Source organism: Benincasa hispida, chromosome 11, assembly GCF_027475165.1.
Source record: "Benincasa hispida cultivar pf3 chromosome 11, pf3_genome.v1.1, whole genome shotgun sequence".
NCBI lineage: Eukaryota > Viridiplantae > Streptophyta > Magnoliopsida > Cucurbitales > Cucurbitaceae > Benincasa > Benincasa hispida.
In genome coordinates, this window is record NC_143488.1 from 70,377,777 (window position 1) to 70,438,724 (window position 60,948).

Below are 60,948 nucleotides of genomic sequence, written 5' to 3' on the forward strand. Positions count from 1 at the left end.
CTATTGGATCCACCAACACTTGAATTGAAGACCCTACCAATTCATCTAAAGTACGCATTTTTTGGGGAGAATGAGAAGCTGTCAGTTATCATTTCCTCTGCGCTCAACGAAGACCAGAAGAATGCGTTGGTGAGCATTCTAAGAAAGCATGTGCGAGCAATTGGCTGAACCTTCGCCGTCATTAGAGGAATTAGCCTGCGTACTGCATGCATCGCATTCGTCTTGAAGATGACCACAAAGCAACAATTGAACATCAACGCAGACTCAATCCTGCGATGAAGGAGGTCGTCAAGAATAAGATCATTAAATGGCTAGATGTGGGCATTATCTATTCCATAGCAGATAGCATGTAGGTCAGCCCCGTGCAGTGTGTGCCAAAGAAGGGCGGCATGACGATAGTCCCGAATGAACACAACGAACTAATATCGCAAAGGACCATCACTGGATGTCGCATTTGCATGGACGACCGCAAGCTGAATGCAGTCACAAAGAAAGATCATTTCCCTCTGTCATTCATCTACCAAATCCTAGACCGTCTAGCTGAAAATGATTTTTACTGCTTCCTGGATGGTTATGCCGGATACAACCAAATTATGATAGCTCTAGAAGATCAAGACAAGACCACATTCACCTGCCTATATGGGACATTTGCTTTTCGCCGCATGCTATTTGGCCTCTACAATGCGCCAAGCACGTTCCAAAGGTGAATGAGGCCATCTTTTCGGATTATCTCGAGGACTCTGTGGAAATATTTATGGATGATTTCTCTGTTTATGGGAACACTTATGAAGTCTGCCTAGCCAATTTGGAGAAGATACTGAAAAGATGTAAAGAGACGAATCTGGTACTCAATTGGGAAAAATGGTATTTTATGCTGAAGGAGGGCATAGTGTTGGGACATAAGGTCTCCCTGGATGGGTTGGAGGTGGACAAAACAAAAATCGAAGCAATTGAAAAACTTCCACCTCCAACTAGCGTGAAGGCTGTACGAAGCTTCTTGGGGCACGCTAGATTCTACAAATGATTTGTCAAAGACTTTTCTAAAATAACACGACCACTGAGTGCGTTGTTAGAGGCTGATTACTGCACCCGTAATGATTGCATCGGACTAGACATTGCCATTTGAAATAATGTGTGATGCAAGAGGGTATGCGATGGGAGCAGCTTTAGCGTAAAAGAGAAAAACAATTTTGCATCCCGTCGCATATGCGAGTAAAACATTAAACCCTGCTCAGACCATTTATACCACCACAAAGAAAGAGCTCTTGGCGATAATTTTTGCGTTGGAAAAATTTCGGGCATATCTGTTAGGAACAAAGGTATTCATCCAGATTAATCACTCAGCGATCAAATACTTAATGATAAAGAAGGACGCAAAGCCGAGGTTGATCAGATGGGTTCTCTTCCTTCAAGAATTTGATATAGAAATAATTGACCTGAAGGGGACAAAGAATCAAGTTGCGAATCACTTGTCTAGACTGGAAAATTGTGAGGTTGACCGCAATGAATCTGAGGTGAGTGTCGTATTCCCAGATGAGCAGCTATTCCATATAGAAGAATTTCCCTGGTATGCAGACATAGTCAATTATTTGGTTTTTGAGCAATTTCCTGAAGATTACACCTACCACCAACAGAAGAAGCTCAAGAATGAATACAAACACTATTATTAGGATGAGTCAAATCTGTATAAAAGAGGTGCAGACCAGATTTTTCGATTATGCGTACCAAATGCTATAAACACTATTATTGGGATGAGTCAAATCTGTATAAAAGAGGTACAGACCAGTTTTTTCGATTATGCATACCAAATACTGCTCAACAACGCATATTATCGCAATGCTATAACTCACCATATAGTGGGCACTTTGGAGGGTAGCTCACCGCAGCCAAAGTCTTACAGAGTGGATTCTCTTGGCCTACATTTTTCAAGGATGCAGTTGACTACGCAATGAAATGTGATCGGTACCAACGCACAGGTAACATTTCATGGAAAAATGTAATGCCAATGAACACTATCTTGGAGCTTGAATTATTCGTCGTATGGGGGAATGATTTCATGGGGCCATTCCCTCCTTCGAATGGTAGGCATTACATTTTATTAGTTGTCGATTATGTCTCCAAGTGGGTAGAGGCGATAGCATGTGCCGCAAGTGATGTGGCGGTCATCTCCCAATTCCTGAAGAAATATATTTTCACTCATTTTGGCACTCCCCGTGCCATCATAAGTGATGAAGGATCCCACTTTGTCAACCATAATATCAAGAACTGTTGCACAAATACAACATCCTTCACAAAGTGGCCACCACATACCATTCAAAAATGAATGGTCAGACTGAAGTTTCCAATCGAGAAATTAAGCTGATACTTGATAAGGTAGTAAGGCCTTCGCGGAAAGATTGAGCAACAAAGCTTGACGATGCGTTGTGGGCATACCAGACTGCATTTAAAACACCAATAGGTATATCCCCATATGCGTTGGTATTTGGCAAGGCGTGTCATTTTCCTTTGAAGCTGGAACATAAGGCACTGTGGATGGTAAAGAAGCTGAACTTTGATTTGAAGAAGGTAGGAGAAGCGCGAAAAACGAAATTGGTCGAGCTAGAAGAATGGAGGATTAACGCATATGAAAATGCGAAGATTTACAAAGAGCGCACCAAACGCTGACATAATAAACGCATATGTGGCAAAAACCTCCAAGTCGGGCAAAAGGTCTTACTCTTACACTCACGACTGCGGCTCTTCCCGGGAAAATTAAAATCACGCTGGTTCGGACCCTTCATTATTAAAGAAATATTCCCACATGGTGTGGTGGAGCTGGTCACTGAGGATGGAAACCGCACATTTAAGGTTAATGGACAGCGAGTCAAGGCATATTGCGAAGGTGATTTCCAGCCAGAAAAAGCCTTCGTGAAGCTGAAAAACTCGGAATACCCCTTACTTGATTCGTGAACTCTTATTCCTTCGCCACTTTTGTTATCATTTAGCTATCTGCATTTTACTCATTTTTCCTTCTATATATATATATAAAAAAATAAAAAAAAATTGTTGTTTTGTTTTAAATCATTTGTCCCTCTCTTTGTTTGTTTACAACGATTAAGGCACAAGATTGCAGAGATGTTACTTGAAGCAACAAATTATCTCACTCTATCACCGCAATCCAAAAAAGAGAGATCGTCGCAAAGATAGATGCGTCAATACACAATGCGAACGACAACACAAATTTGGGGGTGTACTCTTCCTTATCTTTATTTCAAATTTTGTGCTATCACATCGCATGTTAGTTTTAAAAGATTTATCATCGTATCCTCTTTAATTACCGCAATCATTTGACGTAGATAACTTTAATAGGGTACCGCATGTTGTTTCTTTGCCAAGTATGATTTCAATGATGAAAAATATGCTCTATTTCTTTCCTATATACTAGAGTCAACTTAGTCTTAAGATAGTCACCTCATGAAATATTTCTAGAAGTTAGGAGTTTGCTAGTTTTCTTTCAAACTCTCTTTACAAAGCATTCTAAGAACATCACATGACTCATTTCAATCCTTTGGCAATGAGAACATTACCGCATTTTAAATTTGGGGGTGAGGTATTTATTTTCGACCTTGTTATTTCTATAAAAAAAAATGAGAATAACAACTCCACTGTCAACGCAATGGGAAACCCATGTTGATAAGAGTTGTGAAAGGCACTTACCCGTAGTTGGATGTCCGCATGACACACGTGGGGGCAAGCCAAAACGAAAGTAAGTCACCAAGATCAACGCATAAATAAATGACCGCAACTCCACTGCCAAGTAGGTATAAGTTTAGTCTGAGAAACAGTGCATTGCACGTAGTTGGATGTCCGCATGACACCCGTGGGGGCAAGCCAAAACGAAGGCAAACCACTTGGATCAACCCAAGGTCAGAAAATAATAATAATAATAATAATAATAATAATAATGACAAAAAATATGCAAAGATAAAATCATTTGACACCCCAGTGGAAACTTCTTTTTTTTCTTTTTGAAATAAATCATGCGATGTTCCGGAAGTTAGTAAAGTATTTTTGAAGGTTAAGCTTGCGTTCCCTAGGTCTTAGAAATATTTTAAGAAGAGACTTGAATAAGATTTAAGGAAATTTAGGTATATAGGATTTGAACGAAGTACCCTTGAGAAATCTAGGAAAACAACATTGCGGTTGACTTGCTAAAGGAATATTTAGTTTATGCTTAAGGATAAGCATAGTTTAAATTTGAGGGTGTGATAACGGGCAGAAATGCACGTTATCATAGTGTTAAGTTCTTAAACAATGTTGGATTGTGTTAATGAAATATGTTAATTTACGTCCATTAAGCATCAATTTCATAATATCGCGGTCACATGCATTCATCGCATTAGAACAGTTGATTTTTGTATTTTTGTGCAAAATATGCGTTGACGCAATGCAAAAATTACGATCATAGGAAATCTTTGGTCGAGTACAACTTCACCGCAAGACTTTGCGATGATTGTGTTTGCAAACATTCGCTCGAGAAGGATCACCGCAACTTGGTCAGCGCAACATGGTGGGCGCATCTAGGTCAAAGGGTAATTAATCGCGATGGGACAGAAAGTTGATGATAGACAAATCTGAATTAAGTTGACAGCTAATAACGATCACAAGTACATTCAGCTTTTCGATGACAAATATTCGGCGCATCAATCAGGAATTAAAGTCGTCCCATCTGTACAACCATGAGAGAGAAGCCACCTTTCACCATGGATGCTCTATAAATACCAAGGACAGCCTTCAAAAAAGGGGCTGATTAGTTCACCAGTTCACCATTCTTTAAGTTCGAAGTTCATACGCACGTCCTTATTCATAGTTTTCTTTCATTTTAAGGCAGACGCAAGGAAGGAGGTTGTGCCGGCAGATCATTCTGGTAAGCTTGGGAGAGCGTCGAAAGCTTCAGGGACAGAGAGAGGGTCGACGCCTACGGGAGCAGGAACATCTTTAGAACCGAATAGAGATTTCAGTGTAAAAGCCTCGGTCAGCAAGGAATTGCTACCAGGCTCTCTACCTTTAACTTTCATTGTTATTTTGTACTCAAACTCATTTATAAAAATGGAATTTCCTTCTCTATATCTGGTCACTCTCTGTTATTTACACATGAGTAGCTAAACCAGTGGAATGGGTTGAGAAGTATTTAGCTAGCACAACTAGGGAACCTTCATGCTATGTGATTATCTTGTATTATGTATACTTCATTCGTCCATTAGAGATACTCGGGAGGGTAGTCTAAGGATAGGATCTAGCCTTAGAAAGGTCAGGTTAGAATCTAGGCTCGTAAGAGCCAAGTTAGAACGCATAATCAAGAAATAGGAGCTTAGGAATGAGCATTATTTATTATTAATGCATCGCTTGTATTCTAGAGATAGGATATGATTGCATGCGGTCACCTTGCTTTTATGCATTTTGCATCATCGCATAGGACAAGAGTAAAGACTTAGGGATAAGCTCTATGGGCAGTTTTACATTCAACACATGCGTCCTAGACTTAGGAGCATCGCATTTGCATTGGAAATTGCTTTGTTGTGCATGGTTGTAACATGATCGCATAGTCTGACGCATTCCCAAGTAACGCTAGCTGAAGATCTTCTAAAACCCATTCATCGCATACTCATTGCATCTATCACACAACTGCCTTTTCTCAAATCCGCCGCATCTAAAGTTACATATTGTATCAAATACAATATAACCTATAGATGTATTTTCTCTCAACCATATATGGCAATTAATAAAAATCACATTTATAGTCAACTCATTTATATGAATCTCATTTATATAATTGATATTTGGATCATATCCAAATATTTAATTTCTTTCAACTTATTTATGATATTTAATATAAATCATATTTATATTAAATTTAATTACATGAATTTCATTCATATAATTAGTATTTGAATTATATTCAAATTCCTCTCATATTACTTTATATTGTCATGTATTAAATACATTATATTAATTATATCACATACATAATTAATTTAATTAATTATATCATATAAATTAATTTCCTTAATTAATTTGAATACTACAAATTAATCCAAAAATAATTCTCAATTAAATCCCTGTTGAGCTATAGAGGGGACCTTATGGACCTGTAGATTGAAGCTCCAACGGTACTTAGATAATTAATTAAACTCTTTAATTAAATTACCCAACATTCGTTAACTGTCAGTCATTCCATTAAAGACCGACAGCTGCACTCTTTGTACTACAGATAAATTTTTGTGTCTATTGGATATAACAATTCAATAGTGCGATGACTCTTCACAAATTGCTCCTAAGTACAGTTGAGTCAAAATTACCATTTTGTCCTTATAGTTACATCTAATTCCTTAAGTACCACTGATCCCTCTAATGAATAATAAGTCATAGTCCAACTATGACCAAGTCCCTCTTTGGCCAAGAGAGGGTGTGGCCACTATGTTCAAGCCTCGGAATCAGCCTTTAAGGGAGCAATTTATCTACTTGTCCCTACATCGGAGAAGGGGTGAATTCCGTCTCGTGTAGCTATGTTCCCAACTCCCCAGTCAGACGAATCCCCAAAATGGTAGGCTTATTGAGTTGGTAATCTGGTCACTCTCACCCATATAAATCAAAGGACCACCTTCATGAACAGGAATCACAACTCACTTAGGATTCAGGTCATGTCACCTATGGCCATCCTAGTGAAATGTAAGTCTCTATTATTAACAGCGTTATATAAAGAGACTAATCATTTTGTGATCCAGTCTTACACAAACTATTTGTATAGGATACCCCTGCTCACAAGTCTCTACATGAATGATCAAGTACAGATCATTTGTAGCACTTTACAACACTTGTAACACCTAGAAAATGGGTCATATTCGTAGTGTCACCAAGATAAGATACCCAGCCTTATCCATCTACTACAGACCGTTTAGGTTATTATTTAAACAAGATCTACTTGTATGTCTCTACATACTTTTTAAATTACATCAAACTAGGATCATAGTTTATTGGATTGAGTATATGCTTATAAAATAACACTTATTTTATTAATAACAATATATTTATACAAAGTTTACAAACTACAAGATTACAAGGAGATTTAGGACACCAATCTTAATACTACCTTCAACAATGGAACAGGCGATTGGGCTTTGACGAAACGGATGGTGGAGCTCCTAGAAGAAGACGACCAAATCTTCTATTGCTACGCGTGAAGAATGCCAAATATGCAACATATGCATGTGAAGAACGTCGATCTATTGGAAGAAGAGAATCTACCAACTGTGCTACGGTTGTGAGGGTTACCGGCTATGAGAAAGACTCCTAATGGATAGATGTGCTGATCGACGATGACAGATTGAAGGGGAAGTCGGCAAAAGAAAGGGTTTTTTAGGAGAACTCTTGAAAGAAAGGAGAGAGGAGAAAGCTTGAGGAAATAATGGAGATGATTGGTACGCTCAAGGGGAAGAGAGGGTTTGTAAGAGAGAAGTGAGAAAGAAGAGAGAAGAAAGGTAGTGAAATGAAAAAGAGAGATTTTTTACTAAACTTAAAAAAATAAATGGGGATCTTTAATGTCGGTTATAAACCGACATTGTAGCCTATCTTCAATGTCAGTTTAAAACCGACATTAAAGATTTTCTTTATAAAAAAAAGGCATCGGTTTCACTTTTTCAAACCGACATTAAAGCCCAAAATTCTTGTACTACACCCAAAATCAACTCCCTATTATTTTAATTAAACTGAGAGAAGATAAATAACTTCCAAGGAAATTATTAATTCAAATTCAAATTTTGAATTTAATTAATATATATTAATTACTTTTATATGTAGACATATTAAACCATAGGTTATATCATGTATAACCTATAACCTATAGTTTATATTATATCACATATAATATAACTTATAGTTTATTATTCTCTCATATAACCTATAGTATTAACATGAATCATATTCATATTAATGTTAACCCATAGTTTTTATATGAATTGCATTCATATAATTACATTCATATAATTAATATTTGAATCATATTCAAATATTTATTTCAAAGAACTATATAGATTTCATATGAATCATATTCACATTAATTTTAACATATAGTTTCTATATAAATCATATTCGTATAATTAATATTTGAATTATATTCAAGTATTTATTTCTCTCATAAAATTATACAAATTTAATATAAATCATATTCACATTAATTTTAACATATAGTTTGTATATGAATTTCATTGATATAGTAAATATTTTAATCATATTCAAATACTTATCTCTTTCTTTAAACTATATAATGTATTATACTTTATAATGTACCAACATACATTATAATGATTGATAAATGTGACTCTACTCATGTTTGAAAGAGGACAGTTATTTAGTTTTTAAGTTGTAATAGTAACAAATTGTTACGTTTATAGTATTGATTTGTTCCAATAGTAAAATACAACTCTACTCATTGTATTTTTCTTGTTTACTATTTTGCAGAGTTGTCGAACTCTACATCTTGGTGCCCAAGCTTTGGATAGGTATGTATTATTACTAAGACATTTTCTTGTGTGTTTTTTCTATATGTGGAATTGCAAGTAGTAAGCCTTCAATATGTTTATTTTGAGTATATTTTGTGTTTATATGAAAGAAGTTTGTTTCGAAGCTTATTGGTTGATTGAATTGTGACTTTGAGTATCTATTGTTCGCTCAATAGTTTTATTTAGAAATCATTTGTGTGATGAAAGTTTGATTTGAAGTTTATTTATTTGACTTGAAGCATGGTTTGAGTGACTAAATTGTGATAAGTCGAAATGTGTGATTAGTTTAATTTTGAGTCTCTTGTGGGTGATTAAAATTTGATTCTAGCCTTATTGTGAAATTTGATTTGGATCCTATTTTGTGATTTTTATCCTATTGAATCTATTGAATATTAAAATGTTATATTTTACATTTTGATCTTGTTCTCTTAATTGAATTATATCACTTGTAATTTTAGGTGAGAGAATGATAGGTTCTTTTTAACTATAATTATGATTTAGTATTGGATGTGGTTGGAGAGGAGGGGAGGGGTTTTTTTTTTTAAATTGTTATTCTAATTTGTAACTTTAGTTTGATTTAACTAAAAGAATTGGTTTTTTTTTTTTTAACTTAAGCTTGAGATTAATTATATAACTTGTGTTTGCAAAGAGAGGTGGTTTCGTAATTTACCTTAAAGTTGTTATGGTAGTTGTTTTATGATTGTTATGCTTGACATGTTTTTAGTACTTTTGTTGTGCTTTTACTTGGGTTTGAAACGAGAAAAAATTGTATATGTTATGTGTAGGATTAGACCGATCTTTGTTGACGGTACAAGGATGAAGGACCGTTGACTTCTTACATCTTTGTGAATAGAACATTTAGTAATGTTGTTTTTTTTTAGACATTATAGCTTAAACATAACATTTGTTCACTTATTTTTTAATTTCAAAACTTTATACAAAAAAGTTGCTACAGGTGTATATATTAACTTTCAACCTTTATAAAAATATATTTTATCTTATGTTATTTTATTTGAGTATTTGTATATACAAAACATTTGTTAGACTTGAAATATAAAATAGAGAAAGAAGCAAGAAATGTCATTATCAGAAATTGAACGAATATAATTTTTTTAACAAAATCAAGCTTTTGCGACAAAATATATTTTCGTTGCAAAAATGTTTGCAACGAAAAAACTTTTTGTCGTAAACCATTTGCGATGAAAACAACGTCGCAAAAGATATTTACTGACGGGACTTTAGTAACGTTTCATGCAACATTCATATATGCGTCGCTAAAGGTTTTTTGCAATGAAGTTGTGGCTATTAACAACATTTTAATTTTATCGCTAAAAACCCTTTTTCTTGTAGAGTAATTTTTTGTTTTACACTTATATCTAACAAACGTTTTAAGATGGCAATATCAATGGAAATGTGGAAGAAAATATTGATAAAGTGTCGAGGTTGATAAATATTTCTTGAAAAATAATAAAATAAAAATTATTTAAATTAATTAATAAACTTTTGCACTTCATGAATGAGTTAAAATGTTTATTATTTATATTATATTCATATTAATAACTTTTTTTTCTTATGTTTCATCAATTTTTTCACCAAATAATGCATATGTGAATTCAATCTTTTTTTTATGGAATGCACATAGATATGTAAAAATATTGTTGACATGTTGATAGAAATTTAAGACTGAATTCAAATACTTTTGAGATGGCAATGACCAATGTGTGAATAACACATGGAATAGATTATATTCAAATGTGTAATATGTTATTTTTTTCTTAAAAAATAATTGAATAAAATATAGCTTGGAATAAATTATATAGCTTTGAGGATAGAAATGAGAAAGCAAAATTGGAATGATATTATGTCTGTATCCCCATAATATATTATAACACAAAACGAGTAAGAAACGACATCAAACGCCCATGTGCTCCCCTGCTCCTCCATAAACCCTAATTTCCAACCCCTCTCTCTCTCTTTACAAATCCATTAATAATAACTCACAAACCCTAAAACCAATTACATTACTCCTCCATATCATCTATGTTGGAATTCCTTGAATCCATTATTCGACGCTCTAAATGACTAAGAACGGAACAATATTTATATTATCTACGATTTTAATCCTAGAAATTAGATGAATGCACTATATAAACTCTTTAACCCTAAAAACGTATCTCTAAATCTGTAATTTGGTATTTTCTGTCCAATAATAAATTGTTTTCTCCATTTGACCTGTGGACGCAGTTAATATATTGTTAATTAATCACGTAAATTCTCTGTCACGACTTGCTATTATTTATGTTTTTTTTTTTTGTTTATCTTTGTTGTCAATTTCTTAACAATCTAATATATCATAGCACAATTAATACTTCATAAGAATTTTGCATGTCATTTAATATATTATTTTATTTTAGGACTTCTTGTAAATTTGACAAAATAAGTTTAACAAATTAGATCCATAGTTCAGACTTATTACTTTTGCAAAAATAGCAAAATAAAAAAGGTTCAACCCACGTGACACTTGATACATCCAGTACACTTGATACTCTTGATACATTATTAGTATATGCCTGATACACTTGATATACTGTTATTGATACAATATTGAAAGATACTCGATACAATGTTGATAGACATACTTGATACACATCATATAGATGTACATTGAACAATACTAGTTATTTAAGTGTTTTAAAACAAATCATAAAAATGATTTTTTTTAAAAACATTTTTTCTTTATTCCAAACATGGTTAAATTGTCAAAATGACTACATTAAACTGAGTGCAAGTGAGCTTGAGGTTGAATCTCCCCAACCCATTATATATTTTTACTTAAATATGAAAGAAACAACATCATTTAAAAAGAAAAAAATATAAAAGAGAAAAAAAGTAGCAAATTCAAAAATTAAAGTGAGTAATATCTCATATTGTGACAAACAAAAAATACACAAAATATACCGATCAAAGGAAAAAAAATACATAACTAATATACTTTAAATGTGGTATATTAGTTGACTAATATACCAAAAAAACGTGAGTTTGTTGAAAGGACAAAATTAGGATATGGAATAAACGAAAAATAAAAATTGAAAATTTGGTCATATTTACGAAAAAGAAAGAGACCCACGTCGTGGTCAAGTGAAGGGTCCTTGGGAGGTGAAAGGCAGCCATGCATTAACGCATCCCTTCAATCAGTTGCCTTTAAATAATGATAATGACAATGCAAATTCCTTGTTTTGTTGGGATGTGGGTTTCCGTCGTAATGCAATTTCAATTCCTTTGTTATAGAAATCCAAAACCCTTTTCATCATTTCTCAATTTCCAAACTATTTCCCTTTTAATGCATTGTTCCATCACCCTCTCTCTCTCTTTAATCAATTTTCCCCTTATGTCCTCCAACATAATCTTCTCTCCATTTCCTTGTCTTTATACTCTTATACCCTTTCTTTTACCAGCAATACTTAGCTGCATATTCTCCTTTTTTTCTACAAAAATAAATAAATAAAGATAAAAAAATAAATTAATAAACAACACTGATAGACGCTGATAGAAGTTTCTATCAATATGTTTTTTGTTATTTCTGTAAATAGTTTGACATTTTTTATATCGGTGAAAGTTTCCCTTTTTAATAACTAAAAAAAGTTGTCACACGGCTACTTTTAATTGGATGCAATAGAGACTGCACAATAGATGGATGCAGTCAGTCTACACCTAAATTTTTTTCTCATTTATTTCAATATCTTGTCATAAGTATCACTAATTATTCTATGTCGAACCTCATTATCAAAATGGATTTTTAGTTGAATAAGATTTGGAGATGGAGATTCTGATAGTTTACACGAGAATATAATACCTTAACGAATCAAACCATGTCAAATTGGCTTCTTTGCTAATATTTGAGAGTCCACGTTGTACATGATGTACTTATATAGCATTATTTTATCTAACTATTTGGGTTGTTTTTAGTGAAAGTAATAATTGATTAAAAGCTATATACAAATTAAAAGAATAATCAATCTAAACATAGTCCAATTGGTTAAGTCACATGTCATCGACAAGAAGTCTGTGGTTCAGATTTCTTGACTCCATTATTTTTTTTTTTTTTTGGCATTCGTGAGTGTTTTGACCAACTTATGCATATCTCGACTAATCTCACAGGATAATCTACCTGATCCTACAATATTTTGGTGTCAAAAAAATTCGTAGAATATTAAATCCTAGATCGGTGATCACCATGATCAAGGTCATATCCCTATTTATTACTAGATCAAACCATGACAGTTAAATTTCTTTTTAAGTCTTGAGTATATATATGTGATTAAGTACTATTTGGAGTTGAAAGTAATGCAATGATGTTAGTTTAGAGATTTTACTAATATGATTACCAACAAGTTTCACTATCCTTTTTTTCTTTTTTTAGTGGGTAAGGTCAAAATAATATTTCATCAAGTGGGTTTCTTATTTTATAATGCCAAACTCTTTCTTTAAAAAATAAGAATGACACTGCCATTGTGACAACAAAGGAATCTTCATGCTTTATTTGAGTATATAATCAAAATATTCAAATTTATGTATATTCATTATTTTACCCTAGATGCTCAAAAAAGACATAATATGATTGGGATTATGCTTGTTAGGATCCAAATACATCTTATCTTTTCACACCCATATGTACATTTGTCAAACAACACACACATTTAAATATTGGGTTGTTATAAACTTATAAGTATATGAGGCTGACACAAAAAACAAGCTAGAAGCAATGAGATGTGTTGGGAAAATTGTCATGATGCATGACATTCTCTTAATATGAATTTTTTTTTTTTAAAAAAAAAAGGTACAAACAAGCAGCATATAATAATATATAGACTACTTGATTGTATTGATTCCAAGAGTGGGTGGCAGAATTTTGGAGGGATTTGAAAGAGAGAAAAAGAAAAGTGGTGGATGAATTGTGATAATATAAACAGACTAACATAGAAAAGGGAATGAATGTTGTGATTTAATCTGACTCTTTCTGGCTTAAGTTGTGTGTCTTGTCTCTCAATATATTCTAAGCAACTTCAAATTCTTTGAACCTCAAACCCTTTAGTTATGTTAATTTTACAGTTCAATTTCAAATCCTTTTTAATTTTACCTTATTTATCAATGTATTGGCTTAGCTTGTACTGAAAAAAGAGAATTCACAAAGATAACACATATAGTTTATGAGAGGTTGAACAAAAGAAAATAAAATAAACTCATCTTCTACATAATAATTGAAATAATCTAAACAATTTAGACCTAAACTTCATCCATTTTCTAACTTACACATGGAGATTATCTTAATTGAGATATTTAGGTGCACTTATTGATCCCTCGACTTTTATTACTTTGTTGAAGAATAATGGAAAAGGAGATCTTAATTAATTAGTTTTTAAGATAATATTAATTGCATATAGTTTACCAATATAATTAGGTGATCCTAAGAACAATTTGAATAATATAATGGGGTAAAAATCATAAGAATGATTATATCTTTGAATTTTCATTCGTTTATGATTTCTCATATATGTTCTGAGTGAAGTTGAATATGATTATTGTGTATCTTCTTTGCTTTGGTTATTGTTTACAATAATCAGAAATATTCAATATTGAAACTTTTTGTTACACAGAGACTGCAAAATTAAGAAGTTGTACTCGAATTAGAAAGACCTCAGCCTCTACTTCAAAAGTGAAAATAAAAATAAAAGTAAAAACAAAAACTCGGATGAGAACTTCAATTAAATGATGGAATTTGCTCACCAAACATTGAGCAATTGAGAGTTTGAATTTTGAATTTACTCAACCTTTAGAAAGACCACCAAGCCTCAGTTCAAGATCCAAATCATGTAAGGAGGTAGATCTAAGTCCAATTACCTCTGATTGAATATGATGATGTTGATGATGATTTTCTACCAAGCTACTGGACTTCACATAAAATTGTATCGGCGACGTCGTCGCATCGTCCGTTTTCCTCCTTTTGCATCCAGTCACCGCCCCCGCGTCATCCCGACCGTCGTCGTCAAACAAACCTGACGTCGGCCGAGATCGACCAAAACCAAAATTCAACCCCTCATCCGGAACCCCAATTCCAACATGATCTTTGTCCCTAACCCTAGAGCAAGAATTTATCAACTCCTCATCTTTGCCCGCCTTTGAATCCGATCGACCGCCATCTGGCAGAGACGGATTAGGGTTAGGAAGATGATAATCAGGTAAAGAAGAAAGATGGTGATGAGAAGAAGAAGAACGGGATTGAAATAAGGTCAAGGAATAATCAGTCGTAGTGAAATTAGGGTTATTGTTGTTATTTGGGGATTGCTTTAATCTAGCCCTATCTCTTCTGTGGACATTCATATGGCCGCCTAAGGCTTGAGCTGAACGAAATTCTCTTCTACAAAAGGAGCAAGAATAAGAGGTTGGTGGCCAAACGCAAGCTCCAAGACGGCCAGCATCTTCAGCAAAAGCTTGTTCTTCCCATGATAATGACTCCTCATATTGGAAACAAGTTTTGGTTTTTGAACCTTCAAAATTATCATCAAAATCATCTCTTTCTCTCTCCTCTTCTTCTTCTTGCTTCCTCCACATCCAATTCAATCTCTCTGCCTGCCTTTACAAATTACAAACCAATTCAGATTTTGGAATCCAAGAAAAATTCAAGGGTTTCTCTTTTTTTTTTTTTTTGGGAATCTTTCAGATAGAGAGAGAGATCAGGTGGGGTAGCTACACAACAAGTATACAAAAACTGCTCAGAAAAACTCTGCAAACTCATATATCTCTTGGGGTATGGAAATAAGAAAAATATCAGGGTATATTTTGAGCTGCATCTATTTTTGTGTCATTAATTTAAATGTCTAATAATTTAAAGTTGTCACGTGAAAATTTCTTCTTTCATTTTCCAGAAAGGATACCTTTTAAATTTTGTATCTTTAATGATTGAAGATGATGCATGAAGATAGATGCATGTTGGATTGCCTCGAGAATAATATGAAGGTAAAATTATTTTTAATTTAATTTAGATTTTTTTATGGGTAGATTATTATTATATATAAAGTTAAATATATTTTTTGGGATGATGGATATGTGCAGACAAAGTGAAATGATAGGACTGAAACGTTCTTGAATGTTTGCCAGCAAAATAGTTCGAATGAAGTCCGTTTTATTATTATTATTATTATTATTATTATTATTATTATTATTATTATTATTATTATTATTATTATTATTATTATTATTATTCAAATAAGAGCGTATGATTTTGATTAGCAATTATCATAATTAAATATACCCTATTTTTTTTAGTAATGTAATGAATTATTGTTGTTCGTTATTGATATGTCATTGGCTAGCAAGATGCGGCCGGTGGCCCAGGTCAACCTGCAGGGTTGATTTTTTCAACACATATTTTCGAAAATGCTATTTTAAAATGTTATCATTTTTATTCCTGAAGCTTTGAGTTTTGTTCTCGTTTAGTTAGGTTTTAGGAATTCAATTTTATATTAAATATTCATTTTTAGTCTTTAGAGTAATATCTATAATTAATTTAAAATGACTATGCAGTAAAATTTTATAATTAATTTTGATAGTGATAAAAAAATAGTAAAATTTAAATTAATTAATATACATTATTACTAAAAATTGAAAGTGAATATTTAGTGAAAATCGAAGTTAAATATATCAATCTTGAAACTTAAGGATCAAATTGAAACAAAACTTAAATCGTGTGGGTAAATTTATAACATTTTGAAACCTCGGTAAGTAAATTGAAATCAAATTCAAAATTTAAGGACAAAAAATATGACAATTTGAAATCGAGAGAATAAAGATCAAATAGAAACTAAATCCAAAATTTGGAGATCAATATTTATTTTTTCCAAAATAAAATTAAACACATAAATGCTTCGACCCTTTTGATTATAAATGTATGATTTTTATTATTTTTTTGTGTTTGTTTTAGAAAACGCATCATATTAACTATGTAACAACATTTTCATTGTCTTGTTACCACATTTTTCGGTCTCTATAACCATAGTTCATCTTGATTTTTATGTTTTTAAACATTTTACTATTATCTTATTTATGTCATTTGATTCAAAGTTTATCGAGCATATTTTTTTCATTAGCATGAAAGTGCGATAGAAATTCAAAATGAGTACAAGTTATTATATTTAGGGTCTGATTGAATTGACGGAAACATAACTATTTTTCAAAAAACTCATTTTTATTTAAATAATTTTTATAAAAATGGTTTAAATTACACACTTCAAAAAATTATTTTGAGTGATTACCAAATATTCCAATATTTTTTTTCAAAATGCTTATTTTTTTAATTAAAATACACTTATGAATACTTCAAATAATTAAACTCCATGATGTAATATTTTGTTGGCTTAATCAAGAAAGAAGGCGAAGGGTCTGAGAGAGAAAGCACCAATGAAGAAGAAGACCTTTAGTATTCTTTGTATATTAATTATGCTCTGTTGATCTTTCCAATACAGTAAGGTATATCATATATACAACCCACGGCTATAGATATTTGTACAGGAATAAATAAGAAATAATAAAGAATATGTGTACAAATGACAGCCCAAGAAGAGGGGGTCCTCACACCACCAAAATATTCTCCTAACCAATTTCTATTAGCCACACGAGCAGTCCACTTCAGCTGCTGACTGTATTTAATTGAGGGGCCAGGGTAGCTTTGTTGCTAACATGTTCACCTATAAATTTATCCTTAACATCCCCCCTCAAACGAGATGGGAGTGCAACAACGCCGAGTTTGTCCCGAAGAGTAAAGAACTGTGAATGTGTGAGTCTTGGTGAGACAATCAGTCACTTGATTAGACGAAGGTACATACTGGACATCTAGTTTCCCGTTGAGGACTTGATCTCGAAGAAAATGAATATCTATCTCAATATGTTTCGTTCTAGCATTTAATACCAGGTTGACAGCAAGAGCACCTGCACTTAAATTATCACACCAAAGAACTGATTTTGAGCGTCGCACGATACCAATTTCAAGAAATTGTTGAATCCAAATTATCTCAGCTGAGGCATGTACAAGGGCCCTATATTATGACTCAATGCTGGACCGGGCTACCATGGATTGCTTTTTGGATGACCAAGACACAAGATTATTACCAAAGAAGACACAATATGCAGCAATGGACTTTCAGTCATCCAGATTTGCGGCCCAATCAGCATCCGAGAATGTCGAGATAGAGAGATTAGAGTTGGACTGAATATAAAGGCCAAAGTGTTTCGTACCTTTGATGTACCGAAGGAGTCTTTTGACCGCTTGCCAGTGAGCATTGGTTTGACACTTGAGGTACTGACTAAGTTGGTTTACGATGTAGGTGATGTCTGGCCTTGTATTCGTGAGGTATTGAAGAGCATCAATCGTACTTTGATACACAAAACGGTTCGGGAAGAGGTGTGCCATCAGAGAGGGAGAGTTGTCTATTCATCACACTCGGAGAGGGAGCTGGTTTGGCATCAGTAAAGTTCAGCTTGGCCAGTAGGTCATCAACATACTTCTCTTGACTAAGAAGAACACCATTTTCAAGATAATGAATTTCCACACCTAGGAAGTAATGGAGTTGCCCAAGGTCTTTTAGAGCAAACCAATTGTCCAACTTCTTTATTAGGTTTTTCATCATATGAGTGTCATTTCCAGTGAGGATAACATCATCTACATATACCAAAAGTAACAGAACAAATGAACCATTATGAAAAACAAACAAGGATGTGTCAGACCTAGCATTTTGGAAACCCTATGACAGTAAAGCATCTCTTAAGGTGGTATTCCATGTCCTCGATGCTTGCTTTAGGCCATAGATGGCCTTCTTGAGCTTGCACACGTGATTAGGATAGTGAGGATCAGTATACCCTGGTGGCTGGCTCATATAGAAAACTTCTTGAAGTCTACCTTTCAGAAAGGCATTGTTGAAGTCAAGTTGCCTTAGTTGCTAACCTTGAGCTACTGCAATGGTAATCACAATTCTAACCGTTGAAGGCTTAACCATTGGATTGAATGTTTCAAAAGAGTCTACTCCGGGTGTTTGATGAAACCCTTTAGTAACTAGGCGGCTTTGTACCGTTGAATAGTGCCATCCGAATGTCGTTTGATCTTAAACACCCACTTTGTGCCAACAACATTGCAGGAGGATGAGAATGGAACAAGGCACCAAGTATCATTCTTTAGCAGGGCAGCATATTCAGCATCCATTGCTTTCTTCCACTGTGGCGTTTCGAGGGCATCACTAACACGAGTTGGTTCTATACTTGACCAGTCCCTTGAGGAATTTGCAAGCAGTACTCTAGGCTTGAATATTCCAACTTTCCCACGAGTTATCTTCAGATGTGTGGGAAGTGGAAGAGGAGACAATGGTAAGGTTGTTGCTTCATGTGAGGGAATGGTCGTATGGAAATGTGACTATGGTAGGGGAGTATCGGTTGGTGAGGTAGGTGTGTCCAGGGGAGGGTTGATTTGATGCTGTGAGGGAGGGGTTGGTTGATGGCTGTGTGTAGGAGACAGGTGCAGTAATGGAGTGTTGGTGGAGGAAAAGGGACTAGTGTTCTGTAGAGGAGAAGGGGAGGGCGAGGGCACAGTAGATGGACCTGCAGAGGATGAGTTTGGTAGGGGTAGTGAAGGCATAGCAGGGGCTGGGTTGATGGAGGGAAGCCAAAGTGTAGGGGAACTTTGTTGTATAGAGGCTGGTTGCACTGCTGTAAAAGTAGACTTAAAGGGAAAATCAAGCTCATTAAACACATGTCTAGAAATAAACACTCTTCCATATTCATTTAAGCATTTATACCCCTTATGATGCTAACTAGGTCCTAGGTATGCACACTTTTTTGTACGATAGTTGAATTTGTGAGTGTCATAGGGCTTCAAACAGAGGAAATAAGCACAGCCAAATACTTTTAGGGACTCAAAGTCAAGCTTCTTACCTGATAGAAGTTCAAGGGGAGACTTACCTTGAAGTACTACAGTTGGTAAGCCATTGATGAGGTAGGTAGCATACATGAAGGCATCCCACCAATGATGAAGAGATAGATAGGCTTGAGCAAGCATTGTGAGGCCTTTATCCACAATATCCATATGTTTTCTTTCAGCTCTGCCATTTTGTGCAGAGGTATAAGGGCAAGAATACCTAGAGAGAGTTCCCTGTTGTCTACAAAACTGATGTACTTTGACGTATTCACCCCCATTATCAGACTGAAACACTTTAATAGTAGTATCAAATTGTCTTTTGACCATAGTGGTGAAGTGTTGATAGGCAGCTAGAATGTCACTCTTCAATCTTAAAGGATAAATCCAAGTATATCGGTTGTGATCATCAACAAATATGACATAATACTTATAACCACCAATAGATATAAGTGGTACAGGTCCCCACAAATTAGTATGAACTTAATCAAATAGCTTAGTGGCTCGAGTTTTAGAATTAGGAAATGTAAGAGAGTGAGACTTTCCATACTAACAGAAATCACAAAATTCATACTCTTCATTGATGTTTGTAGGAAGATTACATTGCTTTAAAACTAACTCAAGTGTTCTTAGAGAGGGATGACCTAAACATTGATGCCATATATTTTTGGATACTTTCTAGACTTTGACACTGTTAATGCAGACAACCTATTATTTTTGTACAAGGACTGCTGCTGACCAGACTCCTTCACTTGATCTTCAATCGAGCAAACTTGCACATCTTTCACCTCATACAAACCATCTCTAAGTTGTCCCTTCAGTATGACTAGCCACGTACCCTTGTCCTTGATAAGACAAAAACCATCATGAAACTCAATAAATATGTTATTATCTTTGGTAAGCTTAGATACACTCACTAAGTTTTTGGCAATATTGGGCACACACAACATATCTTTTAGTTTCAATTGGCCTTTACTACTAGATAAATAAACATCACCAACATGTGAAATGTTAAGGCTGTCACCATTTGTAATAACAACAGAATCCTTACCTCCACATTCATTTGCACTTCTTAGATTGCCACAATCAGCTATCACATGACTTGAGGCTCCACGGTCAACATACCAACTAGGGTCAATGAGTGTCTCAGGGGTGGCAGTAAAGGGATGAGCATTCTGTGAGATCATCAGGGCTGACTGAGTTTGAGAAGGTCCCTTGTTTTGTTGTGGATTAAAGTTGCTTCCTCCTTTGTTTTGTAAGAAATTGGGTGGTGCAAGCTCATTATTGTAGCATCCATAGCAGTAATAGGCAGTGTGACCAAGTCTACCACACACCTGACACATCGGCTTGTTACCTCTGCCTCTTCCTCGTCCTCTATTGCCTCCACTCCTCTAATTTCCATTGTTGTTAGCACCATTTTAAGGTTTTTTACTATTGTTAACAATAGGTCTCCTGGTATTGGCTACATTAACAGTAGCATTGTGGCTGAAACCAACAGAGGTCTTTTGTACAACTTGATGTTCTAGGCATTTCTCAAATAGAAGCAATTCGGACAGCAAATCAAGCCAAGATACCTCTGCTCTGCTTTGAATCGTAGCTACCATAGCATTGTACTCCTCATTCAGACCTAAGAGAACTTGCGACCCCAAAGCTCTTGTGGAAACTGGGCTACCAGCTTGCTCAAGTTTATCAGAATTATTCTTCATAACTCTTAAATACTCTTCCATTTTCATATTACTTTTGCGAGTAGATTGAAATACTTACTTGAGATAGTCTTCTTCAACACGGGATTGGACTCCAAAGAGTTGCTGAACGTTGTCCCACAGGTCCTTCGCGCACGAACACCCCATTACTTGGACGGCGACTTCAGGGGTCATTGAGTTGTACAACCAGCCGAGCAAGAGTTGGTTGACGGCCATCCAAGCTTCATACTGAGGGTTTACCTCTAGAAACATGGTGGAGCTCGAAGCTCCGGCACTCCCACTTAAGCCACCTTCAGACAAGGATGCTCCAACAGCAGCTTCATCGATGCTGACACTTGCGACTCCCATAGTATTAGACTCTCCCCCCATAGACGTCTGAAGATACATCAGGGGAGAAGTCTTCTGGCCGGTCAGGTGACCTTCAAGCCTATAGCTCCTCAGAATCGGTAGTGCGAGATTCTTCCATAGGAGAAAATTGTTCCAATCCAACTTTATCGAGGTAATCTAGTTCAAAAGTTGATTCAGAGGAGGGCTACTAAATACCAAGCTGCTAGGGTTTACGATTGGGATGCCATTAATATTAGCATTGGCCATAATGGTTCTGATACCAAATCAAGACAAAGGGCGAAGGGTCTGAGAGAGAAAGCACCAATGAAGAAGAAGACCTTTAGTATTCTTAGTATATTAATTATGCTCTATTGATCTTTCCAATACAGTAAGGTATATCATATATACAGCCCACGCCTATAGATATTTGTACAGGAATAAATGAGAAATAATAAAGAATATGTGTAAAGTGTCAGCCAAGGAGAGGTGGTCCTCACACCACCAAAATATTCTCCTAACCAATTTCTGTTAGCCACACAAGCAGTCCATTTCAGTTGCTTACTGTATTTAGTTGAGGTATCAAGATGGCTTTGTAATTGTTGCTGACATGTTCACATATAGATTTATCCTTAACCAGCTTAATATAATAATATGCACATACGACAGAAATATTTAAAAAACATAGCGGCAAGTTTAGTTCATTTCTGTGTTGGCTTCTTTGGCACTTTTCAAAATTAGTAGAAATCCAGGTCCTTATACAAACCATAAGGTAACAGGAATTTTTACTTGAATTGGACAAATATAATTAATTATAAAGTTTTCTTGCCATTATGTTTGCCATAAAGATAGTCAAACATTAATTAGCTTGCACGATTTGGTTTGAAATCATAATTTCATGGTTTCTTAAGTGAATTACAACATTAGAAGATTTACTCAATTGAAAAGCAATTGCTTTTAAGGAATATAAGGTTCACGATTATTTCTAACAGTTAATTTCATGTTGGGAAAATTATTTAAGTCTAGTTGTGATTTGAAATTATAAATTTTTAACTCAATAATTATGGGTTTTGTGATCCAATAATTGATTTTAATTAGAAAATAATTGATGGGTTGGTTTCCTTGTCTGTTGCTTCCTTTTAAGGCTGTTTTGCTCTTGCTAGGGTTGTTGCTTTTGAGATCGAACATCTTTGCATTTGAGAATTGTTTAGACATATGGTCAAATTGCACAAAAAATGTGTTTTGTGTTCGATTTGATTTGAAATTTTTGTTGGAACAATGCTGATCGAGGCGTCTGGACTTGATCTTTGGATGGATCGATGATTTCTTCATTGTTTGAGAAGGAATCTTCTAACTTAGGGGAGTCTGAGTTTATCAAGTGAATGATGTGAAGTCCATTCATATAGAAGGAATCTCAATCTTAGGGGGAGTCTACGAGATAGCTTACTAATATTCATACATAGGGAAAACTTAAGTACTCTTGGGAGGAGGTAGCCTAAGTACTATTCTTTTTAAGAGTTGAGCTATTCATGTATCATTGTTTTTGTCTTTCATTTATAGATAAGTACAATATTGTAAACTGATTAATTTTATATTATTAAAAATATCTTTCCACAAACACACTATTCCCACACGTAGGTGGTATTTCACCAAATTGGATTAACAAACCTTGTATTCAGTTTATTTATGTTTATCACCTATTTTTCTAGTTATTGAAATTGTAGATACATTCTATGTGATATCATTATAATGTAGGGTCGAATACCCTTTTCACATTTAATAGTTTTATCATGTTAAAAGAGATTTAAAAGTGATTCCGGTAGATTAATAAATATAAAACAACTTAGGCGGTTAAGATTCTACTATAATCGTTTTTTATGATTGTAAAAGCAATCCCAAATGGAGTAAAAATTTATGGTTAAATCGTTTTTTCTAGGCCAAATTAATTCTATCTCAATTGACATACGAGTGTGAAATCACTTGATATGTGGTTCAAACCCTCCACCCCAATTACACTAAAATGAATCACTCTTTTTAAATGTGAAATTTATAAACATACAATCCATTATCTTTAAGTTGAGTTCAAACTAATTATCTTTAAGTTATTATTATAATTTGATTATAATAATTATTATTATTATTAGTTTCTCAACCATTACAAGCGAGATTGAATTATGATATTAAATAATAATAATAATGGATGTTTTATGAAAAAAAATTACATAAAAAACCTATTTTAAAGGTCCCAAATTGGAAATGGCCTAAATTTTGAAAAATAAAAATGTGAAATGATCCTTTGTTGATGTCATGATCATATAAAATTACAATATTGTCCTTACTTTCATGCTTTCTTGATTTTTTTTTCTTTTTCCTTTCTTCTCCATGCGATGAGTTTTTTTTTCTTTTTTCTTCTTTTTCCTCTTCCTTTCTCCCCCTCTTTTATTCTTCTATTTTGTTTTCTTCTTCTCCAACTTTTTCTCCTTTGTGTATCTTCTCCTTCTTCTCCGATACGGTAAGTTCATATGGGCGGCTTCGACGCGACAACTCCGTGTGAACAGGAGCGAGAGTGAGAGAGAGAAGAGTCATTTTGTGAGTGAGGAAAGGAAGAGCAAAATCGACGAGAGCGAGACCGGTGAAAGGGGGGAAGAAAACGACTCATTGTTCCATGGATGTTCGCAAATGGATCATCAACGAGAGGAAGAGCAAGAGCAAGACCGAGAGTGACCGAGAGCGAGATGCTTTTTCACGTGCGCGCGAGTATATTTTGATAATTTCATCTAAATTTAACGTTAGCAAATGGTCATTCGGCATTTTTTTTTTAAAAAAAAAAATGGATCATTTGACTCTTTGTACCCAATTTTTGGATCATCCATATAAATTTTCGATGTTTTATCCACCTACTATACTCAAATTTGGATTTATCTTTTAAATCATCGTGAAGAAATTGTTTGTTTCGGAATTTCAATGTTAAACTAAATTTTATTTTGAAAATTAAAAACTAAATCCTATCAATCAATGTTTAAAATATTGATATGATAAAAATGTTGATGTCTCAATTTTATAGAAATGTTTATGAAGATATTGATAAAATATTGATGTGAATGAATACTTTTAAAAAAATGAAAACAAAAAATATTAAAAAAATTGAAAATGTTGATGTATCAATTACACAAATTTTTTAATGAGGTAAAACACTTGTCGTAATATTATATTCATATTATATTATATTTTATTGTTATTTTTTATTAAAAAAAACTATTTTATTTTATATGATATAGTAGAAACATTGACATCGACCCTCGATAAGAATATGAGAATGTTGATAGAAAATTTATGAATAATTGTGTTGTATGGCCAAAATAGGGAATATAGCCATTTTTTAATTTTCATGAATTAGAGCCAAAAATTGTTGGTTTGGGGCCCATCTCTTACTTGATTTTCCAAGCATGCCCCCAAAGATCTCACAGCTTCTTCTATAATTCTCCCCCTTCTGCGTTTTTTAAACTAACTACCCGTCGAGATTTTTGTGGATATAGTTTCTATTGTTTAGTTACAATTTATAATTTAATAAAGAATAAAGGGTTAGTTTACTTGCCATTGATCCTCCCTTTTACTTACCTGCAATCGTCGAGAAAATACAGTATTTCTTCCCTCCTGTCGTTTGGTCTACCGTCGACTTACCTGATCGTCGGGACAACACAGTAGCGGAAAAGGTATTTCCTCCCTTCTGTAATTTGGTTTGTTTTCCTTTTGTCGTGGATGTTAGGTATATTTAAATAATAATATGTATAATTAAAGTATGAATTATGTATCAGGATTATTTTATTAGATTGGATCATTTTATGTGACTTAATGGGTAGAAGTTCATTCCTTATTATTAAAGTTTAATTGGAACCTTAATTGAACTAGTATATAAATAAACCTTAGGCTATGGTCCCCTATATACTAAAACAATAAGCACTCACTCAGTCTTTCTTAAATCCCATCTAGAGAGATCCTACTAAGGGCATTCGGAGTTTTAGTTGAGGAAGATAATAGTCATCTTAAAGTCATCGTCATCTTGAAGCTATCATCAATCACAATGGAATCCGATGTGTTATTTTTTCTTTACAATTTAGCATGAATGATACTATGGTTAAATCTATTCGATATAGATTTAAATATTTATGCTATCATGTGGTATCAGAGCATGAATTTCATGTTAGATTTTTGGATTTTTTTATCGCTTACCATTGTTTATGATTCAATTATTCAGTAAAGAAAAGTTTGACGTTTGCATCATAGTTTTTTTTTTTTTTTTTTTTTTTTTGGTTTTTGGCATCATAGATTTACAATTTAATGATGAGATGATCATTGTTCGAATCCCTTTTTTTGGGCAACTTATTTGTAAATCAAGCTTTGTAAGTCTGTTTCATTTATGGCAATTTTTCTGTGAAAATTGGGATTCGGAGTGCAGAACCGAGAGGTTTTTGTATAGGTGCTACTTTCGTGATACTTTGTCCGTCATTAAATTTTTCTAACTATTTGTCTGTCATTGTTTGTGCATCATGGATTCTTCTGCAATTAAATTTCCAAGGCGTAATTGTTGCGAAAGTTAGCCGAAGATTGGGATTTTTTTAAGGCCTAAATAGTATTAAATGGGTTTTATTCAATGAATTTAGTAAAATCAAATTTAAGTTTATGTTTAAATTTCATCGATTTTTTTGGTGATTTAAATTTAAATTTGATTGATTTTTTAATGAATTTAAATTTAAATTTGATTGATGATATTTGGCGATATTTACATGTTTATGTTGTTTTAATTGTATTATGTGTATGCAGTTATTAAGTGAATATTGGTAAAGACTATTTGGTGTTCTTCCTCCTTTATTTTTGTACAATAATATTATATATTATTGTGTCTTACATTTTAGATTGAATTGGTCAAAAATAATATGTTATCAAAGTAGCCTCTATTATCTAGATTAATTTAATTATGAAATATAAGATGTGCATATTCATGAATTTATGCAGATAATTATCGACCCAAAGGAATATAATTATTTAGCCAGGGTATGCATGTGGTAATGAGTATGTGGCAATTATAAGGGTTGCTCATGTGAAAAAATAGTCGGTCCAAAGAAAGGCTATTTTTGACAAAGTTTATTATCAGTATTTTGATTACTACGTTGAGAGTACCATTTACAGTTGGTGATTTTTGCTCAAAGGTTGGACATCAATATTGTGTTAGGTATCTTGTTAAGGGGCCCATACACATGTGAAATTATTTTGTTATATTTTAATTGTGAGCATATGTTTTGTTGTTTATTGTTTCAGTTGGTCTTACTCAAATATTTGGAAATCTGAGTTCAATCCCTAAGTTAAATGGATCAAACTTCAAGATTTGGAAGGAAAGCATAGAGATACTTCTCAGGTGTATGGATTTGAACCTTGCATTAAAGACCGATAAACCTACTTCTACTAAGGAACAACCAAATATGACTAATATAGAGAAGTGAGAATGGTCAAATCACATGTGTCTGATGATCATTAGGTACTCCATTTCGGAGTTTTTCGGGGCTTTATCACAGAAAGTGAAAATGCCAATAAGTTCTTTGCTCAAATTGAGAAATATTTTGCTAAAAATGAAAACAGGGAAGCAAGTAGTCTTTTGACTTCTTTAACTTCTATGAGATATAAGAGCAATGGAAACGTAAAGCAGTACATTATGGGAATGTCCAATCTCACAGGTAAATTAAAGGTACTTGATATCGTGATAAATGAAAATTTACTCGTATATCTGGTACTTATCTTTCTTCCTGCACAATTCACTCAGTTTAAGATAAGTTATAACAGTCAAAAGGATAAATGGAGTATTAATGAGCTTATTTCACAATGTGTGCAAGAAGAAGATAGGATTAAGAGAGAAATGACAGAAAGCGCTCATTTGGCAATAGGCTCTCGTGATAAAAAGAAAAGGAAATTTGTGGATGCTACAGAAAGGACATCTCAAGAAACAAGCTACTGAAAAACCTTGTTTTTTCTGCAAAATGAAAGGTCAATTCAAGAAGGATTATCCCAAATACACTAAGTGGCGTGTAAAGAAGGGTAAACTTCTTACTTTGGTTTGTTCTGAAGTTAATTTAGCTTCTGTACCTATAAATACTTGGTGGGTGGATTTTGGTGCTACTATTCACATAAGTATATCAATGCAGGGTTGCCTGTGAAATTGGCCGCCAAGTGATTTGAAAGATTCATCTATGCAGGTGATGGCAAAGCAGTTCCAGTTGAAGCTATTGGGAATTTTAGATTACTTATAAAATTTGGATGTTATTTAGATATGAATAAGACTTTTTTGTACCATCATTTAGACAGAATTTAGTTTCTATTTCTAGTTTGGACAAATTTGGTTTTTCTTATTCTTTTGGAAATAGTAAAGTTAGTATTTTTCAAGATTCTAAACTTATTATTATCGGTTCTTTAATTGATAATTTATATATGCTTGATTCTTTTGCTTCATTTAATAAGATCATATTTATCTAATTCATGTGGTACAAAGCGTAAATTAAATGAGAACTTCGTTATGTTATTGCACAAGCATTTAGGTCACATCTCTAAATAGAGAATTCAAAGACTTGTGTCAGATGGAATTCTTGATTCCCTTGATTTAAGTAACTTCAACGTTTGTGTGAAATGTATTAAGGGAAAACATACAAACATAAGAAAGTTAGGTGTCAAGAGATGCTCAAACGTCTTAGAACTAATACATACACACATTTGTGGTCCATTCCCTATGGCCTCTTGGAATGGACAACAATGTTTTATTACGTTCATAGACGACTAGATATGGGTACCTATATTTAATTCATGAGAAGTCTCAATCTTTGGACGTTTTCCAGTCTTTCAAAGTTGAAGTTGAACTTCAACTTGAAAAGAAAATCAAGGTTGTCAAATCTGATCGTGGTGGTGAATACTATGATAGATATGTTGCATCAGATGAACAACGTCCAGAGCCCTTTGCCAAATACCTAAAGGAATGTGAAATCATCTCACAATACACTATGACAGGCAAACCCAGCATGAATGGTGTAGCGGAAAGGTGAAATAAAATACTTAAGGATATGGTAAGAAGTATGATTAGTCATTCTTCTCTACCAGAATTCCTCTAGGGTGAGGCACTCAAGACTACAACATATATCCTTAATAGGGTACCTAGTAAAGCAGTAGTTAAAACCCCTTATGAGCTATGGACAGGAAAAAAGCCTAGTATCAGGCATCTTCACATCTGGGGTTATCCATTTAAGGCTAGGTTTTATAGACCTAATGAGAGAAAATTGGACTCAATAACTATTAATTATTATTTTGTTGGGTATTTTGAGCACTCTGGGGGTTTCAAGTTTTATGATCTCACTTCTAGATCATGGGAAGAGCTAGATTCCTTGAAGATGTTGAGTTTGGGGGGAAGATAACATAAGAAAAGTTGTCTTTGAAGAGAAATTAGTTTTTTACCTCATGTGGTTATAAGTGATATTTAGGCTCTAATTCCTGGCTTCACTATTGAACCAATTATAGAAAAAGATAACATTGAAGTCCCCGTTATTGAACCTGACGTTCAAACTTAACAACCTCAAAAAGTGTCACTATGGAGATCTACTAGAGAGAGGAGAAATGCAATTTCAGATGATTATATTGTGTTTCTTCAAGAATATCATGATGATGTAGTCGTAATGGAAGATGATCCAATCAACTTCCAACAAGCTCTATAGAGTTCTAACTCTCAAAAGTGCATAAGTGCTATGGAAGAGGAAATAAAATCCATGAAAGACAATGACGTTTGAGAATTTTTCAAATTGCCATCAGGAGTGAAACCCATAGGTTATAAATGGATATTTAAAATCAAAAGCAATTCACATGGCAATATCAAAAGATATAAGGCTCGTCTTGTTGCAAAGGATTTTACTCAAAAAGAAGGTATTGATTAAAAAGAGACTTTTTCTCTAGTTTCATCAAAAGACTCTTTTAGGGTAATCATGGCACTGGTAGCTCACTTTGATTTAGAGCTACACCAGATGGATGTAAAAACTGCATTTCTCAATGGGAACATTGATGAGACGATTTATATGGTACAACCAGAAAACTTTGTGTCTAATAATTCAAAGTCTATGGTGTGAAAATTGAAGAAATCCATCTATGGTCTCAAGCAAGCCTTTTGTCAATGGTATCACAAATTCCATGAGGTGATAACCTCCTTTGGTTTTGAGGTGAATATAATAGAAGATTGTGTATATCACAGGTTCAGTGGGAGTAAATCAATCTTTCTGGTGTTATATGTTAATGACATACTCAAAACAAGTAATGATGTAGTTTTGTTGCATGACACTAAGAGATTTCTCAAAACGAATTTTGAGATGAAGGATCTTGGTGATACTTATTTTGTATTAGGGATTGGAATACTACGAAATCATTCTCAAGGTATTTTGAGATTATCACAAAAGAACTACATTGAAAATATTTTAAGTACATTTGGCATGAAAGATTGTGCACCAGGAGATACCCGATCGCCAAAGGTGATAAATTTAATTTAGGTCAATGCCCCAAGACCACACTCGAGATTAAAGAGATGCAGAAGGTTCCTTATGCATCAGCTATTAGAAATCTAATGTACGCTCAAATATGTATATTAGATGTGAAGTTTCTGGTTGTTAAAGAGAGTTCATAATGGTCAAATTTTGATAGAACACATAGGAACAAACTCCATGATGGTAGATCCATTGACTAAAGATTTACCACCTAAAAGTTTTTCACGAGCATGTTGCTCACATAGGTGTTAGCCACTTTTCTGATTACATGATTTAGTGGGAATTTGTTATTGAGGATGTTCTTTGACCTTATTTTGTTTATTTACTATATAGAATAAAGTTGATGGTTTAAGTTTAATCATCTGAACTTGTTTATCATGCATGCAGTTTTGCATAAAGTTTTGAGAATGATCTCACTAAGGAACTTGGACCAGATGGAAACAAGGATGATCTAGATCACTTTACATGTAGTTTCCATGTCATCCATCCATACTTGATCTATGTCATTGAATGTATTGAAATTGGTGATCAAGGAAGGTTTAGTTACGAGGGTAGTGACAAAAGTCACCTTGATTCCGTGCTAATATAGGAGATGGACCAGATTGAACTAAAAGGGAATTCTCTTATTGAAATAACCTATTTATGCACGCTTAAGGTTTATGTGATTTAATTATATCAGGTACACAGACATAGCCCAAGTGGGAGATTGTTAGATATATTTAAATAATAATATGTTTAATTAAAGTATGGGCTATTTATGTGGATTAATAATTTATCACATTGGGTTATTTTATTAGATTGGACCATACTATGTGATCTAATTAATGCCCTACATTCCTAATATGTTATGAACTTAATGGGTAAAAGCCCATTCCTAGTTAATTAAGGGTTAATGGGAACCCTAATTGAATTAGTATAAGAAAAATCTTAGGCTATGGTCCCCTATATTGGGGTTAAAGCCCTAAATCTTGTAAGGTCTTGTAGTTTGTAAACACCTGTATGAACAAACTCTTTATGATGTAATAATATGAGATATTTTATTCACTACAGTCTATAAAATATGAGATATTTTAGTTACATTAACCACAAGCCAATAAACTAAAATCTCTGGTTATCGTTGTAACTTAAGCATGTATGTGGTGACATATAAGTGGATCGTATCTTAAATGATAACTTAAATAGTCTGTAGTATATGGATAAAGGATGGAAACCTTATCCTAGTGACACTACGGATATGGCCCGCTTTGTAGATGTTACAAGTGTTGTAAATTGCTACAAATGATCTAATTCTGGTCATTCATGTGGAAACATGCGAGCGGGGGTATCCTATACAAAGGAGTTTGTATAAGATCGGACCACGAAATGTTTAGTCTCGTTATATATCGTCGTTCATGATAGAGACTTTCATTTCACTAGAATAACCACAGGTAACATGACTTTAATCTTGAGTAAGTTGGGAACTCCTGCCTATAAGGGCGGTCCTTTGATTTGCATGTGTGTGAGTGGCCAGATTGCCGACTCAAACCTACCACTTTGGGGATTCGTCTGATTGGGGAGCTGGGAACTCAACTACACAAGACGGAATTCACTCTTTCTCTAAAGTAGGGGTAAATAGATAAATTGCTCTTTTAAAGGTTGATTCCAGAGCTTGAACAATGTGGCATCACACCTTCTCTTGGCCCAATAAGTGTTTACTCACAATGGGACTATGATGTATTGTTCATTAGAGGAATTAGTGGTACTTAAGAAGTTAGATATAACTACAGGGGCAAAACGGTACATTAGCCCAGCTGTAATTATGAGCTATTTGTGAAGGATTATTATACTGTTGATTGGCTATATCCAATGGACACATAAATATATTTGTAGTGCAAAGAGTGCAACTATCGGTATTTAGTAGAATTTTCAACAGTTAACGGATGGTGGATATCGTGATTAGAGAGTTTAGTCAGTTATTCACGTACCGTTGGAGCTTCAAGCTACAGGTCCATAAGGTTCCCTTGGTAGCTCAATGGATTCATGTTGAGAATCAGTTTTTGGGTTAGTTTGAAGTATTCAAATTAACAAGAGGGAATTTGATTATATATGATGATTTATACTAAATGCAATAAAGGAGAAAAAGAACTATAGTTTATATATTGCATATGATGTGATATCAAAACTATAGGTTATAAATATAATATGATAAATTAGTTATTATATTTATTTATAATTAAATCAATTATGAGATAATTGATTTCGGTTTTCTCCAATAACTGAATGAGTGGGAAGTTATATTCAGTTTTGATAACTGATGGATAAAATAAAAATAATTTTCATTTTTTTAGATCCAACGCATTCCAATCAGGAAAAGAGAAAAAGCTATATGATAGCTTTGAGAGTGTACACGATCAAGGACCGAGTTTTCTAGATGATAGCTCCTCGATACCAAACAATCGAGTACCCAGTCTAAACGATAGACTTAGCCCATCTCCCACTTACTCGATCGTTCAATTCCGCCTTCCCTCTACCAAATTCATACAGAGCCCACACCTTCTAGATTCTCACACCGAGAATACCAAGGTAACCGAGTGGTGGTATCGAGTTTCTTGTTCGAGGGTCGAAGATCAAGTTTTACTCGATTGTGTTCTAGTATCTACCAATTCGAGTTTGTTTGGTTTGTTCGTTGCGTTTGTGCGCCTGATCGATTTTTCTTGGTGGTGACAGGAAATTAAAAGTCAATTTTACTCGACAACTAAAATCCCTTGGACGCAATATGTGATGCATGTTCCTAAGATATGCGTTGATAGTCATGCGTCGATGGTCATGCGTTGGAATGATAATGCGTTAATGAATGTATAGGATGACCATGCGTCCTGTCACAAGTTTTCTTGCATTCACGCCAAGTATAACGCGAACGCAAGTTTCTCGGATGATCTGAGGTCGAACATAGGGACTTGTAGCACAATGAATGCAGTGATGTGCATGCGGCAGTTTAAATAAAAGAATGGAAGGGAGGTTGCTAAGTTAACCCTACTCCTACTCCTATCTAACAGACAACGCAATGAGAATATGCATGAGAGGTAATGACACGAAAACTCTTGACATGAAACAAATGAATGGGAAAGATAGATAAAATGTGGAGATGATTTCATTGCAATACTTAAGAGTGACCGCAAGGGCAACCTTAGACAACGCAGGTCATACGATCATGCTACACACACACTAAAAGCCTAAGTCTAGGACGTATGCGGTGGGTATGCATAAGTGTCGAGACGACCGCATACAACCACCATATCCTACTTCCTAGATGCATACAATATCCCATCCGTAGAGTGCATATGTTGTGTGAAAGCAAACAGAGCTTATCTCTAAGATCCCCATTCTTACCTATGCATTCCAATCCGTTCTCCCAAGTCTTAGATTTGGGTGTTAGACTACTCTCCCAAGTATGCCTAAATGATGAATGATGCGCTCATAGGACAAGGTAACCGCATGAACTTGGCTGACCTAAGATTGTTCCTATCCCTAGTAAACAATGACTTACATTGCTTAATGCAACCAACTACTTACCCTCCTGGGTAGTTGGTTGTTGCTGACTTTACTCATAGACAAGTAATGCGTTAGCCTATAGACAGGCGTTGCCGCAGCTTCACACTAAGCAAATAAGGTTTTCTCACATACTCGCACAACGCACACCTCTCGATTGTTTGCTACATGTTTCATATCCCTAATCCACATGACTAACTATGTGATACTCAAGTAATCTCACTAAGTGTTGCAATGAAAGTAAGGATGCTAAGCAAAGATGATGGAGATGGAATCGAAGGAACACAGAAATGCATTGAAAATAAATTGTATTAATTTCTTAATCACAAAATGTCATACAATACAATATAAGAAAAGAAAGGAAAATGAAATGATCGGCTGGAAGCAAAGACTTGCTTCCAGCAGATGTGCGAAAAGGCTGCCGATGGTGCCATGGATGGGCGGAGGAGCTGACTCTCTCGAGATCTAGCTCCAGTCGATAGCTCTAGTCGTCACTCGAAATGAATGAAGGAGGTAAAGAACTCTCAAGCGTCTTCTCACACATTTTGTTTGGACCACAGGGAAAATCCCCGGATTGCAGGGGTAATCCCCGGACAAGTTGAATTTCTGCTCATCGGCTTCTATTTATAGAGCTTGGATCACCGACAGCATTAATAAACTGCTCTGAGTCTAACATTCGGCGCATTAGTTCTTTTCTGAACCTCTGCCACTAACGGCGTAGTAGGTGAAATGTCAACATCGTCTTTTGGTTTTTCTCGAGGTAGATGCGTTCATTCCACCAACTTTGTGTTGCTCTCATTAGTATACGTTATCGTGTAGCCGCAATCATTCAATGACCGCATTCGCTTAATACTGCAACTCTACACGATGACCGCAATCGCTAGGTGAGCGCAACTCCCACGCGATGGATGTATACGGCTGATTACCACAACATCCATGCGTTGATCGATGCGTTTGTCTTTGCGATGGAGAGTTTCTCCACATGCGGTCGTCTATGCGGTGGTCCGATTTCTGCATTTGCATCCACTTCCTGTATTAGCTACAAAAATAGAGCATTGAACACATAATAACGGGTTAGCTGAGATTCAACATGCTGATCGACGCAAACTCATTTTCTCATGAATTCCTAGCACAATTGCCGCATATTCTGCTTAACAACCTTCATAATTCTAAGTAAAAGGCCTAAGATGACATGCATTTTTGTATGTCATCACTTGGACGCTCGATGATCGAGGGTATACGAGAAGAAAAGGTTCTTCAAGGGTATGTTCACTCGATCCCTTTGTTTTTAGTCCTTGAAGCATGTTGTAGATTACTTGATGCATAACTGTTGTTGTTTTGGTTGTAAATGTCTCGTTCTTTCACAATGGGATTTGGAACAATCTGTTTCCACTCATTGGTTCTCTTTGTTAAGAGTTCCTTCACCCTATATACCAAAACAATAAGCACTCAGTCTTTCTTGAATCCCATCTAGAGAGAGATCCCACTAAGGACATTCGGAGTTTTGTTTGAGGAAGACTATAGTCATCTTAAGGCCATCGTCATTTTGAAGCTATTATCAATCACAATGGAATCGGGTTTATTATTTATTCTTGAAAATTTAGTATGAATGATCCTAGGGTTAAATTTATCCAATATAGATTTAAATATTTATGCTATTAGTGGAGTTTTTTGAATTTGGTGTTGCTTCCCTTCTACTAGTTTATTTTTTGAGTTTCTTCCCTTTTACTGATGTATTTTTTTAACATAAAGTATTTATAAGTATACTCTTATCTTGAATCTTAAATACTTGTTTAATGTTAACACATCGTAATTGTAGTTTTTTTTAATATATTTCAATCAAATGTCACTTTAAAAGATCACGATTTTATGTGGGGGCATGTGGGACAACAACAAACGATATAAAGAATTTAATATTGCTTGTTTGCATGTTTCAGTTGATTCCAATTTTTGATAGTTCACTGAGGTTATTGCTTGCAAGTTACATATTCGGGGTAATCAAGTTATTTTGGGTTTAACTATGTATAGCTCTAGATTAAGTCAATTGAATATGATTAGGATTTTAGAAGACAATGATGTTTTCTGGTGTCTTTCTATTATTGCTAGAAATATGTCTGATGATATTGCATAGTGGTGGACTGGGTTGAGGTTGACAATGATATGGATTCAATTACTGTGTCTATGCATGACAATGATAGTCATGTACTTAATAGCTCTAGTAATAGTAAAATGGAGTGTAGGTTTGTTGATTTGGTTAATGTTGATGCCATGTCAGAAGATGTTGTATTTAAAGAAGGTTATGTATTTCATAGCAAGATTCAACCGAAGAAATTAATATACGTTTTTTCCTTGAAAGTTAATTTTTAATTGAAAACTGTGAAATCTAGTCTAATGCAATTAGTAATGAGGTGTAAAGAGAATAGATGCAATTAGTTTAGTTGGTCATCACTGGTTTCTAAGGGTCAGGTGTGGATTATTCATAAATTTTTTGACAAACGCGTATGTTCAATAGATGTTGTCAAAAGTGGTCATAGGCAAGCAACTTCAATCATTATGAGTAAGTGTGTTAAATTTATTTTAAAAACAAATGATAAGATCTGATGTCGTCCAGTTGAAATCATTGCCTACATGAGAAGGAAACGTGAAGTTAGCATTAGCTACAACAAAGTTTGGAGAGGGTGTAAAATTGCATTAAGATTGATATGGGGGTTAGCAGAGGATTCGTATGCTCTGATCCCCACTCTTTTAGCTGCTTTGATTGAAAAAAAATTCAGGTATAAAACTACTTTTTAATATAAATTTTCATTGTATTTTTTTTTAAATTACTAAGTCTTTACTTGGGACTTATACTAATTATTAATTTTCTTAGGGACGTATACAACACAAGAAGTGGATGACGATTGTAGGTTTAAATACTTTTTCATGGCTCTATCTGCCTGTATTAATGCATGGAAACATTGTTTACCTATCATTTCTGTTTATGGTGCACATCTAAAGATTAAGTACTTTAGCAATGTACTTTCTACATGCACCCTGGATGAGAATTTGCAAATTGTCCCTCTTGCATTTTCTATAGTTGATTCAGAGAATGATCGCTCATAGGGGTGGTTCTTTCGCAATTTGAAGGTTATTTTTGGTGAGCCGGATGATCTCATTATAGTATCTAATAAACATCCTAGCATAACTAAAGCATTTGAAGTGTGTATGTTGCTGCTGAGCATGGCTTATGTGTATACCATCTACTCAAAATCTTTAAGGATGGGCATAAGTTGAAATTGCTAGACCAATCATTTGATTTGTGTGCAAGGGTGTACACAGTGACAGAGTTTGAATTTTACATGAGGCAATTGGAAGGAATAGTTCTGTTTATTAGGACTGAGTTAGAAGAGGTTGGACTTTCTAGGTAGGTGATGGCATTCTTTACTAGGAAGAGGTATGGTTTGATGACGATCAATATTTCTGATAGCATAAATTCAAATTTAAGAACTTCTCGAGAGCTTCCTATCATCCCCCTCCTTGAGTTCGTGCATTCGTTGATACAAAGATGGTTCTAAACGTCGTACATTTTATAGCTTCTAACGGGCCGATTTATCTCCTTGGGCTAAAGGTGTTATTAGATCAGCATCGATTGAGAGTCGCATAATAGACATTTGTTATCTTGTGAGTACTATGTGGTTGTTCTTATTAACAATTATCTTGTATGTGTAACTAATGTTGTGTGTGTTATTTTTACAGTTGTATCCTATAAATGAGTATGAATTCGAGGTTCATGATCAAAAAAAATATTTTCAAGTCGACATTCTTCATCGAACATGCACATCGAACATGGACATGTTCCCTTGCTCTCATGCATGTGTTGCCTTATGTTGTAGGAACCTTGACTTGTAGTTGTATGTGCACATGAATTTTATCGGATTTCTAAATTATACCAAGTTTATAGTTTGAGTGTGTACCCTATTGATGGTGTTGATCAGCTCATTTCAACAAATTCTCTAGATGAAGATGGTATTCTCCCACCCAATTCCAAATGATCGGCTGGAAGACCTAAGAAAAAGAGGTTGTTAACTTGCAGGGAGAAAGCATCAAGAAACATGTGGACATTGTGACTTGAAAGGTCATAATTCTAGAACATGCAAAAATCCACTTTCTAGTTAGCTGAGCTTGTCATTTTCAACAATGCAAGTTTATGTTTCATGCTCGGGTTTTTTTTAAAAAAATATATTTGGTTTATGTCCAATAGATTCTTCTATTTTTATTTATTAGATGATTAATATTTTAGTTTTCATTGGTTTATTTATACTTTTATCTTATTGACGATTACTAAGTAATATCTTGTATGAATGATTTTGGTATTTTGTTCTTCACATGATTTCTAACAACATTTTAGTTTTCATGTGAGGGTTTTTTTTTTATGTTAAATAGATAATTTTATCTTATTAATGGGCATGGTTATGGTTGTTTTAGTTGACATTGTAACTCGATCCCAATTCATAAGAAATAACGTGTATCATCTTTTTTTTTTCTTTTGTCAAATAGATTATGGCAAATGTCCAGTTTAAAACATTGGTTATGTTAATAACATTTACATATAAGTTGTATATGTTGCATCAGTTGAAGCATGGGGGAGCAATTACATGGTATCTACTATTTTTGTGTTCTTCTCTAGTAGGTAATAGAAACTTTTCTAGGTCTGGTTGTGGTTGATTCATTAGGCATTGTAATTCAATCCTGATTCATAAGAAATAATATGTATCATCTATGTTTTTTCTTCTTTTGTTAAATAGTCTCTGTCAAATTTCAAGTTTAAAACATTGGTTATGTTAATAATATTTACATATAAGTTGTATATGTTTCATCACAGTTGAAGTGTGGGGAACAATTATATGGTATCTACTATTTTTGTATTCTTCTCTAGTAGGTAGTAGAAACTTTTTTTAGGTTTAGTTATGGTTGGTTCAATTGGCATTGTAACTCGATCCTGATTCATAAGAAATAACATGTATCATATATGTTTTTTTTTTTTTTTTTTGTTTCTTTTGCCAAATAGTTTTGGCAAATGTCCAGTTTAAAATATTTGTTACGTTTATAACATTTACATATAAGTTGTATATGTTGCATCACAGTTGGAGCGTGGGAAACAATTTCATGGTGACTACTATTTTTGTGTTCTTCTCTTGTAGGTAGTAGAAAAATTTTTAGGTCTAGACGTATTATGTAATGATTTTCAATATCCAATAATCTATTTAAAATGTGTAAAAGCAACTATTATTTCGCCCTAGGTAAATTTAAGAACACCAAAATTAATTTTTATACAATAATATGTTGTAGTTTTCTAATAAATAAGATTACGGTGTGTATAAATAGGTTATATCTTACCAATGAATTAGTACTTTTATTAACCGTTGTGTATGTAGGTGCATGTTTCTGTAGGGGTTTCACATTGTTAGAGTTGTTGAGTTATTATAGTTATAGTATATAACTCAGGATGGTTTACTTGTATATAGTACTTTAACAGTAGCCTTTCCTTTTAAGCTATAATTAAATTCCTCATACACTTTTCTTTCATCAATTGAACAAATTAAATTATTTGTTACATCATCATACTCGTCCAGATAAGCATGTTACTAAAATAGTACAATCATTTTTAACTACCTGTATAGATTATTAAATAGTTGTAGGTAAGTATTCATAACTTTTTGGATCCCTCATCCTTTTGCTTTTGCCCCCTTACCGCTCATTTTCAAGAGTGTTATTCTGTTCTATCACTTTGGTGTTTGATCCAATCATTTCATGAGAGGGGTTTGCTTTGTGTGCTTGGTCATCATCATCTTTTTCGTCTTTTCAAAATCGTATCTGTTGGTCATTTGTTTCTCCACCATTAATTTCTTTTTCTTTTTCATTTTCTTCTTTCTCTTTCTCCAATTCATCCAACTCCCTAGTGAAGTCAGTTATCTCCTGTTTGATCCAAAATATATAGGAAATTTCAGGTAGCAGCAAACAAGATGTATAAAAAAATATACTAAGTACATTGTATTTAAGAAATATACTTTGAACACTTCAAATCTATTTCCTTCATTGTTACCATCGTGGGCAAGTCAATCGATTTGGACATTTGAGACCATTAAATTCTTCAAGTTTGTCACTATTTGGTTTAGGACTTCCACAATCTCCTCCATGTGCTCTGCCAGTTCAAGTTGATTTTTTTTTAATCTCGATTTGTGATTCTTCAATGGACTCCCACTTCTCCTTCATAAACCTTTGATCATATAAAGATGTGATATCCCTTCCTACTATGATTTCATCTATGCCATGTACTACACTTCTATTTTCCAACTCCTTTCAAATTGTCGTCTTATTTCCTCTTCTTTAGCTATGAATGGTTTACACTACGACATACTGATTTCTTCCTCAATAGCCAATAAGGGACAAATTTCCAACTACAGTATTAAAAACAAATGGAAATTTATCAATAATATTTTTGTAGTTATGTATACAGTATCAATTCAAGATTGTTATTCCTCATGTGAATCAGACACCTTCTTCTTTAGGTCCTTCCATTTTGGTTTTGCATTGAAAGTCCTGCTTATGATCCTTGGGATCCGGTGGTTCATTTTTCTTACAAAGAAATTCTTTAGAGAACTTAGAGCTGAGATTACCTTATATGCCCATGCTAGCGAGGGAACACAAACTTCCCCATTGATATCCCAGTGGCTCCTCTACTATGTAATGCTTTTTGGACATAGTCCACTAAAAGGTTAAATGTAAGTCTACCCCATGGGTAACTGTTAAACAAGTTTTCATCATCCACCCTAATAACGTGTTTTATGTCTACATGTACAATATCTTGACTAGGCAAGAGGAAACTTTCTAGGAAATATAGTTGGGCTATCTTTAACATATCATCATCATCGGTCTTTTTGTTTACATTGAATGCCATATTTAGATGTCTCCTAAATGCAGACTTCTCTCTTTCAAAATAGACATTCTTGATATGGTGATTACCCTGTATTTGGTCTACATCTATGTTTGGTATAGGTCTATAGTTTAATCCTATAACTATGCAAATTCTCACCGACCAAATCGCAAGTCTTTTCCTCCTATTAGAAACTTGAGCTCATCTGGGGACTAAGGTTTACATTGCTTTTGAATTAAGTGTAATAACAACTGGGAAATCTGGTAAGTAATTGAGAAATCTAAGAAATGGCCGAAACGACACTCTTTGAACCTAGTTAGCACACTTTCAGGGAGGTTTTTTTTTTCATTTTCTCAATTACTTCCGTTTTAGTCTGGAGAATAATTTTTAAAGGTTGTGTTCTCTTAAACTTCCTCATCAAGTATAAATCACCCTATCAGAAAACACAATTGGAAGAATGTAAATAGCATTAACTGTAGTTTGTATGATAAAGTACATGTATTACAATACACACCTCGCTGTTTTTTGTAGAAGTATTTTCTTCTTCTACTTTTGCCTCGGATTTTTTCTTCCACTTTTCCTTAGTATTTTACAAGTTTAAATAGATGTAGACCAGGCACATAGAATCTAGAAAAGATAAGCAAAAACATAAGCATAAACATTTACATAGCTAGAACTTGGGAAACATATGCATAAACATACAACTAAATATCATGGAGTATTTCCAACATAGACAACATAAGTACATGTACATAGTTGCTTCTTTAAAAATAGTATCCATTAAGCATAAGTATACATCATAACAGAAACACAAGCTTAAAAATAATTAATATACATGAAGCACATATAAAAATTAAGTGGGTAATTGACAACTCAGTTTAAGAAGTAGCATATACAACATAAGCATAAATACATAATAATTAAAAACTCAGCTTAGAAAGTAGCATGTACAATGCATTTGTGGATATACCTTTTCTGGTGCACACACAGCTTGGTTGATCTTTTTTCGATTCTCCTCAACGTCATTGGCAATCTCATCTGTACTTGAGTTGGCACAATCCTTTATCGAGTTTTCTTCTGATTGTTCATGGCTATCAGATTCCTCTTTCCCCTATGTATACATTTTTTTCACATGCTGCCATCAAACTACTTAATACTACCTTTATCTGTTAATAAAATAGATTGTACATACCTCATTCACTTTAACAGTCGTCTTCTCTAATAAATCTCTTCTTCTTTTTGTGTTTTGTCTCCCTCTGCATTGGATGAATGTAGTTTTAAAAAAAAAAAAAAAAAGGACAGTGAAACAAGCACCCAAAATTTTGTGTAAACTTACCTTGTTCTTCTTTTTTTTTTTTGGGGTGATATTTTCAGTGGTTTCCCCTTTCCTTTTCTTGTCAAGATTTTTCTCTAACTTTTCTTTTGGCGAGTCTAACTTCCTAGCCAATTCCCCCTCATGCATTTTTCCAGTTGTCTCTTATAGTATGCATGCAATAGGTCAGTAGGTTAGTTTTCCAAGTTATATCTTTATAGTGGTATACATATCTCATTGTTACTGTTCAGCGTATATTCTTTGTGGGTTTCATTTTTTTTTTCTAGTTATGTCTGCTGTCCGTAATCTATCACTCGATCTTGTTCTTGTAGTTGAAGTCACCTTCTTCCTATCCTACAATGTAGATTTGTCGAAGTTACATTGTTGTGGTTAAAAAAAGTAAATAAAATGTAATCAAGGGTGGAATAAACTACTATTCCAAGATCTTCCTTGTTTCAAAATATTTTTAAAAAAAAAATATTTGTCAAATAGAACCATATATATACATGTCGATTTCAAGGTAGCCATATGGCTAATGTGTTAGGATTTCAAGAAAGCAAATGTTGGGAGTTTTGTCTATTAAAATCCCTACCGAGGTTCTTGGTTAAGTTTTTTGGAAACGGCTTGTGTTAAAGATTCAAGCCACAGAGGAGGTGTGGAGGATCGAATGAGTTATTCCAGTGACAAGATAGGAAAATTTGTACCCTCGATTGCGATATGGGGTTTTCTGAAAGTTTGAATGTTAGTATTCCAATAACAAGGAATGTTGGTACTCCGGCAACAAGGGATGAAATGGAGGTTTTCTGAAGGATTCTATGTTATGGGAGAATGTAATGGAGGTTTTATGAAGCATTCAAAGGTTTCTAAAGATGGAATAGTTGTCTACTTCAGTGTTGCATAGGGAAGATGAAATGGGATATGTAAGACGAAAGGGTTCTTTCTCCTTGGTATATGTAAAGGTCATGTGGGAAGACGTATTGCAGGTATTAAATGTTTATTTGATTTTGATTTTCAATTTTGATTTGATTTTTGTTTTGTGATATATCTTGTAGTTATAGAATGATTTTCGATAATACTATAACAATTAGGGTAAAAAATGGAGATATATTTTAGTACTTTCTGCTATCGGTGTAGATGTGGATATTTGAGATTTTTTTTATTCAAAAGATTTTGTTTTTAAACACACAAAAAATATAGGATTTCATACGAGGGTATAGTTGTCACTTTTTTAAATACAAAATTATGCTGTTGGAATATTTTGACCATTTTTAAAAATACAAAGTTGTTTAACTAATAAATTTGAATTTTTTCGAGAAAGGTTTTTAGCATTATTTTTGGACAAATTTACCTTTTTTTATTATTTTTATGATGGAGAGAGAAAGTGCATTTATTATAGAGAGAGAAAATGTATTTATTTGTTGAGATTTTTTCATTTATTTAATTTAATTAGAGAGAGAAAATGTATTTAATGAAATTTTATTTTTTATTTACGTTGGTTTTCACTTTTTTTTCTTTTTTTACAGATGCATGGCCATTTAAAAATAGGAAATTTGTATTGAATAATACAAGAGGGAAAAGAATGTGATTATATATACCACATTTTTAATATTTGCTATTATAGCAAACATTGACCGGTCAACCTTTCATTTTTTTCAAAATTCCAAATTTAACTTTCCTTTTTCATGTTCGTCACCTCCTTTGAACATTGTCTCGTGACCTTCTTCTTCTTTCATCGTGATTATATCTATCGTCTCCATGAAATCAAATCAATGAAGCTCCGTGATACTTTTTTGCTTTCCTTTTTGCTGTTCTTTCCTTTTCTTTCACGGTGAAATATCGATGAATCAGTCTCCATGAAATCCCATTCGTGAATCTCCGTGATACTTCAATCAATTCCAATTCGTGAAGCTTCGTGATACTTCGATCAATACCGATTCGTAAGTTCATTTTTCTTTTTTCAATTTCATCTTTGATTGGGAGTTTTTTTTTTTCTTTTAGCGTTCGTTCTTGTTTTTTCGATTCTGTTTTTCAATTTTTCCTAAATAGTTTTTGGTCATTTAGTTTTTTCTTTCTCTTTTTTTTTCAAGAACCTAATGTTTTCTTCAGCTCACTGTGAACATAATGGATTGTGAGTAGAGTTTGTGTGCTTTCATGAAATTTTGCTTTGTTCATTACGTTGATATTTTGAGTTTTGATTGATTAATTAAGTTAGGGCTTGCATTTTTCACTGTTTCATTTGATACTGTATATTCTTTCTATAAACATATCAGTGTATTTTGATGTTTGATACTTTTAGGTTTGACATTACAGCTACATTGGCTTTGTGTTTGTCATTGATAATGTCTATCAGTATATTGGAAGATATCAGTGGCTATCATTGATAATATCTATCACTGATAGAATGTGTGATTGCTATCATTTTTTATTTGTTCATTAATTTTTATTGATATCCATTGAAAGGCATGCCTAGTTTTAGATTGGTATCAATGATATTGATAGATTTATATTTGCTTTTGATAGCTATTAGAACCTATTGATATTGTTATTCAATAGTTTTTGTTTTACTTTTGCAGGAATTTTAAAACATGGTTATTCCAATAGTTGTTTTTCATAGTGGAATATGGAATGAAAAACACTCTTATGTGAATTACAAATCTACTGGAGTTTTAGTAGATGATATAATAGTTTTTGAAGATTTTATGAGTTTAATAGTTAAGGAGATTTGTTTGGATGTGTCTACTTCTTCTATAGAACTTTCCGTTCTATTAGATTTTGTTATGAATAAGGTTCAAAATGTAGTTCAAATTCGTGAAGATAAAGATATAGCTTGGTTTTTGGCTTTAGTTAAGGAACATAATACACGACATCCTTTGGTTGTTCATGCCAGTAGTTGATGTTTGGAAGTGTCTTCTAATGTTGTTTCTAGTGGAGCTGAGAATTATTTGTCTACTGTTCCTTCTTCTAAACCTATGATTGATGATGGTGATTTCCAAGTGATTATGGATATATATATTGCTCGTGATTTGAAAGAAAAAGATGTGTTTGCTAGCAAAGAGATTTTATCAAATTGTTTTTACTTGATAGCGGTTAAGAAGAATTTTGAATTTAAGACTATAATCTCAAATTCAAGAGCAATTATGTGTGTTCAAGATGGTTTTCAGTGGTATGTGAGGGCATCCCATTACAAGCGGACTGTTTTGTGGATGCTTAGGAAGTTTATTGATATTCATGATTGTTCTATAAAAAGTATTCAAACTTGTCATAGGCAAACTTCTTCGTCCTTAATAGCTGAATGTTTAAGAAATAATTTTAGATTTAGTTCTTCTCATACCTCAACTCCTAGTGATATTGTGCATAAAGTTCGTAAGGAATTTGGAGTAACTATTAGCTATTATAAAGTATGGAGGGCAAACGAGCAAATAATGAAATCTTTGAAAGGCGATGCACGTGAATCATATGCTTTGATTCCAAAGTTTTTTATGAAGTTAAAAGAAAAGAATCCAGGTTTCTTGTTTCTGACTTATTATATGATCTATCAATGATAGCTTCTATCACTGATTGGAGTCTATCGCTGATATCTTCCATCACTGATAACATGAAAATAATAGAAGCTATTGGTGATAGACTGCAACCAGTGATAGAAGCTATTGGTGGTAGGCATCAATCAATATATACCTTTTGTAATCTGGCTTAACTGTTTATTTTCTTCTTTTAGGTACATTTACTACCTATGAAGCGGACATAAATGGGCATTTTAAGTATTGTTATATGGCTATTGGAGCATCAATTGAGGGTTGGAAGCATTGTAGACCTAATATATCAGTTGATTGGACGTTCTTGAAATGTAAATATGTCAGGACTCTTTTGACGGCTTCAACAATTGATGGTAACAATCAGATTTTTCCTCTTGCTTTTAGTATTGTTGACTCTGAAAATGATGCATTCTGGAGATGATTTTTTTAGAATTTAAGGAAAATTTTTGGTGAACGAGAGGGATTAGTCATTATTTCTGATCGGCATTTTAGCATTCCGAAAGGTGTTATGAATGTTTTTTCAAATGTTGAGTATTGTGTTTGTCTATGACACCTTTTGCAAAATATAAAGTTGATTTATAAGGATTCTTTAATTGATGAAATTATTATAGTTGTGCAAAAGCTTATACAATTGATAAGTTCAAGTTTTATATGAAATGGATGGAATCAATATATCCTACAATTCGGGAATATCTCAGTAAAGTTGATTTTGAGAAGTGGACACGTGCATATTCTAGGAGAAGAAGGTATAATATGATGATTACTAATATTTCAGAGTGCTTGAATAATATTTTGAAAGAGCCTAGGGAGTTCCCCGTTGCATCATTACTTGATTATATTAGAGAAATACTTCAAAATTGGTTTTATGAAAAGGGTCAATCAGCATTATCTATGAAGACTATTTTGACTAGTTGGGCAGAGTTTGAGTTGTGAGAGCAATACAATCAGTCAAGAAGCTTCAAGGTACAAATACCTTAACTATTAGAAAATATCATTAATAACATGTTCTATCACTGATAGTTTTTATTTTCACTGATATTTTTTGTTTTCACTAATAGCTTGAAAATATTTAATCAGGTAGGGATAGTATCACTTACAATTTCGTTTATATTTTAGTTTTCATTGACATTCCATTAGTTCACCTAGTTGATTACATTTTGTTGACTGTTTTATTTTTCAGGTTGATCCTATTAAAAATGAAGAATATAAAGTAGTTGATGGGGACAATCACTTTTTGATAAATTTGGCCTATAAATCATGCAGTTTTCATGTTTGGGATTTGGTGGAGATTCCATGTGCTCATGCTTGTGTTGTTATTCGTGGGCTAAATTTAGAGATATATACTTTTGTGTCAGACTACTATTTTTGCAGTACATTGTTATCAACCTATAAAGGATCAGTTTATCCTATTGGAAATCATTCTGATTGGAGATCTGTCGATGTTGATGTGAATGTATTACCTCCAATAGTTAAACGTCCGACTGGACGACCACGTAAACAAAGAATATTATCAATTGGTGAAAAGAAAAGGAGCTCGAAGTGCATCGATGTCATCGTCGTGGCCATAATTGTAGGACATGCAAATTTTCACCAGTTGTTTAATGAAGAAGCTTGATTTGTAATTGATGTTTGTAATGAAGAAGCTTGTTTTGTAATTGATGTTTGTCATTAATTTATCAATGCAGTGAGACAGCCGATGTTTTTCACCAATTTGTCAATTAGATTGTAGTTGTTGCTTGTTGTCATCAATTTAACCATTAGATAATGAAACAATTTGTTATTGATGTTTGTCATAAATATATTAAAGACCTTGTTAGTAATGTGTTGTTAGTGGAACAGACTTTGTTGTTGATATATCCATTCTTTAGTCAATATGATGCTTCACAATATGATGTTTTTATTTATGAAGCTTTCGTTTTCCTTTAGCCACAACAATTGAAAGAAATGATATCAAGCTATCTGTAATAGCTTATGTCAGCAATTAATACAATGAAGTGATAGATTCTATCACTGACAGTAGATAAGCATTTTTGTAGAAGATCCATCAATGATAAATTCTATCACTGATAGAATCGCCAACCAAATGCTACACGGTCGTATTGCATTACTGATACCATACTATCAGTGATAGAAGCTATGCAGCTTGTGTTTAGAGGATTTTATAAGGAGGATATCGCTCTCGGGGGAAATTTCGCTAGGAATTGAGGTGAGTATCGCTAAGAATTTCACAGGAAAAGCTTTGTATCGCTCTAGAGGGTATCGCTGGTTTCGCTCTAGAGGGTATCGCTAGTGTCGCTCTAGAGGGTATCGCTAGTGTCGCTCTCGAAGGGTATTGTTGGTGTCGCTCTAGAGGGTATCGCTGGTGTCGCTTTAGAGGATCTCGCCAGTGTCGCTTTAAAGGATCTCGTTAATGTCGCTTGTGGGGATCTGTTATTCTTCAGTAAATGTAATGTCTTGGTTGCATGCATGTATTTATGTAATCTTTGTAGAACCTTAAGGGAGTTTTATTGTTTATATTACTAGTGTTTTAACAGGTTGGTATTTAGATTAAAAGTCTTGGGTGGTGGGTGCTGGCAGGAGGGACTAGTAACAACCTCTAAAATAAATTGAAAGTTGCAACTATATCAATCACATTTATGAAGGATTCATATTGATTCAATATAATTATCATTGATCTTGTAAAATAACAATGTAATTTCCAAAATCATAACAATCACTATATATTGTCAAAATAATTTCCAAACTATTGTCAAACAAAAGTCTATTGTCAATAAATAAGTCTCTCTATTGTCAATCAAAGTTGTGATATTTTGAGATCAAAGCTTAGAGCATCGTCATTCCACCTTGGAGACTGCCTTGTAGCTTTGCTTGGAGACACCTTGGTAGATACATTTGAAGAGTCCTTCTTTTTGTCTTTCTTTTGTTTCTATGCGTTCTCCAAAATTTTCTTGGTTGGTTTTACTTGTCTTTTTGGTCTCTTGTTGTCCTCTATATTTTCGATGACAACCTTTGATCGATATTTTTTTGGACTTTTTTAAGAGTCTTTTCAATCACTTGAAATCATGGAATTAAATATAACATGACATCAATGTGTTATCAGTATCAGTCAAGTAAATAAAGCTTCCTATTATTTATAATATCACTGATAACAAACTATCAATGATAGTGTGTTATCATTGATAGTTGGTTATCAATGATTTCAGATATCACTGATAGCATGCTAATGTTATAATTAAGATCATCAATCAATCAATACTTACATTCTTTTTTGTCATATCTTCTTTATCTTTTTCTTCTTGATCTTCATCTTCATCTTTAGGATCATCATGCAATTGTTCTTGCTAGTCATTCTCTTAATCATCTTGAGCCTCCTTGTCCTTAGCAGTGTCAACTTCAGTCTGCATGCATATATCATTTTTGTTATTGTACTTCTTTACAGAAAAAGAAAATCACAAGTTTTACCTCTAGAACTTCCAAACTTGCATCTAAAAGCTCCAAACTAGATGATGGTGCTTTGTTCTTCTCAAGAGATTCTTGAGATTACTTTTTTTTTTGTGGAAGTTTATCACTGATAGCTTCTTTTATGTGGCCCAATATATCAAGAATCTCCTTGTGCTTTTCATTGATGTCCTTCTTAATATCTTCTTGTCCTCTTTTTAATTCTTCGATTGCCTCTTGTAATGATGCAATTCTTCTCCCGGTTGACATTTGTTTTCCTTCTTTTTCTTTTTCAATATTCATCTCTCTGGTTTCCACCTCCGCAAAATAGGCATAATGGTTGGATTGCAATTCTTGTTCAATTGGAACAAATGAAGCAACAGTAAACTGAAAGTTTGATAAAGATGTTAGTGATACAACTAATTTATAGAAATAATCACTGATTTCAAGCTATCACTGATTGCTTCTATCTACAATAACATGCTATCAATGATAGAAGATATCACAATAGTTCCAAATGACTGATAGAAACTATCACTGATAGTGGTATCTTCTATGTCATAAAAGCTAAAACATCAGTTATAGTTTCTATCATTTGATAGCATGCTTATAATATATATAAATAAAGAAAATAACAGTGATAAAAGACTTACTAATAATATATAAAAATAAAGGAAATAACAGTGATAAAAGACTTACACCAGTGGCTTTGAAAATATTGTTGTTGATGTGTTGTCAATCATTAGGTTCTTAAAACTCCCATTGAGTAAGTCTAGGTCCATCGCTTTTTATTCTTCGTGCAAATTCAATAGTGGGGTTGGATAATCTTAGTATAATTTCAAAAGCCAATATACCAAAGCTAGTAGAAATCCTTGGAGGAAAATGGAAGATGGCTTATTGATGACAACCTTCTTAAAAAACTCTATAGTTAGTTCAAAGGAAACTCTGCCCCATGGATAAGATCTAAACCTTTCTTCGTCATCCAACATTTTTAAATGCTTCCAACTTACTTTGTTATGTCTTTGTGTAGGAATTAGGAAGCTTTCTAGAAAATACAAGTGTGCAAGTTTGACCTTTATATCAATGGGTATGTTGGCATCAGAACCTAACAAATTAAAAGTAGGTTGGAGCTCTCTTCTTATAATTTTTTTATTTGTCTTGAAAAAGAAGTTCCTAATTGTGTTGTCCATTGATTCCTGTTCACTATAGATACTATCTATAGGGTAATCATCACAATTTAAACCTGTTACTAAATAAAAATCCTTGAGGCCAAATTCTGAAATATGTCCTTCTAAATTAAAGGCCAATATATTTTACTTGGTAGTTGTGCATTGCCTTCTAATAAGGTGTGATATGAGTTGGTTGGGCATCCTTTTCATTTTCAATCTAAGAAGTGCCCAAAAGGACCTTCTCTAAATAGTTGGAGTGATGGCTCATCTAATTTTTCTATATTAGACAGGACATCTAAACTTATGAAGGAACTGACTTTTAATGGATTTGTCCATTCACTTTCTGGAACAATTAATACATTTTCCTGTATATATAACAATAACATAAATGTAAGAAAAAAGCAACCACAAATCCATATAAATTTATAAAATATCATTAGATTGTGACCTTGATCTTCTTGTGTTTTTTCCCAGATGTTGATCCTTCCAATGTTTTCTATTTTCTTTCTCTATTTATCCTAAAAACAAATATGTAGGACCATTACATTCATATCATTGATAGCAATAATAGTGATAGATACTTTTCCTATGAATAAACAATCATAAAATCACAGTACAGGGAACTAAATTAGCATCAATGATAGCATCCATTAGTGATAGTTTGTTGATAGACAAATCCATCAACAAACTATCAATGAACTGTCAACATATTGCCTAAAGCATCAATGATAACTTCTATCCTAAAAACAAACATGTGGAACCATTACATTCATATTATTGATAGCAATAATAGTGATAGATATTTTTCCTATGAATAAACAATCATCAAATCACAGTACAGGGAACTAAATTAGCATCAATGATAGCATCCATCAGTGATAGTTTGTTGATAGACAAATCCATCAACAAACTATCAATGAACTGTCAACATATTGCGTAAAGCATCAGTAATAACTTCTATCCTAAAAACAAACATGTGGAACCATTACATTCATATCATTGATAGCAATAATAGTGATAGATACTTTTCCTATGAATAAACAATCATCAAACCACAGTACAGGGAACTAAATTAGCATCAATGATAGCATCCATCAGTGATAGTTTGTTGATAGACAAATCCATCAACAAACTATCAATGAACTGTCAACATATTGCGTAAAGCATCAGTAATAACTTCTATCCTAAAAACAAACATGTGGAACCATTACATTCATATCATTGATAGCAATAATAGTGATAGATACTTTTCCTATGAATAAACAATCATCAAACCACAGTACATGAAACTAAACTGGTATCAATGATAGAGTCCGTCAGTGATAGTTTGTTGATAGACAAATCCATCAACAAACTATCAATGAACTATCAACATATTCCCTAAAGCATCAGTGATAACTTCAGTTAAACAACAATAAATAACTAAATTAGCATAATATTCATCGAAACATCAGCAAATCACAACGAAACACAGTACTAATCTTCACATAATTAGCAATCAAACACAGTCAACAATAAACTATCTACATATTCCTCGAAAAACTAGCAAATTACAATCAACATTACAAATAATCTTTACATAATCAACATTTCGATGACTATTAGTCTATGATGACTACGCTGTGATGACTACACCGTGATGACTACACTATGACCAAAATGCATAATAAAATGAAACACCTAAAAAAGCTGGAGAATACATGTAGCCCTAATTTGAAATAACTATTTATCTTCTTATATAAACTGTCAATGGAAGAAGAACAAAGCCCTACGTTTTCGAATTCTTGCTATCAATGATGAAGAGATGAACAAAGGAAAAAGAAGAAAAAAAAGAAACGAAGAAGAACAACGTACCTTTTGAAGTTTGGAGCGAAATTGATGGGGAAGAAGACGGCACTGTCGAAATCAAAAGGTTGAAATCGGAAGGAGACGGTACTGTCGGAGCTAGAAAGGGTTGGAAGTGTTTTTTGCTTTTTTCGGAAGAAGATGAAGGGTCGAAATGAAATTTATAATTAGTAAAATAGTCCTTTACATTGTGGCCAAACGGTTTTATATAGGCCCATGTCCATTTTAGTCTTTTCTTTTTTCTGAGCTAAATTTTTAATATAAAAAATCTATATTTGCAAATACTTTTATCTTACTACATAAACTCTAATATTTATTGTAAAATAAATATTCATGCAACTTCCCCTTAAAAATATACTTCATAACATTTTGTTAGGTATTTGAAAATATTTTAACCAATATATAAAAGATACCACAATATATAAATTAGATATTGATTCAATGCTTAACACAAAATCACCTTATAATCTAATATATGAAATATACTACGATATATAAATAATATTAGTTTTATGTTCAACATAAATCGCAGTATATATCATAAATTTCATTTACAGTATATATATCTATTTAAGTAATCTGAAATCCCAACACATCAAAATTTTTATATATCACAATACACATAAAATTTAAATAAATAAAAGAAAACTCTCAATTAATTTTTATATTCTAACAAATACATTGAAACATTATCAATATACTTTGGAACATATACAAAATTAAGATCAGTAGATATTAAAATATACAAAATTAAGAGTATATATTTATTTAATCGAATTTCTTTATCAATTATGACACAGTATATAAATCACATATTGACTTAATATTCAACATAAATCATAGTATATATCAAATAAAAAACAGTATATAATTCACATATATCAAGTAAAAAAATTCATATTCCTTTAGGGGTTTATAACATGTATATTTAAGGTTTAAAAAAAAATTATCCTCGATCTTAGTGTGGCGGATTTGTATAGGCGACACAAACATAGTCCATCTTCATCTCTCTATCATCATATGGAGCCTATAACACATAATATTCCATCTTCATCTTTAATTCTTCTCAGCCATGGCCTCCACGGGTCTGGATAGGGAAAAAACTACAAATGGGAGAGAGAATCAAGGAGAAGACAAATAGCAACTTACCTCGGTGATTGAAAGTTGATGATGATGGAAATTGATGGACAAGGACGAAAGACTGATTCTAATGGGCGAATGACTGATGAATGAGGATGGATGGAACGCGGCGGACTGGCAAACGGCGGTCAAATCTGACAAGCGAAAGGCAGACTGGTGAACAACAGGCGGCGATCGGCCAAATTCGACAAGCGAACAGCAACAGCAGAGGCGTGTGAAATCGTCGAAAAGAGAAAAAAGAGGGATGAGGAAGGAGAAAAAGAGGAAGAAAGGGGAAGTGGAAGAATCCATGATTTTTCTTTTTTATTAAAAAAAACATTAATGAGCGTGAAGCGCATGGAGGAGAGAGAATCACAATTATATATATATATATATATATATATATATATTTGTGCGTGAGACCTATGGCTAAATTGTAAATAGCCACTCACATTAATGAAAAAACAAAATCCAATAAGTCATTTTTGTAAAAAAAAAAAAAAAAAAAATGAAATGTTCAATAGATATAGCCACTATTCTAGAGTCTTTTAGGTCGAAACCCAAAATTTATTAGCATGGCCATGTGAATATTAAGAACGCTTTCCGCACTGTATGGGCCTGGTAAATCGAGCCGAGATTGTGGGCTTTTTTTAGAATCTTTGAGGCCCAGCCCTAAAATCGTCCACAAACAAAAGATTGTTTTTTCTTTTCTTTTCTTTAGAACAGTGGGATAATTGATTAAAGCCTCAACATAGGAAAAATATCTTTTTTATATTTATTTTAGGCGTACTTTTTTAAAATAAATACATCCAAATCCAAAATGTAGTGGGGCACATAATAAAAAATTGATCAACAAAGATAGAAGTGTTCTTTAAAAGAAACTAGGAGTTAAAAGAATATTTTGGAATAAATTAGATATTATGAGTACTAAGATTGTACCGATTTAATTTAATTTGGATTATTGAGTGTATGTTCCAATCTCATGTCACAAATTTTAATAAATTAAAAAGATTTTTAACAATTCACCGCGCTTCGTTTCAAGAAAAGAAGGCAAACATGAAAATCAAATTCCACCCAATACAAAAGAACAATAGATTTTTTCTTTTTTAAAAAATGGAAAAATAAAAATCTATATGACATTGACATGTTCTTTATTGGGGAAAGAAAAAAGTCTCAAAATTTTCAAATAAAAAATCTCTTGTTGAATGAAACAATCTATTGTAAAATGAAATACCAAATAGGATCCGTAACAACTTTTTAAAAATGAAGGGTTCACATGAAATTTCCGGAGAAACTTATTCCGCGGAGTTGAGCTTGAGTTAGTGTTGACGTCGATGTTGATTTGATGTGATGTGATTCAATCTCTAGTACTTCAGCCTCTGATTCTCTTTCGATTGAGTGGATATCCTGACTTGAAGAAGAAAGACATCGAACGTTCTTGAAGTAGAAGTCTAGAAAGGCATCGAACGTTCTTGAAGTAGAAGTATTGGAAGAGTCTTTGTGTCTTCAAGGGTCTTGGAAGAGTTTTTTTTTTTTTTGTCTTTTAGGAGTCTTAGGAGTTTTCTATTTGTTGGTGAATTCTGTCTGGGCTCTCTGAAGGTAGAATTGCTGACCCCCTACAAATGGAGAGAGTTCTCTATCTATAGAGTTCTCATGTGGGATTCATGGGCTTCGGCTTGGTTGACCCATGGGTTTTTGGGTTTGATTTAACATCTAGGTCAAATTAACATATTTTTGGGTTTAGATACTTTAACCCAATAATAATAATATTAAATTAGACCAAGTTAATTTTATCCAATTCAACGATCATGATGAAACCACGTGCTATCATCCAAATTTATTTTCAACTTCAATTTGGACACATGTCAACTCCTAATTGGTCCCAAATTTAATATGTTTGAATTTCATCATTAATTTAGTAAACGACGTGGCAATTTGTAGTTGGTCCAAAATTTATCCTTCAACATGAAGTGAAAATGAAAGAGATAAGAAATCAAAAGTGAAAACTAAAAAAAAAGAAAACTTATTTTCAATGTAACTAATATGAAGTATATGAGAATATGAACCTCCTAAAAAAAAAAAGTGTATGTGCCAAAGTTAAATTTGAAAAAGAGACAGGTTTGTAAAAAATGGTTTAAGAAATAGATTTTTATTTTTAGGATATTCCAATATTAACTTCAATAGAAACAGCTTTTTAACCCTATAATCTTTTTGGAAATATATGTTCTATTCAAACATGAAGGGTGTAGTGAACAAAAAAGGAGTTTCCAGTTTCAAAATTGAAATATTATAAAATTTTGTCCATCCTAAAAATAAAAAATATTTATGTAAATCTTAGTCTACATTTATCTTTGTACATTTCACTCAATTATCTAATCACATCTCTTCTTACTTCTTTTTTTAGATTTTTTTAATTTTCTTTTTGTGTTTGATTATGATAGGATGCACAAAAAGTAGGTGCATCTCCTAAAAATTTCTAGCAAGATAATGACTTATAATACTCGATGTCAAAATAGAGTAAAATGAAAAGATCAAACAATTTAGAGCGATGAAAAGATCAAGTAACTTTTATATATTTGTTAGAAGAATCCGTATTAAAAAAAATCAAGGAAGTTCTGATACTTTACCTTCTAAGTTTTTCATACACAATCTTTTAATTTTAAAAAATTAGAAGGGCGGCAAATGATTGCTTAGGATTTATCTCTTTTGACCTATATAATTCGTAAAAGCTATTGGTGTTTTTTCTTTTAATTTATCTTTGTTTATATATGTTAAAGACTTTTTCTAATCTCTCTTTCATTAGGAAATATACAATGAAAGTCCAAACCCAAAACATACAATTTCGAGATCTAGAAAGGTATAAGCCGGCAAGTCAACGCATTCCTTCTTTTTTTTAACCAAAAATGCCCTTTTTTTTATGAGCACGGATTACGTCCCATGCTCTTCCAGCGCACATTATTAATTATATAAAATATTGTTTGATGTGTATGTATTTATATTTCTATGGAGGAAAGGACATTATATAATACATACAGAAGTCTTGAGATTATTATTTTTTTTTTATGCTTTTGACTTTTATATTTTGAATCTATTTTAGAATTATAGAGCAGCGTCCAATATAAGTCATCGTATTTATACATTATCTTTGTATTGTATATTTCTCTGCTTACTTACGTGGATATAGATGACACATTGTTAATAAGTAATGTGAATACGTAGTGTAGCCAAGTAATTCTCTTATGTATTCATGGATATGTATTCTTTCTCAAAATAAAAATTTTGAAAAGAAAAAAAAAAAAGAATTTGTCTCGTTTACATATTATGACGGTATACAAGTTAGATGCATCTCAATATTTTTCATAAATGAATTGCAGAGAGTATTGGAGAGAGAATAAATTGTGGGCCATCTCATTTTTGGGTATCTACCAACAGAATTGAAATCCAAAAGGATTCTCCCTTATCTTCTCCATTTCTTTATTCAAATCCATTGCAGATGAGCTCCCCACTTCAAAGATGGTCTCTCAACGGCTTCACCGCCCTCGTCACCGGCGGAACCCGAGGCATTGGGTCAGCCCTTAATCAATCTTATCGATCCAAAATTTCATTTCATTCCTTTTTTGATGTTCTTACTTTTGAGTCTTTGAAAATTTCTTAGGTACGCCATAGTTGAAGAACTGGCTTCACTTGGGGCGGCCGTACACACCTGTTCCCGTAACCAAACAGAGCTCGACGAAAGGCTAAAAGAATGGGAACAAAAAGGCTTCAAAGTCACTGCCTCTGTTTGTGATCTCACTTCAAAATCTCAGCGTCAGCACCTCATTGACACTGTTTCTTCCATCTTCGATGGAAAACTCAACATCCTCGTAATTTCTCTCTCTAATTTTCCTATTTCTTAAACAAACCCAAATGGAAAATTGTCGAAATTCTGAAAATGGGTCGTTGGTTTTAAGGTCAACAACGCCGGGACGGTAACATTGAAACCAGCAACAGAGCACACAAGCGAGGATTACAATTACATGATGAGCACAAATTTTGAGGCTTCTTATCATCTCTCCCAAATTTCGCATCCAATTTTGAAGGCATCTGGCTATGGAAGTATTGTGTTTGTGTCGTCCATTGCAGGAGTCACTGCTTTGCCAAGAATTTCAATCTATGCGGCATCCAAAGGTATGGATTTACATAGATAATTACCGGGTAATTAAAGATTAATCTCGAAGTATTTGGGTAATTTGTGTTTGCAGCGGCAATTAACCAACTCACTAAAAACTTGGCGTGTGAATGGGCAAAGGATAACATTCGTGTCAACACAGTGGCACCGTGGGGGGTTAGGACAACAATTTCTAAACCGGATGCGGCGGTTGTGGAAGAATATGGGCGGCTGATCGGGCGGACGCCGGCGGGGCGGATCGGAGAGCCGGAGGAGATATCTTCGGTGGTGGCATTTTTGTGCCTTCCTGCGGCTTCTTACGTGACTGGACAGATCATTTGTGTGGATGGCGGCTACACGGCCGGTGGTTGGTAGGCAAATCAAATAACAAAAATAATTGGGAAATTAATGAAATTACAGTTTAATCCTCTATGTTTCGATATTTATCTTCCTACCAAAGAGGCTAAAAGTTGTAATTCTCCTTACTCAAAAAAAGAAAAAAAAAAATTGTAATTCTCCTATTCCATGTGTTATTTACTTTTTTCTAAAAGAAAAAGAAAAATTGGAAGTTGTGTATGTGCATTTATTCAATTTTGTCTCCCGTCTGTTATTGAATTTTAAATTTTGAATCTAGATATCTTTAATATTTTTAAAATTTATAGACAAGCAAAATTGAAAGTTAGAGAATTCTTTTAGATATAAAATTCAAATAAAGCAGTTAATTTTAATATTTTTTAATCTGTTAAAGAACTTATTAGATACAAAAATGAAAATTCCATGAATTTATTAGACTATTTAAATTGAAAGATTTATTAGATACAAAAAATTGAATGTTCAATAATTTATTAGATATCTTTAAAATTTAAAGGGTAAATAAATAAAAACTTAAAAATTTATGATCATTTGATAACCAATTGATTTTTAAAAAATAGTTGTGTTTAATAATTAAATTGAAAGATTATTAGATTAAATTGAAAATTTTACTAAATATATTAACTCTATTTTTAGAAGAAAAAAAATAGCACAAATGGAGGTATATTAGCAAACACAAGCATTTCGTTTTTGTAGAAAACAATTTAGAAGAGATCTTTTTATTTAGTGTTAAGGAGTGGAGATGGTTAAAAAAAAATTTAAAAATATTTGGTATTTCATAATAAGTTATAAATTAAGATAATACGAACATTTCAGAATTAGATTATTGAAATAAATTATAAAATATTTTATATTCAAAATCGTTTAATATTAAGAGTTTATTTGATTGTGTGAGATGAAAATTTATGGACAAGTGGAAGAGAGAAATGTACAATTAGAGAGAGATAAATTAAAGATAATGCTTCTATTTATAGAGTTTTCAAAAGCCCTGGGTTTGGTTATCTTTTGGGCCTAACAATTGGACTTGAATTGGGCCCATGCTAGGTATAATTTTTTATTTGGCCTAATTTTTCACCATGGATTTACTTTGGGTTAGATTTTAGATCCGAATGACTTTAATTATTCGGTTCGATCAAATTTATAATTTGAGACTCAATTGGAATACTAGTCAAATTTATTGATCATGGTCTAGGCTTAATCACAATTGAATTCAACAAGCCTATCATTGTGATCAAATGACCATTAACGAGACACATGATAATTTTTAGTTTGTCATTTATTTGTCTCCAAATTTTAATTTACACTAATTTAATAAAAGGGGCACTTGCAAAAAGGGCAAAACAAAATACATTAATTAGGCACATAGCCTACATGTTTTGTTGTTTACAAAAATGAAAAAAACATAGTCCAACCCACATTGTAAAAGATGTAAAATGTCACGATGCTTTCACTACTGATATACACTTGATACACCTGATACACTTGATACACCTGATACACTTGATACACTACTGATATACGCTTGATATATTTTATAAACTGATATACTTGATATATGATATACTTGTCAATCATGCACTTATTTATATTGTTGATAAATTCGATACACTTGATTGATATACTTGATATACTTGAAAATGATGTAATTGATCGATAAATTACAGATATCACTCATTTGTTTATATTGTTGATAAACTAATACACTTGACTGATATACTAGTGATAAACTTGATAATGATGCACTCTTGTATAATGTTGTTACATTTGATTGCAATATTTTATTGATATATTTGATAATAATACACTAGGTTATATCATTGATATACTTTACAATGATTCACTGGTTTATACAATTGCTACCGTTGATATATAATATATTTAAGTTTAGATTTTTTTTTTAGAAGGAGGAGGAGGAGGAGGAGGAGGAGGAGGAGGAGGAGGAGAAGGAGAAGAAGAAGGAGAAGAAGAAGCAGAAGAAGAAGGAGAAGAAGAAGGAGAAGAAGAAGGAGAAGAAGAAGGAGAAGAAGAAAGAAACACTCAATTTCTTCTTCTCCGCCCATTCCCCCTCACATCTCTCTCTCTCATCAGTTTCCATCCACCATCGCCGCTCAATGTTCCACCTTCCTCCATTGACAGCTGCAACCTCGGTGCACGCCCGGTTGCCGTCGCGTGAATCTTCGCCAATGAGATCTTTTCATCAGTTTCTCTCTCTTTGTTTTTCTCCACTATCCTTCTTTCTCTCTTTCTTTTTCCGGTTGAATCAATGAGCAAGAGCATACGTTTGTTAAAATTGGCAAATTTGGAATACAAAATAAAAAAAATTTAAAAAAAAATGAAATTTGAGAATTTTACTATATCTACAAATTTCCATACATCAAAGACATGCTTGCAACTATACATTTTACATTTGCCTCCCATTGCAATTTCCATTAATAAAATGCACTTTTGTTGTGACAACGTAGCGAAACTTGATTGATCGAAATTTTTTATTTTTACAAAAAATAAAAGTTGAAGAGATCCCTTTACATAGTTGTGGAAGGTTAAAAGCTTCGACCTTTAAAATTTCACCATTAAGTATAGTCAAAGACTCGTAAATTATGAAGATTTGGAATGAAAAGTTGAACCTTAAACCACAAAATTGATAGTATAAATACTGTACCAGTTGAGTTACGCTCTCGTTTACTGTTAACCCTATGAAACAATATCTAAAATTTCATAAGCAATTAATACTCAAACATAAATGTCAAGATCAATGGAGTGGGAGAGAGTCAGAGAGTTAATAAGAAAGAGAAAAAGAACATAGTGAGGGAGACTTGAATGTGGGATTAGAAACAAAAAAATCAATATGGGAGAGAAAAAAAGGTAAGGTATGCATTATATTAAACAAATTTAGGATAAAATTGTCTTAAAAAAATGTTTTTTTCTTTTTCATACTTTTATATAGACTAGTTTAATACTACCCACAACGCAAGTAGTTGTGTAAATTTTAAAAAATGACTTAATTACAAAAATTGAATAATAAACTTTAATTTACAATTAAATTATTATAATTTTTCAAAATACTAAAACTAAAAGTCTAACACTAAGCCCATCATTAAATTAACCATGGCTTTTCTCTTTTAGTTTATTTTTTTAATAATTCTAGTTGAATTCTTAGCCAAATTTTTTTTTTAAAAAAATGAGTTTTAAAAACTACCTTTTCTAATTTTGAAATTTTGGTTTATTTTTTAAAACATGAATAAAATGTAGACAACAAAACAAGAAATTTAGAGGTAGAAAATTTTTTATAAACTCAATTTTTAAAAATAAAATAATTACTAAACGAGTCCAAGTGTCGTGTGTCTCCCTCTCCTCGTATGCAATTCTTACTCCTCGTATTGGCCAAGATGATAAGTATTGTTAATATTTGTGTCGATTTTTTTTTAACTTGTTCATTGCTAGTTTTGATTTGGAATGTTTTTAGAAAATTGACAAAAATGACCTATTTAGAGTATCG

General features: G+C 33.1%; 2 protein-coding genes, 1 long non-coding RNA gene and 1 pseudogene across 3 annotated transcripts; 3 read left to right on the forward strand and 1 right to left on the reverse strand.

Moving 5' to 3' along the window:
* Nucleotides 1-14,195: 14,195 nt before the first annotated feature.
* On the reverse strand, nucleotides 14,196-15,339 carry LOC120091447 (uncharacterized). The gene has a single exon (XM_039049476.2). The coding sequence runs from the start codon at nucleotides 15,144-15,146 to the stop codon at nucleotides 14,361-14,363; it is 786 nt and encodes a 261-aa protein (XP_038905404.1). The 5' UTR covers nucleotides 15,147-15,339; the 3' UTR covers nucleotides 14,196-14,360.
* Nucleotides 15,340-25,001: 9,662 nt separating this feature from the next.
* On the forward strand, nucleotides 25,002-27,958 carry LOC120091619 (uncharacterized). Its single transcript, XR_005485757.2, has 3 exons — nucleotides 25,002-25,231; nucleotides 26,835-27,605; nucleotides 27,713-27,958. It is a non-coding gene; the product is annotated as an uncharacterized LOC120091619 (long non-coding RNA).
* A 17,278-nt stretch (nucleotides 27,959-45,236) lies between these two features.
* On the forward strand, nucleotides 45,237-46,964 carry LOC150032853 (uncharacterized; annotated as a pseudogene).
* Nucleotides 46,965-56,277: 9,313 nt separating this feature from the next.
* On the forward strand, nucleotides 56,278-57,671 carry LOC120091235 (tropinone reductase homolog). The gene is made up of 4 exons (XM_039049174.2): nucleotides 56,278-56,500; nucleotides 56,589-56,796; nucleotides 56,884-57,100; nucleotides 57,175-57,671. The coding sequence occupies exons 1-4, from the start codon at nucleotides 56,427-56,429 to the stop codon at nucleotides 57,453-57,455; spliced, it is 780 nt and encodes a 259-aa protein (XP_038905102.1). The 5' UTR covers nucleotides 56,278-56,426; the 3' UTR covers nucleotides 57,456-57,671.
* The last annotated feature ends 3,277 nt before the right edge of the window (nucleotides 57,672-60,948 follow it).

What these genes read in the sequence shown, in the direction of transcription:
- LOC120091447 (XM_039049476.2), bottom strand. Translation starts at nt 15,146, where the DNA reads ATGTGGAGGAAGCAAGAAGAAGAAGAGGAGAGAGAAAGAGATGATTTT.
- LOC120091235 (XM_039049174.2), top strand. Translation starts at nt 56,427, where the DNA reads ATGAGCTCCCCACTTCAAAGATGGTCTCTCAACGGCTTCACCGCCCTC. An exon ending in GGCGGAACCCGAGGCATTGG is followed by an intron (nt 56,501 to 56,588) that starts GTCAGCCCTTAA and finishes AAAATTTCTTAG; the next exon opens with GTACGCCATAGTTGAAGAAC. An exon ending in AATCTATGCGGCATCCAAAG is followed by an intron (nt 57,101 to 57,174) that starts GTATGGATTTAC and finishes TTGTGTTTGCAG; the next exon opens with CGGCAATTAACCAACTCACT.